We start from the raw sequence: 60,948 nt of genomic DNA on the forward strand, positions 1-60,948 counted from the left end.
CCCAATCCAGACAAATTAGCAATGTAAGTACATAGAAGATCCCAATCCAGACAAACTAGCAACGTAAGTACATAGAAGATCCCAATCCAGACAAACTAGTAATGTAAGTACATAGAAGATCCCAATCCAGACAAACTAGCAATGTACATGTAAGTACATTGAAGGTCCCAATCCAGACAGACTAGCAATGTAAGTACATTGAAGGTCCCAATCCAATCAGATAATCTTTGATGAAAGAATTTTGCTGGAAAATTGAGTACATGTGTTTAAGTCAGACTTTAGATTAGGCCAACCATGATAAATTTTAAATTTTACTGTAACTTTGTCTTAAGTTATATAAGAGGGGATGAAAATGTAAACAAACAAAATTTCAAAACACTGCAGTCTAATACGTGCATCTTTGTAGTGTGTATCCAACTATACATCTTCAGAAGCCAAGAGTCTGACTTGCTGTCACTCTAATATACCCTTAGGCAGATCTAGTCCCATTTTATATGGCACCCCCACCACCACCACACACACACCTATAGTGCTTTTCACAAAAGATCTTACGATAAATAATCATCGTAAGAGAAAATGTACGATTTTTTTCCCTTTTCACAAAGAAACTTACATATATTTAAAACTTTCCAAACCTACGTACATGGTTGATGTAAAATGAAGAATTCATTTAAGTCTTATGTAGTGGATAGATTATCAGTATATTAGATAACAGTGGAGTTTTGAATCTGCTGCAATCAGTTAATACTACTTTATCAGTTATCACCAATAACAAATAACACTTTTTATTACAAAGTCATAATGCACTGTTGTACACTTTGTTTCCAGTTTAGAGAAGAATTATGCGCTGTACGAAGGCTTGAAGTATGGTGCTGTGATAATGACAATCACCTTTTTTTATACAAGAAGACTGCGCAATAGAAAAGCCTGGGACAATTATTTCAATGTAAAAAGACGCTAACATGATCTCTTAAAATTTTCATACAACATATTATAGTAAATAAATGTATTCATAATATATTTTGATTTCATTTTATTTTTATTTAAGAAACTATATTTGCTGTATCTGTTTGTAAAGTTACTTTCACTGTAATCCATATAGTACTAACTACCTGCAAATTCATGTACCAGACTTATCCGGGTTAGAATAGGTCCTCAGTACCCCTTGCTTGTCGTAGAAGGCGACTAAATAGGGCGGTCCTTCGGATGAGACCGCAAAAACCGAGGCCCCGTGTGTCACAGCAGGTGTGGCATGATAAAGATCCCTCCTTGCTCAAAGGCCATAAGCGCCGAGCATAGGCCGAAATTTTGCAGGCCTTCACCGGCAATGGTGACGTCTCCATATGAGTGAAATATTCTCGAGAGTGACGTTAAACAATATTCAATCAATCAATCATATAGCTATGTCTTATACTGTAGACTTCAGCCAAGGGAGATTAGAATTGTGTAGACTCAATTCAAGGGAGATTAGAATTGTGTAGACTCAATTCAAGGGAGATTAGAATTGTGTAGACTCAATTCAAGGGAGATTAGAATTCTGTGTAGACTCAATCCAAGGGAGATTAGAATTCTGTGTAGACTTGATCCAAGGGAAATATTTTTCTTCTACACATTTACCCAATATGTTGTTATTGTGCTCCAAACCTGGTACTATTTGCCGATATTTTAAACTACTTCGATATTCCATCTGAAATATTTAATGTATTTTTATAAACCAGAGAAGTGTGTGACTGAAAAGGATAAAACTTGAATTACCAATATTGAAATACATTCAAAGAAACCACAGATATAGCCATTTCCTTACTAGCATTCCGTTCTCTCAACAGAGGGAACATTATGCAACATACTTATTTATACCATTACCTACTACCCATCTGGGGCATACGCTGACCACAATATTTCTCCAGGCCCCTCTATCATGTGCAGTTTGTTTTAGTTCTTTCCACATTTTTAGCCGAGTTGGAACGAAGTTGAACTCGGCTATTGGTTTGGTGATGCGGGCGGTTGGCCGTCAACAATTGGTTTCCAGATGATAACTCGAAAAGTTTACAATCTAATCAAATGAAACTTTGAAATATTGTTGGGTACCAGGTAAGGAAGACCCCTATTGATTTTGGAGAAAAATTGTCAAAGGTCAAGGTCACAGTGACCGAAAATAAAATGAAAATTTAAGAAAAATTTGGTTTCCGGATGATAACTCAGAAAGTTTAAATCTGAATCAAATGAAACTTTGATATATTGTTGGGTACTACGTAAGGAAGATCCCTATTGATTTTGGAGAACAAAGGTCAAGGTCACAGTGACCAAATATCGAATGAAAATTTCAGAAAAATTTGGTTTCGGGATGATAACTCAGAAAGTTTAAATCCGAATCAAATGAAACTTTGATATATTGTTGGGTACCAGGTAAGGAAGACCCCTATTGATTTTGGAGAAAAAAGGTCAAAGGTCAAGGTTACAGTGACCGAATATAGAATGAAAATTTCAGAAATTTTTTGTTTCCGGATGATAACTCAGAAAGTAAATCCGAATCAAATGTCCTCCATGTATGACCCTGCATGTCAAGATTGATTGATTGATTGAATGTTGTTTAACGTCCCTCTCGATAATATTTCACTCATGGTGACCACTGCCGGTGAAGGGCTGCAAAATTTAGGCCTATGCTCGGCGCTTATGGCCTTTGAACAGGGAGGGATCTTTATCATGCAACAACTACTGTGACACGGGACCTTGGTTTTTGCGGTCTCATCCGAAGGACCGCCCATGCAATTTAGTCGCATTCTACGACAAGCAAGGGGTACTGAGGACCTATTCATACCTGGATCCCTACGGAATTGTATGTCAAGGGTCAAGTGTTCATAGGAATTGCGGATAACATTTACAAGTTTACCAGGTACTCCATAATGCCACAGTAGCTTCCACATTGTCTTCCTGTCAACACTGTCGAAAGCTTTCTCATAGTCGATAAAGATTACACATAGGAAAGGATTCCATCCATGACATTGCTCAGTGATGATACGAAATGTTGCTATTTGGTCTGTAAAAGATCCATTTTACGAAAACCAGTTTGTTGGTCACGTAGCTTGTCATCCACTTCTTGTTTCATTCTGTTTAGTATTATCATGACTGCGTTCAAGATCGTAGCAGCTAGCCTAGGGGCTTGGTATGGTAGCTGATTAGCGCCAGTTTACAATGTGTTGTCTTTTCGTTATTTTCAGGTGAAAAGTAGCTACTATTATCATTTTGTCGTCCTTTCGTTATTTCGGGGCGAAAATTCGCTAAAATTTTGCCTCGAAATAACAAAAAGATGATGTAGTGTAAAATGGCACAAATCAGCCACCACATCTAGCCCCTAGGCTAGCTCTACGATCCTGAACGCAGCCCAGGTTGAATATCTTGCCTGGAATATTTAGTAGTGTTATTCATCTATAGTTTGCACAGTTACTAAGATCTTTTTAGGAAGCTTGAGTAGGAACCCTTCTTTCCATTATTGAGGAATAGTTTCTACTTCCCATATTCTCTTGAAGAGTAGGTGGAACATGTCAACCGAGCTGTCAAGATCTGCTTTTAGTGCTTCTGCTGATTTTTATCGGGCCCTGCTGATTTGCCATTTCTCAGCTGTTTTATGACTACTTTTATCTCTTTGGTCGGTGGCCCATAGTCTATTTCTAGGTCTTCCTCTGTCGATGTGATATCTGGAGGATTGGGTGGTACTGGCCTATTCAACAGCTCTTCAAAGTGTTCTTTCCATCATTATCTTTATAGTTCTTCACCTTCTATTTGCTTCCCTGTCTTGTCTTTGGCTGGTTTTTCTGGTTTGCTTCGTTTTCAAGATAGGTTCTTAGTTATATTACACATATCTTTCATGTGCCCAGCTTCTGTTGCCTGTTCTACCTCTGTTGCTAGATGTTCAATCTACTTTTGTCATCTTTGATACTCTGTTCTCTCCTCCTATCTGGCTCTGCATACTATTCTTGTACTTTTGCTCTTGTCCCACTGTAATTAACTACATGATGGTATTTCCTCAATCCAATGTACTTTCGTCAGCTTTGATACTCTGTTCTGTTCTACTGTGTGCCTCTGCATATTCTTCTTGTGCATTTGGGGTTTTTTCCAGCTTTTGGCCTACTGGAATTAACTACAGCTACCTTCTTACCTTTCGTTCCCTTTACTTTCCTGAGTGTATCATTACTGATGGTATTTATAGTGATCCCTGTAGTGTTTGGGTATCTTTGATGAGTCAGTTGTTATATTTGAGTCTCGGTGAGTTTATTTGTGCTTTGTTTTTCTTGAGTTTCATTTCGATATTCGCTTTCAATAGGGGGTGGTCTGAAGCTGTATCTGCTGCTTGTTTGACCCTACTATCTTCTAAACATTTATCATTGCGGATTGGCTTATTTGGTTTTCAGTTATGCTGTCTGGTAATACCTATGTGGCTTTGTGGATACCTTTGTGTTGGATTATTGTGCCATCTACGATCAGTTTGTTGAATTTCCACCATTTTCCTTCATATGGCCCAGTCCGTGTTGTCCCATTACCTCTTCATATTCGGTGTTGTCTCTAATTTTGACGTCCCATGGGGATCCGAGCTAGAATAGGTCCTCGGTACCCCTTGCTTGTCGTAAGAGGCGACTAAATGGGGCGGTCCTTCGGATGAGACCGCAAACACCAAGACCCCGTGTCACAGCAGGTGTGACACGATAAAGATCCCACGCTGCTCAAAGGCCGTAAGCGCCGATCATAGGCCTAAATTTTGCAGCTCTTCACCGGAAATGTGAGTGAAAAATTCTCGAGCAATATACAGCCAACCAACCAATTTTGGCGTTTAGATTTCCCATCAGGATGGTGACATCTCTTTCTAAACAGGTGTCAATAAAACTTTGAAATTTATCGTAAAAATCATCCTTTGTGTCTTCCTGTTGGAGCATAGTTGTGCTAAGGTGGCTCATTACCGGGTATACTAAAAAAATTAATGGCTCATTTAAGCACCTCGTATGAAACATGATTTCACCACCGAAAGAGTGATACAAAATATCAATTATTTTATGTTTTTTGTGATTTTTTCCAGAATGATAAAACGTTTTTTCTTCGCAAATAAGAGATTTTAAAATCCAAGCTGTCATTTGATGCATGCTATAAAAATCTAATAAAACCTGCGAAGAAGACTGGTGTAAATGCTCTGATTTTTAAAAAAAAAAATCTATGAAAATTGCAACTTGGGGGGAGGGGGTAATATTATTTAAATCTACGGCTAAAATCTTCAAGAAACATATCTTTGGAAAATATATATTACTTTACTTCCTCTTCCTCTTTGTATATGGGCTACAAGGTCACTTCAATGACCCCTGTCCTGCGCTACTCACCATATGGTGTTCCAGTTGTATCCAGCCTCTTTCATCTCAGTCTCTATAGCTCTTCTCCAAGTTCCTTACGATATCCCAAGTCTTCTCTTTCCAGGTGGTGCCCACTTTATGGCTCTTCTTCCAATGCTGTCTTCCTCCATTCTAAGTACATGTCCCAGATATCTCCACCTTCTGCACTTTATCTCATGTTTATGTCTCCAATTCCAGTTCTCTCCGCTACCTCCTTGTTGCTGACCCGATCTTGCCACCTCACTCCAAGAATCCTTCGTAAGCAACCCCTCTCAGTCTGCTCTCCTTGTTAAACCTCCATGTTTCCGCAGCATATAATAGCTTAATTGACTTCCTCCTTCACCTCGCCATTGATATTCACCACGCTCCCAATGTTACAGAATGCCTTTACTTCCTCCAGATCTTCTCCATCTAACTGATTGTGTTGGTGTTCCTGTTGTTCATTCTCATAACCTTAGTCTTCCTTTTATTGATTTTCAGACCGATCTTTCCACCCTCTTCCTTTAACTGCCAGGTTTCCTGCATCTGTTGTTGCGTGTGGCTCAGTAGACTGATGTCATCTGAAAAGTCTATATCTTCTAGACTCGCTGTTATAGTCCAGTGAATCCCACGGGGCTCCTCTGTCACTCATCTCACCATCCAATCAATGCATAGAAAGAACATGAATATTTGAGATGATGCACCCTTGTCTCACATCATTCAGATGTTGATCCTTCGTGTGCATCGGAATCCATTATACATGTCTTTTATGATGCTTATGATCTTTTTTGATATTCAATATCCCTCCATTATTTTAAATATTACACAAATGTTTTAAAAAGAAATTGTATGAAATTACCAAATTTCAGAAACATCGCTATTTGTTAAATTTGACCCAAACCAGAGAAAAAAAGTATCGATCCCGATCAAAATTGATAGAAATTACTAAAATAATCATATTGTTGCTAATTTTATACACTTTTCATTAAGAAAGTAGTCTCCTTTCTACATGTACATTCATTTAATGTGTAAGCCATTTTACATCAAGGAAATTAAAGATTTGAAAAATCCCAATATTTCTGGACTTTGGCCATTTCATTTCAAATTCTTTCTTAAATATATATGCAAGATATAATTGTTTCTACTTGACATGTTTTTTGAAGAAGAAAAATTAGACGTAAGTTTAAAAAATATTTTCAATAACGTTTTCAATTTTCATAAAGAGTTTTCATATTTAAAAAGAGAGAATGTCTATCTGGGTATTTTAGGCATATCTTATTAGATTTCATATCATGCATCAATACTTCGCGCAAGTTATGTCCCTTGTCCGATATCTCCTAGTGAAAAATCGTGTTTCCTTACGTTGGCCTTTGTAATTTCCTGATCTGTAGCTTTGACATTTGTTATTTTTCCACCAATTGCAGTCAGCTACAATATAAGGGTGGGGCATATTCCAAAAAAAAAATTATATAAAATAAATGAGAGGTTGATGGTGAAATCATTCTTCATACGAGGTGTTTTAAAATAAAATAAAATGTTGGTGTAATGAGCCAACATAATTCTTTTGTTTTTTATATAATTTTATATATTTCCAAAATCGATTGCATATTAAACACGCGTTGTGTTTAGTATGAAGTTGGTTTTGGAGGTATATAAAATAATGACAATGTTTATGTTTTTGGCACATACGTCTAGTAAAACGAATAATTAAATGAAAACGAATTACATTTATTCCATAACTACTACTTTTGTTATTAAATTCTTTCTGATGTTTAGTAGCAGAAGGCGTTATAGTACTTGAGCACTATTTTGGCAAACCGTGATCTTGTTAAGAATGCTTTACACTCTTAGCTGTTGGTGTCCTTCCCCCGACCACGATTACAGCAAAGTTGAATCCATACTTTAAGAATATTTCCCAAGAAATTGAATTTTAGCCTTGAAAAACTTTACAAACCTCGAGTGTCACGATTTGAACAAACTTGCATCAACATTTTATAACGGAAAGCGATCACAAGTTTTGCTATTTCTGCTTCTTTGGAAGATTTTCAATGACCTAATTTTACTAGCTACCGGTAGCTTTTATTTGTCTCCCCTCGGAAAGTGGTGTAACCCTTTCTTTAAGTTATGGTGAACATAACCTCGTTTTCCAAGGATGCTTTGTGGTAAGTTTGGTTGAAGTTGATCTAGTAGTTTTTAAAGTATAAACAGATCACACCAGACAGACAGTGCGTAGGATTAGTGATTTGAACTTTCGGACCGTGATCAGATGAATATGTATTGCTTTATTTAGTAATAATTTCTATTGGTCTTTCCTCTTTCATGCACTTTTTGTAGAACAAATTAATATCCAATCTTCCTTTTCAACGTAATAAGCATTTTTTAACACTTATACGAAGCATTTTTTTAAATATATTTATCAGGTGTGACAAATCACAATAAGATTCTCGTCATTGATAAGGTGCACTTTTCTACGTGCTCAGGAATAATTCAGACATGTTAATTTCAAGATTTAGACCCCTGTCAATCAAACGTTAACCCTCAGCAGGAACTGTCATGTCTATCATTTACATAAATATTCAACGAGTGTCCTGGTTAAAGAGAAACTAAAAGACGAATTAAAAGTAGAATAATTTATTTTGGATCAACATGAACAACAAATAAATAACATGAAGGAAATATACAATGGAATTCATGGATGATTCTTGGTTTCTGTATAAAACCATGAGCAGTGCTTCCTTACACAACAAACTGAATCAATGAGGGAAATCAAGAGACAATCTATGGTAAAGGCTAAAATGTCCTATATTGACTTTCAATCTTTTGAAGCAAAATTAACCTTATTTTGATTAAGAGATTTCTGATATATGCTGTTTATAAAAAAAAAAAAACAATGCTGTGCATTCTGAGATATAACGCCATGAATGCAAGACCTGTCCCAGAATTTAGAATTTTTGATGAAAAGGGCGCAATCTCGTACCATTTCCTTTTCCTCAAACACAGACAGCATTGGAGACGATGATTTATTATATAACTAAACGTGTATCCCTCAACGATATGTAATGGTTCAATACAAAATCACGCGCTTCAAGTTTATTTAATTAAAAAGTCCTAAAAGTGACATTATCAGTGAAAAAATAGACACGCCAAAGAATACTTCATTTCTGACGTCGAATTCAAGAAAAGACGAAAAAACTGGTTGTTAATATTGTCATGGTTTTGTCATGCAAGAATAAAAGTTTCAAGAAATATATTACAGGTCTCGAAGATTTCCTTCAATTTTCAGGGGCCAAACTAATTAGTTATCATATATAGCTCTTTGTAGAAGTGTAACGTCTGTGTGATGCACAGTAGTTTTGATATACATTCCAGACTAGTCTGCAAACTATTGATTATGTCACTACAGGCAGAAAAGATAAAATGGTGAATTTGAAGGGTGTCATTGAACCACTGCTTGTAATAAAGGTTTTACACTGCTTCCAATTTGATATCATAATTTAAAAATTAGTATATCTTTTTCTCTTTTGGGGTAATACAAACATTGCCGCACCCCATATCACAACATTTGTCAACCCCTGGGCATTCATCGTCGTGTGTGCATTCTGACTTGCACCGCCGGTACATTAAATTTACTGGACATGAGCCTCGTTTTTCCGGTTTGAAGACTTCCACGTCTGGGTATAGTAAACTATTGACGGGGTAGATGCTGTTGGATTCGGGCGGTTCCATTGTTTTCTCGAGGTAACTGGCGAAGTGATTGTCAAACGAAGATTGTGTGGCATCGCTTTGTTCTCTCAGAGGTCCATACTCATCGATAATTTCGCGTTCATACTTTCGTTCTGCCTGAGAAACGGCGTCGAACACAGCTGATTTTCCTAGAGGTATTTTTCGCTTGGACATTGGATCTATTATGTGCCAGATCGGTTTAAATGAGGGCAAGGAGAGCCCAACAGGTATAGCAGCTTCAGCCAAACTGTTCTCTGACATGGTGTCAACGGACAACAGGCCGTGTAGATTTTCAGATGGTGGTGTAACAGGTGTGGTAATTGGCGATGAAGTTCCGGCGACAGATACTTCCAACGGTGTTCCTAGAGAGCTGCTAAAATTGGGAACTATCGTGGTAGTTGATGGAGGTATTTCTGGTTCTGGAGAAGAAAGTACTTCCGGTTCTGGAATGACCACAAGATTTTCCTCTGGATAACTTTCCGGTTCGCTACTTGGAGGTAGTATCGGTTTCCTTGTGGTGCCCAAATTTTGTGAATTGCTTGGGTTGTTCGATGTTGGGCTCTCTGTGCTTACTGTAGAGGGAAGTACACTAATAGGAATAATTATGGGATTTTGTGTATGGGATACTGCAGGAGTTACCGTTTGTCCACTTGTCACAACCGGTGTAGACATAGGGATCCCAGGTGACGATGTGATCGGCACCCAGTCAGGATGAATTGCTTCCCCAGGTGATGGTGTAATGCTGTTATATTTCAGCGACACAGTAGATAATCTTGCAGGCTTGTTAATCATTTTCGAGGGTAAATGTAAAATATTCTTTCTTTGTTGCATAAACCAGTTGATAAATTCCCCTAGCTTCCGAAAAACCTTCTGCTGTACAGACTTTTTGGGCGATAATTTTGCTAAAAGTTTCTGAATTCGTGGATTGACATTGATAGGTTTTTTATGATTCTTCGGTTTTTTCATAGTCTTCAATTTCAATCTTTTTAATAGCCATCGATTGGCTGCAGCAAGATGGTTGCCTACACTAGGCCCTAGGACGGGTTCTTTATATTTTGGAAGGATGTCAACAACAGTTGGATATACGCAAATAGACGCTTGTCCATAGTTACAGCAGATCTGTGGTTCCATGCAGGCTGCGTCACTGTCGCAAGCCAGCCCAGTCTTAGAATCCACAATAACGGGGCATTCTCCTGGACGCATGGTGGCGACATCTGTCGTCGCTTCCGGTTTCATGCAAGCAAACCCAGCTAACGTGTGGGGACAGCATTTAAGTGACCCTGTACAGTCCGAGTCCTGCTTACAGTCACCTCCAGCATTCGTGTAGGTGGGAATGGGACATATTCCAGATTTATGTAACGAAACTAGAGCCCTAACTCCTGTAAATTAATGAACATAAGAGTTTAGATCTAGTTCAATATACAGTTACATGTATGTATTTGATTTACTAAAAAATTTATGTCTTCTCAGAAACGATTAAAACAATGATATCTTCGATGACGTACCTGTGATTGCAGAGATGAGAAAGACCAAATTTCCAAAGCTTCCCATCCTGCCAAAGAAATGAAATGGGCATGATTTGTTGAATCTCATAAGTATCTAAGTACAAATTTCAATATTAATAAGTATAATCGGTACGCTGACAAAAAAAATAATTGGAAGTCAAAATAATTATTTGCATTTTTTGTGAATTTTACACATGTAAATGACAATTTAAATGCCTGTTTGACAAGTAATTATTAGCCTGGTACACGAGCGTACAAAGCTTTAGTGCTAATGAATATTATTGTTCCGCTCTGGACAACATGTCCAAATCCTGATAAGTATAAAGGGGATAGGTGTACTTGTTTGTAAATGCATTTTCTCTCTCAATCTCTAATCTCTTTCTCTTTGATTTAAAAAACGTACCAAAAATTCTTAGATCGGTATCTAATTATCATATCTAGCTCTCAACCCCGTGCCCCTTTATCATATTGAGTGAATAAAAAACAATCTTAATTGAAACTTAATTCAAATTAATTCTTACCTTGTTTGGAAGTGTACAACGATATCAGGGTATCTGCAGACTTTAAGATCCGTATCCGTAATGCCGTTTTAATTTTATCCACTTCGTGTCAAAAGAAAATATTTCATTTTATGCAGTGTCACCATAACAGTCATGACGGCTGAAATCAGGATTCACAGTGGTGTGTTCGCACGGGAGGACTGTTTCGTTTCAAAGTGACCCATGGGGTTTTAAGAGAAGTTATTTGAATATATTTGATCACTGACAAGTCGCTAATTACAAATTTAGAACATAATTATTTGCATGCATAATGTGTGTAATTACGATTCTCTGTCGATCAGAAATTGAATTGAAAATGAACTGATCACCATATTTATATCAAATTCTTTTCCGCGTTTTAAAATTATGCACATGTAAATGTATATATCGGGCGTATATATGTGTTCTGACAGGACCTTGCCTGTAAGTCCGTACATTAGCGAATAGAAATATTTTGCTGGGATAGTAAAATGTGTATATTGCATTATCTTGGTTCTATGACCGCTGTTCTGAGAGTCATGTTCGCAAAGATTTATCTATTTATTGTTCTCAATTCTTCAATTTCATTGTAAACGTATAAGAAAAACACATATTAGCTCTTATAAAGTAACTTCGATTCTGACAAAAATATTTAGTAATGCATAATTTTTAGTTTCACCTCCCCACCCCTCTTCTTGCGAGGGCATTCCGTTAATGTGTGACTAGAACTTTAATGCCCATATACACCTGCCACAATGCGTTTCAATAATACATGTAGATGTCCCTCACAGATCTTCGAATTTCCAACTGCAACATGCATTTCTTTATTGTAGCTTTCTACATGACAATTGTATCGATTATGTAAGGAGAAGAACTTGTAAGGTGTATAATTTGTTTCTAACCATCTTGATTACATCAATAACTATCCCTTTCCTTTGGATTTCTACTTTCGTTTTCGCGTTTCCGGATAACCGGCCACCTATGAACTGCATGCATTCGAAAACAAGTCTACCTGTCTGCAAAATCAGATAGGGGGCCAGTGTAATCTGATGTCTTACAAAATATCAAATCCGTCCTGCAGCCATTTATATCTAACCGATATATACATGTGTAAAACCAACCAGAACGAAACTTCCAGAGAGCGCCCCCTCCCCCTCCAAAAAACTTTTGTTCGCATGAATGTACTTGTTCTAGTTGCCATTTCTCCTTTTTAGGATTGCACGTTCAAAACTGTTAGTTAAAAATACTAGTATCACATCTTTTTAATGTTACTAAAGTAAAGCCATTGCTCCTTTGTAAAACGCTCGGCATTTAGAAGTGAGAATCACGGGTCTATCCCGTGAACGCTAATGTATGGTACAGCACCAGTAACTGGTGGAACATTATCGACAGGACGTAAAACAAACAACTAAATTATGTAAATGTCAAAGTTCACACGCTCAGCGCTATTCAGTACATTTGATTTGTTGTAAGTCACAAGTACTGTTAATTGTTACACCGACAACAATCAAAAGATTTTTTAAACATATCTGTACAATCACTGGGTTTATAAAACTTGAATTGTTTTGAGTGTGCCGTGTTATAAATGCCAACATCGGTCTTGTCATTTTGAAGAATCGTGTGAAAACAGTTCATTGTGATTCATTCAAACCCTGTTTGGAATTCAATTTTGAAACGTGTGTGGCAGAATCTTTCAATAATATTGCAAATTTTTGTATAGTATAATTAGCTAAATTTCACTCCGATAAATGCATGTCTTCTGTCATAAAATAGGGGAATCTCTCTCTCTCTCTCTCTCTCTCTCTCTCTCTCTCTCTCTCTCTCTCTCTCTCTCTCTCTCTCTCTCTCACACACACACACACACACACACAGATGGTGAAGATAATTTGCGTTCCTTTACTGTTGACTGCAATGTAGTTTTTCTATCTCGATCCACTAAATAAAACGATACCAACAATTCTACGAATTGGTATATCTTATTAGAAATATCTAATGCACTATCACGTTTCTCGACATTGGCAAGTTTATAAACCGTCTCTTTCTCTCTCACATGTACACATCTAACTTGAATTTTTATCTCTTTTTTTTTTTTATCTTTTATGAAGTAAAGATCTCTCTAATTCTCTGTGGCCCAGGACTACTTTTGGATTTTCTTCTGCTGTTTGTAGTATTTTCATGAAGACCTGAATGTGAATAATATTTCAATCAGACAACATTCTTGGGGTGTTCTTTAACAAATTTCATTGACATCGCGATTTTTTGTTTTGAATTTCGAAAGTCGTGTTTTGTTTTATTTGGGGGAAGGTGTCCTGAATGACTCCCACCCCAATACATGCCTATTTATATCAACACACCCACCCATCCACACACTCGTATTAACACACACACCCATCCACACACACATATCAACACACCCACCCATCCACACACGCATATTAACACACACACCCATCCACACACGCATATTAACACACCCACCCATACACACACACATATCAACATACCCACCCATCCACACACACATATCAACATACCCACCAATACACACACACATATCAACATACCCACTCATCCACACACACATATCAACATACCCACTCATCCACACACGCATATCAACATACCCACTCATCCACACACACATATCAACATACCCACCCATCCACACACACATATCAACATACCCACCCATCCACACACATATATCAACATACTCACTCATACACACACACATATCAACATACCCACCCATACACACACACATATCAACACACCCACCCATCCACACACATATATCAACATACCCACCCATCCACACACACATATCAACATACCCACCCATCACACACACATATCAACATACCCACTCATCCACACACACATATCAACATACCCACCCATCCACACACACATATCAACATACCCACCCATCCACACACACATATCAACATACCCACTCATCCACACACACATATCAAGACAAATACGCAAGAAATGGTAAACACACGTACAATGTATATTCTGTTGAATTCAACGTGATTTTATTTTTATGATCGTTTTCACTACTAGTATTTAAATTATGTTTATATAGACACATACTGATAATCTTAATATATAAAATTGAAAGCAGTGTATCACAGTCATAGAAAAGGGGCCATGTTGAATCTAATCCCCGAAATTAATATCACATCAAAAATAAATAAGTCTATAAATAAATGATTCTTGGTAGTAAGTTTAACCAGCTGGGAGGGGGTCCTGCGTTTTTCTATGATAACTATTTATGAGAAGAAAATACACTTCCGTCAAATTTTCCTGGCAGGTTTTATCAATGCATCGCTCGAAATAATTTCGGAGTTGCACAGGGAAACTATGGGAGCTCTCTAGGATTGAACATAGTTAATTCTAGGGACATTGACAGATAAATGGAAAAAGGTATGGAAACGGAAAACTCCTGAAAATCATCTTTTTCAAAAGGAATAGAGGTTACATGTATTCGACCTGAAGAGTGTCTGTTTATTGCAGACTGCATCTATAAGTTAATTAGATTCTAATTGCACTCCATCCCTGTTGTATCCTGAAAGATTTTATTTTTATTTTTCAATTTCTATATTTGAACAACTTATACATATTTTAAACATATGTATTTCTTGGTCAATTTAATGTGAATTTGAAACGATTTACAATTAAAATTGGGGCGTGATTTAATTTACAATTTAAATGTCACTTCGGGGTCAAATTGAAATGAAACTAGTTTTCAACCTTTCTATTCTTAGTGGAGTGATTTAAATGAAATTCAGAAACTGCATTTATAATTATCAAAATCTGTTAATTGAAGCCGTAATCAATATGTTAAGCATATGAACTGACAAATGATAATTATTTCTTCGGGTCTTTAATGAGTCAACTAATTCAAAATGATTTCAAGAGGTGAATTTAATTAATGCTGTGTTAAAAAATGTACATTTTCGTGTTAAATTTAGATATCATGACATATAATCACTTGACCTTTTTCATATTTAGATTATGAAGCTATTTTTTTCTATTTCATCCAGTTGATGGACAGAATATAAATACCGGTGTATATTGCTCGTTGTTTACTCACAGTTGAAGTACATTGCACTACGATTCGTTCGCCCTCACAATGTGGCGGTATGTGGAGCAAGCACAGCGTGTATTAGACTTGTTTGATTTTTTTTATTTTACCTGAGTGAAAGGTCGAATGATTTAAGGGGTTATGATTTCAGAAAGAACAAGGTACGATTGTATACATAAAAAGGCCCAAAAAATTTCTCTATAAAATGTGTCTGGAATTAACCTTAATCAGCGTTTTAATAAAGTAAAATATATGCCAGGTATACTATGTCAACAAAATCAGAATGATATTCCTAAATGGATAGCATTATGATGAATATGAATTTGCTCGACGCATGCGCTGTATGTTTTCTGAATGGAAAACCACTTGAATGTGTGGATATTTTCATTGAAAATGGCATTTTTGCAATTTTATGCCAACTTCAAGCTCTCGTCATATGACACAAATCATTTTGCTGATCAAACTGAGCGAATTTTGGGTTTGCTAATCTATTCCTTATTTGAATGCCAGGGTTTGAGCTCCAAGTGAAATCATCGATATTTTGGGCCAGATGACGTTAAAATATGATTTTATGAATTGAATCTTGTCTGCTTCATATATATATATATATATATATATATATATATATATATATCCAAATTGTGTTTTTAAAAAAATCACAGTGTCCGGTATAAAATATTAAAAGAAATAGAATAAACAGTACACAAAGTTAAAAATTTAACGCAAGCGCTTTCATTTTATAATCCTCAGGCGTTACATGTTAAAATTTATAATTTTAAAATGTAACGCCTGAAGATTATAAAATGAAAGCGCTTGCGTTAAATTTTTAACTTTGTGTACTGTTTATTCTATTTCTTTTAATATATATATATAAACGCATTAAAACTTTTTTAATCATTTAAATTGATCCTCTTTGATGTATAGCAACCTATTTCATTGCCTGTCTGATTATATACTTCTTTTTTTATCAATCGTTGCAACTCTGATGGTTAATCGGATATGTGTACTTCATGCAACAATGTATACCAGTCTGACAAACAGGACTCTACTGCAGTACTGTGGTAGGGACTGAAAATTATAAACGTTCATACAGCTACTCTTCTGCATTCCTTTGGAACACACTGTCTCAAAATGTTCGAAACTCTTGTTCGGTTGGCATTTTTAAAGTTGTGGAATATTTTAATAGAAGTAGCACTTAAATATCGTGCTTTCCTCTTTTTGTTCAGGTGTGCCATATGTAGTTGTGATATGGCAATGTGTTTGCGTGTGTCATGTGATATTTTTTTTTCTTCTTTCCTTTTATGTGATGTGTTCATATTTAGATAATAATTTTATTACTAATTAGTTGTGTCTTATGCTATGTTTTCCCCATTTCTTTTTATATCGTATTCATATTTAGATAATAATTTTAGATGTTAATTTTAAGTTTGTGTATATGTTTTATAGCAGGACCACAATGGAAACTAGCTATAGGCTATAATCTGTGTTACCCTGGATAAATAAAGGCTACCATTATTATCATTAGGGACGGGCTGATTGTAGTCAAACTGCATTTATGTGAATAAATTCTAAAGTAACATTCTATAATTTCTAAAACGATTGCATCAAATTATATAGGAAGTAAATAATAAATAAGTGAATAATTCATTATAGTGGCGTGTATAATAGAACATTTTCATTTCAGTCCGATACCTGTTAATACCATTATACATCCGGACTAACTGACTTCAAGGACACAATAAACGATGTTTGCGCATGTACAGTCATGTGAATATATATTTTGATACATAATTAAATTTTGTGGCTTTCTATATTTTTTGGTATTATAAGAATTATAAATAAATCGGGGGAAATTACAAACAATATCAATGAACACTGAGTCATCAGTTTGATTTTAATTTGCATGCATTAAGTCTATTTTCAATATACAGGATCGAATTTCTTTGCTCGTTATGAAAGGAACAGAGTAGTGGGATTCCATTTCATGTAGGTCACACATAAAACATTTTCTATCCTCGATAGGTTCCCCATTATATCGACCCTTTTCGATCTGTAGGGGCAGGATTCCACATCTGAACATTTTATTGGTTTTAGAATGCACGATGTTACGTAGTTTTCTACGTTTTAACGTAAAAAGGGTGCAAGATTTGAAATATGCTGTAAATCATTTCATTGTAAGCCAATCGATTTCCATATTTAAACGTATTTCCTCTAAATGTTGTAAATTACAAGGTGTAGAATTTGGATTGATATTTTAAAAGTATAGCGAATCATGATACTTTTTTATTTGAAAATTCCAATTCGATTTATATTCTTCTCAGAAAATATAATACATTTTGTGGAAAAAAGACATGTGTAAAATTGATATATCAGATACATGATTGTATTAAAAAGTGACACTCCTGTCAGATAACTAAATTAAATATATTTTGTATTTCCTACATGAATGGGTTGGGGGGGTGCTATTTATATTTGTTTTTGTTTGTTTATTGTTTTTAGTAACATGTTTAATTCAAAATCCTAATCATAGCTTTATTTGCGAAATCATAACCCAAGAAAGACGGAAATCAAGGTTACTATTTTTTTAATTTGATCAGTCAGACATGTTTTATCTTTAAAATTTTATCATCATCACTACATGTCTTAATCATCGTATACACATCAACACATCGCACGCGGTTTTTAACCGCAATATGGATAATTAACTTGTTGTGAATCCGGATATAATCCTAATCCCCCACATTTAGCGGAGACATCATAGGTGTTTTATCACAACAAAATAGCCGTAATGTTGACTTGGATTACCAAAAAATCCATCTCCTAATTAATACAAATGGCTTCCATGTTTTTGTAACAAGTGTGCGCTTTTTCGACGATGCGCTGTGCCGCGGAAATGATGAGTTTTGAAATTGGCGGAGAGATGAAAAGAGCATGCGCGTGTATTTTGATAACGGTTAGTGTGTGAGTCTCGGATGGTTTCATACTGATCATTTTTGAGAAAATAACGGAGACGAAACGTTCTATGAAAAACTGAGGTAGGTGATTTTAGTCGTGTTTATTTATTGTTACAATTTGTTTTATTGGTATTTTTATACAGTTGTGTTATTATAGGTAGTATGAATTTAGATACATGTAAATGCATATAATTTTAGATTAATATAACACTTTAATAATACACGCTATATCTAATTTTCAAAATTAAAAAAAAATATCGAAATGAGCAATACACTGTAGAATAATACAAATTAATAGTTATCTTGCTTACAGTAACGACAGCAGTAACATTTAGTCTAAGTATTTATATTTGTCATTAAATTGATATCCATCCTCCGCAATTTTCTAACCTTTCCAAAACTTCTTCCTTTTCCTTGTTTACAGTAATGTTTTTCTACACAAAGTAACCAAGACTTGTAACAGTTGATTTGTAACAGGAAATTTTAATTTGATGTGTCGCTTCTCGTTTATTAGTTTCACGTAAAATTGATAATCTGTTTTTAAGTGTTTCTATGCCGTTCCTACAATATGATATATATCTAAAGGGCAAGTAAGAAATAAATTTCATTTTTGAAAATACATGAGGGCATGGGCTGCGACGCTTCCCGCCATCCTACTTCATGAATTTAAGCGCGTTCGCAATTTGTTAAGACTGCGTTTTCTCCGCACGTTTACCTAATACTACTTTATAATTACTGTATTATTATATACCCTAGTAGTCCTCATCTCTTAACGTAGTGAACTTACATTTTATAATATCTATTTTAGGAGAAATTTTGGACTAATCGAGAAATAGCCTACATACATATATATGCGTTTGAGCTTTGAGAATACAGATAAAAATCGCTGTATAACTTAGCTTGTAGATTATAAAGACTTACCGATTATAAATTAGTCTCCAAAAAAAGTATGTAAAAACTAAAACTTTGAATAAATTATCTTTTTAGTTAAGGGTGTATTTCGCGAAATCATTCGTTCTCTGTGATCTTGCCGAAATTTTCGCAACATTCTGCTGCGATATTTAACATGAAGAAGGAAGAGGGATTAGACAAAAGAATTTGTTGGGCCCTTGAATAATGTCGATGAATTATAGAAGCTGTTAAAATATGAATTTTGGTAATCTATCGATATAATCGCCGCACATTACAGACTCAAGGATACTAGGATAATATCATTCAAAAGCAGAAACCCGATGCGGAAAAAAAAATATCTAGTGTAATAAGGCTTTTTTATGTAAACAGTATTTTATTCATAAGTATACATAAACGAGAGAGAGAGAGAGAGAGAGAGAGAGAGATCCAATCTGATTAAAATCAGCAGACTTTTATCCACATCGTCCACTTTGTCTGTGCTGCAGAGTATACAACACGGATCTAAGAAGTCTGATTTTAATCAGATCGAGATAGATCGCTTGAAGATTTCACATTTATTACAAAGCGCCTTGGAATATATATGCATGCACTTTTTTTCTATACCAAGAATGAATGGGGGAAATGGAAATATATTTTTTAGAAATTAAATAAAAGAATTAATTAGATAATTATGAATAAAGGAGGTGGCAATGCAATTTGGTGCCGATGTTGTAGCATAGACTTTTCCCCCGCATAGACTTTCCACCCGAAAAAACGGGCCCGGAATAGATCTTCCCCCATAGGTGGAAAAAGCGCCCCAACATATAATTTCCTCCTTTGTACAAAGTCAGTATAGAGTTTCCCCCTGGGCGGAAAAACCGCCCTGGTATAGAATTTCCCCCCTCCTGTTTCCGGATTTCATCGATCGGAATCTTTTTTCCTCTCATATAGAAGCTTTTGAATAAATATATGAATGAAGCAAACCCATGCAATTGAAGATAATAATCAATGAAATTTGTTATTATTGCTATAAAGAGGTACATGTTATTAAAAAAAAAAGTTATAAAAAAGAAACAAATATTGCTGTTAAATTGTTATATTTTAATGAAATAGATATGCGCTCACTTTTTTAGATGTTCAAGTTGGGTTTACACGCTGAAAACTTTGAATTGCATATAGTAAATACAATATGCTTCCCAAAAGATTGTAACGATGGTCAATATCATTTGATGTTTTTCGTAAAACGTCGACTAAAAGATATACAATTAAAATATTTGAAAAGTAAAATGGATGCACTGTATAAATAAAAGTAATTTAATTTTCCCGTTTATTTAAATTCGAAATTTTAGATTTAAAAAACTCATTAACTTCTTCCCAACTTCACTATTTCAGATGTTAGATACTAGTTACTCGCTCACTGGATACTGTTAGTGATTGTTATCACATCAGTGCCGCTATGGTATCCCTCCATGTCACACGGTCTTTGGCTATATTTTCGGCCTCCTGATATGCTAGGCCCGCAGTTGTAAAGTTTCTTGCCAGCGTGTCTCGCCATCTCTGCCGCTGTCGTCCTTGTTTTCGTCTGCCTTCGACCGATGTAGGGTCCCACTCGTACATTCGCGTAGGGAATCTTTCGTCTCCCATCCTCGACATGTAACCAAACCATCTCAGCCGATTCCTCATGAGTAGTGTTGAGGCTTATGGTTGATCTGTGAGCTCTCGAATGTCACTGTTGCGCCTTCGTTCCCACCATTTGGTCTTCAGAATAATTCATAATTCTAAGACATCTGGAATCGAAGGCGTCTAGTCGTTGCTCATGTTTTCTGGTTGTGGCCCATGTCTCAGATGCATACAGCAATGTTGGAATGACAACTGCTGTATATATTCTCATTTTTATTTTGAGGCTTATCTTTGCTCTCCAAGTGTTGCGCAAGTTCTTAAATGCATTGGCGGCTATTCCTGTACGAATGTTCAGCTCAGTATCGATGGAATTAATTGGTGTTACAGTTGAGCCTAGGTAGTTAAACTTCTCAACTTTATCAGTGGTAGACTCTCCATCTTTCACGCATGCCGATGTTTCACCTATTGGCATAACCTTAGTTTTCTCTGCAGAAACTACAAGGCCAACCTCTTCTCCTGCTCCCCTGAGTCTTGTCAGTGCTGCTGCTGATTTTTCCTCGTCTGGTTCTATCAGAGCCACATCATCAGCAAAGTCGAGGTCTGATAGTTTCCAACCGTCCTCGATTCCCCTGAGTGTACGAACACGCTTCTTCATCTGCAATCCATGACTGTCACAGGACTTTCTTAATACCCAGTCTATGAGAATGCCAAACAGTAGGGGAGACGAAACACAACCTTGCCTCACCCAAGTCTCGACAAAAAAAAAAAAAACAGTCGGAAAATTCGCCTCCTACTTTCACTCTAGCCTGAGATCCATTATAGGTGTTTCTGATAATGCTTATGATCTTATCTGGGATGCCGTATTCTTTCATTATTCTCCATAAGGATGGTATATGTACGCTGTCAAAAGCTGCTTTAAAGTCGACAAAAGTGGTGACTGCTGGTATTTGAAACTCAAGACATTTTCCGATCAGTATTCTCAGACAAAATATTTGATCAATACATTCTCTCGATCTCCTAAACCCCGCTTGATTCTCTCGTAGTCTTGTATCTACAGCATCTTTTATCCTGTTCAATACAATCCAGGCGAAGGCTTTTCCTGCCACAGACAATAGTGCAATGCCCCTGTAGTTCTTGCAGTCTTTGATGTCACCTTTTTTGTTTAAAGAGAATACAAAGTTCACTCTTTTTCCAGTCTAGAGGCACCTGCTCTTCTTGCCAGATCTTAAGCAAGAGTGAATGGAACCTGGCTCTGGTGGGTTGACCTCCACATTTTATCAGTTCTGCTGTAACACTGTCTGTACCAGCTGACTTGTTGTTCTTCAGTTTGTTGATTGCCTTTTCTACTTCCTCCTCTGATGATTCACTTGTATCTATATCTAGTTGTTCCCACATCTGTTGACTTGGATGGTACCTTCGTGCTGGGGCTGGTCTGTTCAGGAGCTCACAGAAGTGTGCTCTCCATCTGTCTTTCACTTGATCTTTGACAGTCAGCATGTTTCCTTCCTTGCTTTTTACAGACATGGGCTGTGATGTTGATTTCCCATTCATCTTTTTCACAATCTGAAATACCTTCCTTTGATTTTTCATACCAGATGCTACCTCTAACTCACTAACACATTTGTCAAACCAATTTCTTTGCACTCTTTTTTACAAGGGCATCAAGCTTTCTGTATTCCTCTGAGCTTCGCCTAGTTTCAGTTGAATCCTCCCTTGCTTTTGCCGTTCGTCTCTTTTCCACCAATTCTTCTGTTTGAACACTAATCCATTCTTTTCTTTTATGCCTAATCCTACCAATGGTGTTTTCTGCAGCATGTAGAATTCCATTTTTTGATGTTATCCCAGTCTTCTTCTATCTCAAGCTGTTGACTGTTCTCCTCTATCAGATGTTTCTTCACTTCTTGTTGGTATCTTTCTTTCATTATCTGGTCGTTAAGTTTATAAGTGGCAAACTTTCCTTTTGCACCCCTTGATTTAGGTTTTGCCAGTTTCATGGTGATAGTAGAAATTAGTAGCTCATGGTCGCTGAAGATATCAGCACCCCTGTAGGTTCTACAGTCTGTCATGGAGCGTTTCCATCTACTATTGACGATGATATGATCAAGCTGTGCTCTTGTTCTTGATACTGTATTGCTAGTCCACGTATACTTATGAATTTCCTTGTGCTGAAAGATGGTGCCGGCAATTGCTAAACCATGGGTACTACATGTGTCAAGGAGTCTCTGTCCATTCTCGTTCATGTCACCCATGCCATGTTGGCCTATTACTCTGGGATATGCTGTTATATCTTTTCCCACTCTAGCATTGAAATCACCAATCAAGAGGCACATATCATGTCGTGGTATATTGCCCAGAATGTTGTTCAACTGGTCATATAATTCATCTTTTTCTGGTGTGTTTGCTACTTCTGTTTGTGCATACCCTACAATCACAGTAAGGTTAGTGACTCCAGCTTTAAATCTGATCTTTAGTAGGCGCTCACTAATACAGTCGGTGGAATTAACTGCATCAGCTGCTCTCTTGGATAAAAGTACACCTACTCCTGCCTCATGTTTTTGGTCATCTCTGCCTGAGTATATAAATGTCCATGAATTATGCCGGATCTTGTCCTTTCCACTCCATCTAACTTTCTGTACTCCAACTATAATAAGATGGTACCTTTCTGCATTATCACAGAATTCCTTCAACTTTCCTATTTGTAGTAATGTCCGAACATTTCATGTACCGACACGCAGTTTTCCTTTACAACTGAGCATTTGTGATTTCCATTTAGGTTTCCCCGTCAGGTTGACACTATCCTCTCGGCTTTCAGTGCCCGCCATCATGATAGGTATTTGACCTGAGGTCCCCTGTCCCCTGTCCTGGAATAGTGTTATTTACTATAGCGGTTTCTGTAGCTAGATAAATAAATTCAGCTGGATAGGTTGCTGGCCAATCACAGCCTAGACCGGATTTCCACCTGGATGAGTCTGGCCGCCCAGGCTTTGTGATCAGAGTGATCCATTTCCTAGATGGGCTGCTTGACATGGCTATAGAACCCCATCTGTCCTAGTTTGATTTTGGAGTGACTTTTTCCTAGGAGGACTGCTAACCAAAGCTTATGAACTCTTCCTGTCCAGTTATTTAACCCATAACTGGGGCTTGTTGGTGGACGTCAGGGCATATCCATCCGCCGATGGGCCTGCACATCGCACTTCTGGGGGCCAAGCTCCTCCGAGATCCCTGACTGTTCAGCCTGGAACTGTGAGACGCCAGTGGATGTGTGGTACCACGTAGAGGTACAGTTAGGATCTTGGTGATGGAGAGGCTATATACTGTCAGGGGGGACTTATGCAATTTTGCCCCCTTTTCGCCCAGAAGGGCTATACAGCGGCAGCAGCTGGGAGCAAGCAGTGCAAGCACTCACTATACTACATTAAACTACCACCAAGACGCATCACATCATCCTGTGCACACTCTCATGTACACTTAACCACACTTAGATACTAGTAGATAACAGCAAAGATTTGAAATGTCATAATGAATTTTGATATACCATTACACGACTTGAATAATTTTCTTGTTTTGAAAAAAAAACCATACGATGATGATTGTGATACACAAGACCCTGCTCAAAATAAAAAAAATAATAATAAGAATTCCTGGGTCTAGATAAACAAGATAATTCTAGTAATAGAACTGGAAACGGATACATAGCTAAAATGTAAGAAGGGGGGGGGGGTACTGTCATTTAGGGGAAATTCTATACTAGGACGGTTTTTCCTAGGGGGAAATTGGGCTCGGGTTAATTCTTCCTAGGGGGAAATTATATGCCAGGCCCATCTTTCCGGGGGGAATGTATATCCCGGGCCCGTTGTTTCGGGGGGAAAGTCTATGCGGGGGGGGGAGAGGATTCTATGCTACAACACCGGTTCTGATAAGTATAACAAATGCATACACTTGAGACTCAGAAATATGTTTAACGATACAATGAACTTACTGAGTAATATGTACATACATTTTTGAACAACAGTATCAAATACTGAATCTTTTTACTTTTTTCATCAAAGGAATATGTAGCATAAAATGTTTTTGAATTAGTAATACAACATTTACCATTGACACAATACAGCGATATTTCGACTGTTACAGACATTAATAAGAACTTATTTAAGAGTTTCTCTCTCTGTACATTGTAATATGGACATTCTATGAAGAAATAGCAACCACAAAGATTACAAGATGGGCTATTTATAAGGCAATAACTAAAGATTGCGAAGCTTGTACTGTATGATAAAACCGTATACGGCGAGGGGAAAGCCTTTGAGGGGAATATAACATTGGATTTCTCCAACATCGGACCAAAAATAAACTGAGAATTTTTTTAAATAATACGATTGACTGTTATTGCTATTTCTCGTCACTCAATGACAATTCGTGTCTCTACTCTCGTCGTTTGACAATATTGTACTACTATTATTTGTAAAGAAATCGTAACTTCTATCACCAACAAGAGTAACAATATTGAATCATTGTAACATGGAACCGATTAAAGATAGCCAATTAAGTATCGTTTGGTAAGTTCTGGTAGCCGGTTTCGATGATTTAGATTATTTAGTCATGTGGTAAACATTAACACGAGTCTCTAGTCACATTCCCCTGGGTCTTGCAGTTTAACTGTACACAAAGATGGCCGACTAGGTATCGTTTCATAGGCTCTAGTAGCCCGCTTTAACTGCCCTCGATGTACACTATTCCCTCGCCCCGGGGCTCTGTGAATAGTGTACTTCTCAGGTAGTTACAGCATCGTATTGACCGAGGAAATGTCAATAATTGTATAATATTACTAGCTTATCACGCTGAAGACATTTATCCACTTACTGATATTCCGTGTTCCTTACATTTATCCGCCGATATTCCGTGTTCCCTACATTCACTTGTACTGTGTAATATCAAACGTGGAAGAATAATAAATTAGACAACAAAATTTGAAAGATTTTATCAGGTCCTTTAGGCCAGCTGTGATTTGAAGAATTCTAAATTTGGAGACATAAAGTCGTTACTCTTCTCATAATTATACAAAATCTATTTGACGTAATTTCTTGTATCAATTGTATACATTTTTACAATGGGTTCATCTAAATTGTTTCCAAATGCACGAGTTATTTTCCAGACCAGACCATGCATATTGTATTTTTTTTTAAAAATAAGAAAAGAAAAATTAATGATATCTATAAACTTTGAAATTATTACATGTTCATTAAAAGTTATATTAGGAGTTAACTTGTGTAGCAGATTGATTTTTTTGTCCAGGAAGCAAAAATTTTCAGGGGATGTAATTTGAAAATTATAGTTGTTTTAAACTTGGTTTTAAATGCATTATTATTTACAGGAAATGACTTATACTAGTCATTTGGACTCAATTTAATTCTTTTAAAAAATGAACAAAATGACCTTTACTATCCCCTTTAACAAATACCCCCCCCCCCCCCCCCCTGTTTAAAATGATCACAATTAATAGACTTTCGTATCAAAACAATTTGCCCTTCAATTTGCACACAAAAACGTTGAGCTCAGATAAGATCGCTAATGATATGTATCTATAAGTATGGAAAGCCATAGGGTACTTGTACCCCCACATCATTATTATTTTTCCCTTTACAAAATACCGAAATTATAATCTAAGCATCAAGATCATTTTGTAGATGGGCGTGACTACAGAATCAAAAAGAGGCGCTACAAAGCCGAGGACCAAATATTCACCTGAGCAGGTAATATCATGAATTAAAACTGCTAATAAAAATGCATTATAACATTTACATGCATTAGAGGGGGGTGGGGAGTAATTCCATTATGCGAAAATCGAATGCCTTAGCTCTACAAGGTTTTAAGGCTTAACTAGTTTGTATAAACTCGTCAATGGAAGTATATAATGTATTTTTGGATGCACTATACAATGGCGGATCCAGAAGGGGGGGAGGGTCCATGGTCCGAACCCCCTTTATGCGGACCAAAGAGTTTAAGTAATTCAATTTTAACGAGTCTTTGAGTTAAAATGATATGAAAGGTGGATACTTAATTGCATCATTCTAATTTATCAATACCAGTATATCATAAGAAATAGTTACGATATTATCGTCAGATACAAGTACCACTTAAGAATTCTTAAAAAGTATACTATGTATGTAACAAAAAAGTTTTGTTTAAGAAGTAGACAATTTGAAAGTGAAAAGGAAGCGCCAGGAAACGCTCAGAATCCAGGATTTTGCGCCATTTACCCCACGGCTTCTGAGGGCCTGGACGGCCCCCAGACTTCCAGCCTATTGGAGATAACCTTTAAATCAGCTTTTTTACCAATTATTATTGTTTCACTGCGAAATAAGGTCTGAGTATAGCGATTAGAATGACTAAACTTTTGGAAACAATAAATATACTACTTAGCATTTGCATACATAAAACTATCTCAAGATATTCCCTTAGATATTATGTACACCAGCAAAGGGTGTAAATGGGGTAGAGATGGAGGTTGTGAAAAGTATGTAAAATATCAAATGCTAGACCCCCCTTTCACAAATTCATGGATTCGCCTAGTAGATGCACTACATATCTTAAGGAGGTACTCTACATCGCCATAATGGTTGACTTTCTTTTAAAATATGGATGAAAATATGAATATTAGTAATATTTGTCTATTCATTCAAAAAGTTTTCGCCTATAGCTGAGTAGCTAAATAGATTAGCACGTCGACTGCTAAACTGTTGATCGCAGGTTTAAGTCCAGCAGGGATTTTAAATTTGTTTCAAATTGCTTTCGACTAAAACTGCATTTTTTGACTAAATACAGTAAATTTGAAAAATTTTAATTCCAAAATATTGTTGTACATATCCTCCACTATTCATCCATATCAAATTTCTCTGGTGTAGCATATCTCCTTAGAGTTATACCTCAACAAAACATTTGCATAGCACTTTAAAAAAGGATTTATGGCATCTAGGTATAATACGCATATAGATATATGTAATACTATGAATAATTAGTACCGGTCACGTGGGCTCAATGAACTAATTAACGATCTTATTTCCCGTACAGCTAGAGTTACTAGAGAGCGCTTTCCAGGAGTCACAGTATCCGGATACAGAGACATTAGAGAACCTGGCGGAAAAACTGGACGTCAATACAGACAAGGTGTCGGTAAGTCCCGCGTCTGACATCTATCAATATAGCACCACGTCTGACGTCCATCAATATAGCACCGTGTCTGACGTCTATCAATATAACACCGCGTCTGACGTCTATCAATATAACACCGCTTCTTACGTCTATCAATATAACACCACGTCTGACGTCTATCAATATAACACCGTGTCTGATGTCTATCAATATAACACCACGTCTGATGTCTGTCAATATAACAGCGCGTCTGACGTCTATCAATATAACACCACGTCTGACGTCTGTCAATATAACAGCACGTCTGACATCTATCAATATAGCACCGCGCCTGACGTCCATCAATATAACACCGCGTCTGACGTCTATCAATATAGCACCGCGCCTGACGTCCATCAATATAACACCGCGTCTGACGTCTATCAATATAACACCACGTCTGACGTCTATCAATATAGCAGCGTGCCTGACGTCCATCAATATAACACCGCGTATGACGTCTATCAATATAACACCACGTCTGACGTCTGTCAATATAACAGCACGTCTGACGTCTATCAATATAGCACCGCGTCTGACATCTATTAATATATCACCGTGCCTGACGTCTATCAATATAACACCGCGCCTGACGTCTATCAATATAACACCACATCTGACGTCTATCAATATAACACCGCGTCTGACGTCTATCAATATAGCACCGCGTCTGATGTCTATCAATATAGCACAGGGTGATAGGTGTCGGCAAGTCCCGTGTCTGATGTCTATCAATATAACACCGCGTCTGATGTCTATCAATACCGGGTTATAGGTGTCGGTAAGTCCCGTGTCTGCTGTCTATCAATATAGCACCGCGTCTGATGTCTATCAATATAGCACCGCGTCTGTTGTCTATCAATATAACACCGGGTGACAGGTGTCGGTAAGTCCCGTGTCTGATGTCTATCAATATAACACCGCGTCTGACGTCTATCATTATAGCACCGCATCTGACGTCTATCATTATAGCACCGCATCTGACGTCTATCAATATAGCACCGTGTCTGACGTCTATCAATATAACACCACGTCTGACGTCTATCAATATAGCACCGTGTCTGATGTCTATCAATATAACACCGCGTCTGACGTCTATCAATATAACACCACGTCTGACGTCTATCAATATAGCACCGTGTCTGATGTCTATCAATATAACACCGCGTCTGACGTCTATCAATATAACACCACGTCTGATGTCTATCAATATAACAACGCGTCTGACATCTATCAATATAGCACCTCGTCTGATGTCTATCAATATAACATTGCGTCTGTCATCTATCAATATAACACCGCGTCTGACGTCAATCAATATAGCACAGGGTATGACGTCTATCAATATAGCACCGCGTCTGACATCTATCAATATAACACCGCCTCTGATGTCTATCAATATAACACCACGTCTGATGTCTTATCAATATAACACCGGGTGACAGGTGTCGGTAAGTTCTGCCTCTGATGTCTATCAATATAGCACCGCGCCTGACGTCCATCAATATAACACTGCGTCTGACGTCTATCAATATAGCACCGCGCCTGACGTCCATCAATATAACACCACGTCTGACGTCTATCAATATAGCAGCGTGCCTGACGTCCATCAATATAACACCGCGTATGACGTCTATCAATATAACACCACGTCTGACGTCTGTCAATATAACAGCACGTCTGACGTCTATCAATATAGCACCGCGTCTGACATCTATTAATATAACACCGTGCCTGACGTCTATCAATATAACACCGCGCCTGACGTCTATCAATATAACACCACATCTGACGTCTATCAATATAACACTGCGTCTGACGTCTATCAATATAGCACCGCGTCTGATGTCTATCAATATAGCACAGGGTGATAGGTGTCGGCAAGTCCCGTGTCTGATGTCTATCAATATAACACCGCGTCTGATGTCTATCAATACCGGGTTATAGGTGTCGGTAAGTCCCGCGCCTGCTGTCTATCAATATAGCACCGCGTCTGATGTCTATCAATATAGCACCGCGTCTGTTGTCTATCAATATAACACCGGGTGACAGGTGTCGGTAAGTCCCGCGTCTGACGTCTATCAATATAACACCACGTCTGATGTCTATCAATATAACAACGCGTCTGACATCTATCAATATAGCACCTCGTCTGATGTCTATCAATATAACATTGCGTCTGTCATCTATCAATATAACACCGCGTCTGACGTCAATCAATATAGCACAGGGTATGACGTCTATCAATATAGCACCGCGTCTGACATCTATCAATATAACACCGCCTCTGATGTCTATCAATATAACACCACGTCTGATGTCTTATCAATATAACACCGGGTGACAGGTGTCGGTAAGTTCTGCCTCTGATGTCTATCAATATAGCACCGCGTCTGACGTCTATCAATATAGCACTGCGTCTCACGTCTATCAATATAACAGCGCGTCTGACGTCTATCAATATAACACCGCGTCTCACGTCTATCAATATAACACCGCGTCTGATGTCTATCAATATAGCACCGCGTTTCACGTCTATCAATATAACACCGCGTCTGATGTCTATCCATATAGCACTGCGTCTGATGTCTATCAATATAACACCACGTCTGATGTCTTATCAATATAACACCGGGTGACAGGTGTCGATAAGTCCCGCGTCTGACGTATATAAATATAGCACCGTGTCTGATGTCTATCAATATAACACCGGGTGACAGGAGTTGATAAGTCCCGCGTCTGTTTTGAGCGCCAAATTAACATAAACTCAAATAATTGAAGATATCTTCAATTATTTGAAGGTATTATCATTTCATTTGATGCGCTCAACAATTTCATTAAAGATCTCTTCAAATAATTAATGATATCTTCAATTCTGAATTATTGCGCGCATTTATTGAATTGATGATAGCATTAATTCTTCAGCTGCTTTGATGCGCGCTTTAATTGAATTAATGATATCTTCAAATGAATTAATAATATCAACAATTGAATTGATGCACGCTACAATTCAATTGAAGAGAGCAATAATTGATATGATGATCGCATTAAATCAATTGATGAAAGCAATAATTGAATTGATGTGTGCATTAATTAATTTGATGAGAGCAATAATTGATTCAATGCCTTTATTAATTCAATTATTGCTCTCTTCAATTGAATTAAATATATCATTAATTCTTTGAGAGAGAGCAACTATATAATTAAAGATATCTTCAATTCAACATATCCACAATTGAATTAATTATATTTTTAATTGAATTGTTGCTGTCTTTAAAAGAATTGATGCGCACATTAATTCCTTATACAAAAGCATTGTAAATGATTAAAGATAACTTCAATTGAATTGAAGAGATCATCAAACTATTTATACTGAGCTTTAAATTAATTATTGTGAGCAATATTTCTACTAAATTGATGCTCCCACCAATTAAATTGAAGAGAGCAATAATTGAATTAATGCGCACATCAAATCTATTATTGCTCTCATTAATTCAATTGATGTGCGCATCAATTGAATTGAAGAGAACAATAATTGAATTAATGCGCGCATTCATTCAATTATTGCTCTCCTTTATTCAATTGATGCGCGCATTAATTCATTTGATGAGAGCAATAATTGGAACTAATGCGCGCATTAATTCATTTGATGAGAGCAATAATTGATTTAATGCGCGCATTAATTCAATTAAAGAGAGCAATAATTCTTCAATTATTTGAGTTTATGTTAATTTGGCGCTCCATATGTCTGATGTCTATCAATATAACACCACGTCTGACGTCTATCAATATAGCACCGTGTCTGACGTCCATCAATATAACACCGCGCCTGACGTTTATCAATATAGCACCGCGTCTGATGTCTATCAATATAGCACTGTGTCTGACGTCCATCAATATAACACCGCGTCTGATGTCTGTCAATATAGCACCGTGTCTGACGTTCATCAATATAACACCGTGTCTGATGTCTGTCAATATAACACCGTGTCTGACGTTTATCAATATAACACCGCGTCTGATGTCTATCAATATAGCACCGTGTCTGACGTCCACCAATATAACACCGCGTCTGATGTCTGTCAATACAACACCGGGTGACAAATGTCGGTAAGTCTGGCGTCTGATGTCCATCAATAAAGCACAGGGTGACTTAGTCCATATCTTTCTGCTGGTTATGTCCGATCCACTCTTGTGTTAGGATCTAATCAAATACATATTGGGATGGTTTTCCCCCTCACATTAAACATCTTGACGTATGAACAATGTATATACAGGTGTGGTTCCAGAACAGACGTTCTAAGTTCAAGAGACAGTCCAAGAATTCTCACGTGGCCTGGATGCGAAAGCAATTTTACAACTCGGACATGCACAGTCCATGCCAACTTGCTTCTGGTGATGGGAAACAGCACGTGTTGTCACCGCCGAATCAGACACGAGGGGTAGCTGAGAACATGCAAACCATGCCAAACAGAAAGTAAGACAACTAAATTAACATTATAGATGACATCACGGTACAGTAAGTAGTATCATATAATTTGTTTGAACAAAAAGTAGAGTTGGTTTATCGACTACAGCGTAAATCGTGGGGGTGGGGGGGGGGGGATATCACGATTGATACATCTTGATATTTTATGGAAACTTTAGTGAGTGGATGTTTTCAATTTATTTATTATTGAGCGCCAATGATAAACTCAAATAATTTAAGATATCTTTAATTATTTGATGATATCATCAGTTCCATTATTACACGCAGTAATTCAATTGATGCGCGCATCAACTCAGTTATTTCTCTCATTAATTCAATTTATGCGCGCATCAGTTCAATTGTTGCACGCATTAATTGAATTGATACATGTCACAATTCAATTGAAAAGAACAATGATGAAATTATCGCGTGCATTAATTGAATAATTGCTCTCTTCCATTGAATTGTAGTGCGCATCGAGTAACAAGTCAATTATAGCGCGCATCCAATCAGCAGAATAATTAAATCTATCAACAATTCAATTAATAATTCAGAATTTTAAAGATATCATTAATTATTTGAAGATATCTTTAATCGACTTATTGCGCGCATCAATTGAATTGGTGATATCTTAAAATCATTAACCCTTTAACTACCAGGAATTTTCGAGTTTTCTTTCAAAGCTGATAAAAATATTTCAAATTGAAATTAAAGCATTTTCTAGTCATATTTTCATAATATAATCTATACATATTCTGAAAGGACGAATCTTGAAGATTTTAATAATGCACTAAAATGTGGTGTAACGGTTGCCATGACAACAAAAATAGCCCACAAATCCCCAAAAATGTGCCTTTTCACCCTTTTCGTCACCTAAAACACACCTATTGAATGTTTATCAGCCATCATTTAAATAAATATTTGGATTAGTTGTATTCATATACATGTACAACATACATTCATGAAATTGAGTGTCATTTATTGTAAATATATGCATGTACATAAACATTGAAGTACAAGATGCGCATAAGTTACAGTAGACTACCTGTGATTATTTTAAAATTGTCCTTAAAACTTGATGGAGAAAAAATTTAATGAAAATTTTAAAAAACATTCTCTACGCATATTTTTAGAATATAACTCATAATAATTTCAAAATGGAAAAAAAACAACTTTCCAATTATGTAGTGTACCGAATTTTTCAGTTACCATGGCAACTAACTGAGCCCATGAATCACGAAAATATGTTGTTGTTTTTTTTTTGGGGGGGGGGACATTTTCGTTGTTGATTTTTCATCCCTTTCTTTACATAAAAATACAAATTGACCTGTAAACTACTACAGAAAGTTTTGAATTATGTAGTATGACCTGATGTTATGGTTGCCATGGCAACACAATAATCCATAAATCACTAAAATGATTTTTTCATCCTTTTTTCCCTTGAAATAAAAAAATTGTCCAATAAACTATCACAGTATTTACGTCATGTACGTAATGATGTCATAAAAACTAGCAGTAGAAGTTCAAATCTAAGGTTTATAAACCTTCAATACATACAAACCATATACCTACAGAAATTAAATACCTTTACTCTTCAAATTCTAATATAATATTGTTCAGCAGATATAAATGCGTCAACCTAAGGCGTTCAATATCGGTACTGACTGTTCTGCGTGTCTTGTATTTCCGTAAGATATCGACATTTTCTTTACATGAAATCGATGCATTGTATCCTCCTCCTCTTGCATTACATTGTTATATGTCTAAAATACAATTATAACATGTAACAGGTTAAATGTGTACAATTATAACATGTAACAGTTTAAATGTGTACAATTATAGCATGTAACAGTTTAAATGTGTACAATTATAGCATGTAACCGTTTAAATGTGTACAATTATAACATGTAACCGTTTAAATGTGTACAATTATAGCATGTAACCGTTTAAATGTGTACAATTATAACATGTAACAGTTTAAATGTGTACAATTATAACATGTAACAGTTTAAATGTGTACAATTATAGCATGTAACCGTTTAAATGTGTACAATTATAGCATGTAACCGTTTAAATGTGTACAATTATAGCATGTAACCGTTTAAATGTGTACAATTATAGCATGTAACAGTTTAAATGTGTACAATTGTAGCATGTAACAGTTTAAATGTGTACAATTGTAGCATGTAACAGTTTAAATGTGTACAATTATAACATATAACCGTTTAAATGTGTACAATTATAGCATGTAACCGTTTAAATGTGTACAATTATAGCATGTAACCGTTTAAATGTGTACAATTATAGCATGTAACCGTTTAAATGTGTACAATTAAAACATGTAACCGTTTAAATGTGTACAATTATAGCATGTAACCTTTTAAATGTGTACAATTAAAACATGTAACCGTTTAAATGTGTACAATTATAGCATGTAACCGTTTAAATGTGTACAATTATAGCATGTAACAGTTTAAATGTATACAAAATAAACTACGATTGAACTTTTTTCAGTTTACATTACATGCCATTGGTCCATTCGGACAGCAACATCAACTACGACTACCAGAAATCCACGAGTCAGTTTTCTTCAATACCCCGCCATTTTCCGCTAGGACCAGTCTCGTATGGCGGCACTCCTTCTGCAAGCAGTTTCTGGGATCAGATGGACGCCCAGCAGAGGACGAGGATCCTGTCCCATCTTGTGTCCGAACAAGCAGAGCAGACATACTCCAGACCGAGCTGTCAGTACACCAGCGGACAGGCCCACAGTACAACACAGTTCCCACCGCCCCACAATGTCGCCTCGGTAACCAACAATGGACTGGGATTTTGAGTAATGGAACTGATGAAACACTGGTCAAATGAAGTGCGATTTTTTTGTGGGTGCCTTGGTTACTTCCATCCATAAGTACGGATGTATGATGAAAAATACTCCATTTTGTTGTTCGGAATGAATATAAAAACTTACGATACCTGTATATAGTTTCAATAACCTAGGCATGGAATATTACGTTCTTGTGCAAGCGGTTTTCATGCGTTTGGTATACATATGTCACATGTTCTTTTTGCATATAAACCAATGGTGCTATTATTTTATAAATACAATCTGTAGTGTTGCAGCATCTAGGACATGCATTAAATTGATGAACTGCATTGGATGTTTGTGTTTATTTCCTGCCAGTGTTGTTTATTCACTACTATATTGTAAGGTTTCCAAATGAATCAATCAAAAAGTTACAAGAATAAAACTGAATAAAATGACACTCGTGTATGGAACGCCAAATTAACCGCGCATTAATTCAATTAATGAGAGCAATAATTGATTTGATGCCCACATCAATTCATTTGATGAGAGCAATAATTGATTTGATACGTGCATCAATTCATTTGATGAGAGCAATAATTGATATGATGCACGCATTAAGTCCATTGATGAGAGCAATAATTGATGTGCGCTCCAATGCAATTATTGCTCTCATCAATTCAATTGGTGCGAACATCAATGTAGTGGAATTATTGCTCGCATTAAATTTGGAGCTCGGTATAAATGATTTGACAATCTTTTAAATTCAATTGAAGATATCTTTAAATAATTCAATTATTTGTGCGCTACAATTCATTTGAAGAGAGCAACAATTATAACGATCATCAATTCAGCAGAATAATTAATGCCATCATCAATTCAATTAATGCGCGCAATATTTCAGCGCGCATCAAATGAAATAATGATATCATCAAATAATTAAAGCTACTATTTTAGTTTATGTTAATTTGGCGCTCCATACTCGTAAAGTCTACACCCAAGCCACCATTTTCAGTGGATCCGCCTAAAATTCCTGTTGGATCTGCACTTGCTTTATTGATACACATATATTCTACATGAGGTAACTATCATGCATATTTTCAAAGTTATGAACAATACACATCGCATATATAGCTGACATTTAAATGGAATGCATTACAAAGTTTACACACGAGTCATGTAGGGACGTGGACATACGGTTTTCCATTAAATACATGACAAGTATCGTTCGTTCTGGCTTGAGATTGCCATGCAATAGTCCACATATATTGGTAACCACTGTCCTCAGTTTGACACACATATTTGTGACCACTGACCCTGTCCTCAGATTGACACACATATTGGTGACCACTGACCCTGTTCTCAGATTGACACACATTGGTGACCACTGACCCTGTTCTTGGATTGCCATGCACACTGTCCACCAGTTTGTTTAGTCCATAGTAAAACTGTATTTACATTCTTGTTCAACAAATGTTAAGATTTCCTGTGCATTGTACTTCCCTGTAAAGTGTAGAGAGATAAAAAAAAAAAAAAAACCCACAAAATAAACAAAAAATAATTTGGGTATAGCACACCAAAAGTAAGACATTGAGGTGTAAAGAATATATAATACATACATGTACATTCTGCCTCAATGGAAGAACCCAAGTTGATAACAAACTCTCTAAACTGTTTCAAGCTTTATTGACCAGAAGAAAAAAATTCAATGATAACAATATCAATAGCAGTAACAACCCTATTTGTAACACATACAAATTAAAGAGAAAGTAACACAAAATGTATATTGCTGGAAAGTAATCAGAAACATTTATGTAACCCTGAATGCACTGCTTTTATGCATATTGTAAAACTGAAAGAAAGAATCATGAAAAAAAAAAAATCATGATTTGTTTGGTTTTTTTTAAAACAAATAAATCAAAATAAAACTGAATAAAATATTTTCAAGATTTCTTGAACAGTATATTTGATTAGAAAAGTGACATCTTTTTGTGTGATCCAAAATTATAAAATGTACCAACTCGCATCTCTCTTTCTCCCCTCTCATTAAATCTATTGCAAAATAAGACAATGGTCTAACCAACATAATACTTAAACATTCACATATCAACACACAACACACAACAAGGGCACATAATCCAAACAGTCACACAGCATTATGACACATATGGGATGTAGCTTGGCTTTAAAACAGAAGATGAACATGATCATTTTTAAAATCAGTGTTGTATGAATGAACTATAATCACAACGGTATAACACCACTTTTCCCCCCCGATGAAAATGATAAAACAATGAACAACTTCATTTTCATCACAGTGTATGTGGGGATTCACTGATGACTACAAAACAAGTCACCATTGGTTCAGTCCTCCAGTTCGCTTTGCAGAACACAGACATCTTTTTGGTGGCACCAAGCAGTTTGTATCGACGAGATGACTATTCCTTATCTACATTGATCTTCCTAACAGTCACCAACCATGTGTCATGACTTTGCCTTCAGGAAAAAATTCTGCAAGCAAGCATATTACTGTTTATAATTCTATAATAATGTAAAATTGTGATTGCTATGTAAATTTATTGAAAGATTTCCCTAGAGAGACTTCACACTAATATTAAAGCAAACCTGAATTACTTATGTTTAAGAGGGAAGCTACAGTACAATATTCAAGCTTCATTTCAGATTAAATGATCTTCAAAGAATTGCAAATTAGGTTATGAGTGACTAACAGCTTTAGCAAAAAATTAGTGAGCACTTCAAGGTATCATGCACACATTTTAAAGAATTAAAGATATAAGACCTTGAATTTTACCTCTCAAGGTTGAAATTTTCGAGAGATTATGAGTTTAAGAATAAATTTATTTATAGATATAGGGAAAACCATACGGACTGGGAGACTACTTCAAGAGATCGAGAACTTAAAAATATCGAAGTTCAAGTCATTAAGAGTCAACTGTATTTCACTGTCAACCTAACAATCTCTGTTGTCTCAATATACAAAATAAAACTTCATTTTCATTTTCAAAAAAAATCTATTGACTTTGGAGGTTATTATTCAACAATTTCCACCTACAAAGTCATTATTTCTTAATTAATGAACTATATATATGCAAGCATCTGTAATTACATGGTTGTAACCTAATGAGATAAATATTTTCCTTTACTCGTTACTCACCTTTAGATAAGTTCTAAAAGTTCTATAGTCGGTTTTTAAAGCTTCACAAAATTCCTGTAAATGCAAAAAACATCTTTCATGATTAAAAATGCTTGTACTTTAAATTCGAAAATCGTATACTGTAGATAACTAACATTTTTACTTCTATTTATGAGAATGTCATATCAAAATTGTCAACCCCTGCTCAACAACAGTCTTCAAATTCTGTAATTTAATGGTTACATTTGCATTATCATCTTCTAAAGACAGCAGATTTTTTTTATCTAATTCCATATTTAGTATAAAAGAAATCAGCCAATTTTGCTGAAGGTTGGGAGTTTCAAAATGCTTTGATCAACACTATGACCCTGCTGGTGGCTGATCCATTCAACAGTTAACATTGATCCACCACACAAAAATCTCCATCACCCACAACTTGTAATCTATCAATGAAGTCAGCAATCCTTATCATCTAAATTAAATCTAGTCTCGGACTTTTTAGAGAGTATGAACATTACCTGAATGTTTTCAGCTGGTACATTTATTTAGAGAGTATGAACATTACCTGAATGTTTTCAGCTGGTACATTTAATACAGGCAGGTAATCTGTGGACAGGTAGGTCAAAAACTCCTGGCCCTGTGACAATACAATCGGTAAAGACCTTTGTTATCTTAATGTAGAATAGTCTATACATGTACTTTCATTATTGTCACAAGAACATGAACTTTTTGTACTTTTCTTGATAATTATCATAATAGTGTAAAATGTGCCATTACTACTAACTTCCTCAAACTTACCCTTTTGTCAACCATACACTTCAGACAATGAGCACATTCTCCCAGAGCCTGCAAAAGACAAAATACTGAAAAGTCAGGTTTCAGATTATTTTAACAATCTTAAATATCTGAAAAATACAAACTGTTATTCCAAACATATACATGTGTGTGTACAGGGTTCCAACTTCGATTGAATACCTTAGGGGCCAAGTGGGCCCCTGAATAAGAAATCCTGTTAGCCCACATGGAATTTTAGTAGCCCACACATAACATGAAATTGAATAACATGGTTTTTTTTTTTAAAAGAAAAAGAAACATCAAGTCACATTGCAATTTATTTAAAAAATTAAAATATCAATATTTAAATTCTGTTTCCTTCCCCGTAATTCTTTCAAATACCTCTCTCATTTCCACTCTCATTACGTCAACCTAGCAAAAATATCAGAGTTCATGGACTTTTATGATCTTTGCTGCGTCTGACTTTAACTCACATTTCTTCAGACTTTTTATGTTATTTCAAAATTTCTCAGCTTTACGATGCTGTCAAGTTTATAACTTGGGCAAGCTGTCACAACGATTGGACCTTTCGTGTCATGTTTTGTACACACAGCACGTCATCCCCTTTTCGCCGTCATCGAGCCATATTCTCCCCTTCTTTCCACTTTGGTTAAAAGCAGACGCTTTCTTTTCGTTTGAAGTAACCCTTGCGTTGTTCAACTTCGGGTTTAAATACATTTTGGAAGGTTTGATACCCCAGGAATGTCTCGCCAAGTGGCAAAACCTCAACCGGAAATTGAACTTCAATTATAATAGGACTCGAATCGGTCGGAAAGAAAAATGTTGATCGGACAATTATGGTCGCCAAGTGGGCGACGAGAACGGAAATTTTGGGTGCCCACAAGCAAAGTTTAGTCGCCAATGCGAGTGGGCGAGCGGTAATTTGGAACCCTGGTGTAAATATATACATATATATATATATATAATTATTATTATTTATAATTATTTAATAGTTACATGTATATGGATTCTTGGCAGAGTATATGGACTCATACTCCCTGTCAAAGTTTATGGGAGAATATATACTTTGACAGGGAATGTAAGTCCATATACCCTGCCAAGAATCCATATAACAAATATGTCCTACAACAGAGCAATCAATGTAGAAATCGGACAATCAAGAGGGGGGGGGGGGGGGGGGGGGGGGGGGGGGGGGGGGGGGGGCATTCGGAAATTGAATTTTTTTTTTTTTTTTTTTTTTTTTACATTTTTGAACCAATTTAACAAACAACTTTTAAACAAGAACAATCATAATTTTTTTTTTTTTTTAACTTTCCATTCAATGTGAGAAAGTTATTAATAATATATAGGCCTTTATCATATTACCCTAACCCAAACAGCTGCCTCAGAAGCTGTGACACAACCGCATGCAGCAAACTTGTTGATCGCCATTGTTTTGATTCATGGAGTTGCGCATCTATGTTTAAATTGTGAATTGTGCATCCCTGCAAGGATGGAACATTTGGTACTTGCTGCTGGATAAAAGGTCATCCAAACTCGGGGAAAATATCATTGAAGTTTTTGCCATCGAGGTGCGAATTTTGTTCAGGCAAAATTGATGTGAAATTAGAGTTTGAGTTGATGGTGGCATGATAACTGGCATTTCAATGGATTTTGGGAAGTGCTGATGTGTATTGTCTTGCAAAAATAGTGTTAAATTTAGTGTTCCTTTTTCACGGCTGGATAACCGTTGGTACACAGATGGATTTGTGACCGGTAAACATCGTTGTCACGTCACAATTACATTTATCATTTAAATAAATGTAATTTTTGAGTTGGAAATTTAAATATTCTCCAACTACGTTATAGAGACAATGAAACAAAAGAAATCAAATCACCAATGAAGTCTGTCCATCGTTTAAATCAAAAGTTGGTTTCATCGGGCCAAGGAAGCAGGCTGGCAGGAAACTCTTGTACATAAAATCCACAAACCCCACCAATCCATTGTTGCCACCTAGGGATAGGAAAAAGGACTACTGTCAGTCTGCTCAAAATCTAGTACACTTACAACTTAAACTATGACATTAATGTGCAGTATGATATACAGTACCCGCAATGTTATACTTGACATGATAAACGATAGAACACGATACACGCACGATAGGATACACACACGATACGATAGGATACACGCACGATACGATAGGATACACGATAAACCTGATAACCGCAAAACCTGATAAACGATCTTCACGATAGACCTGATAAACACAAAACACGATTCACGATAAACGGAAAACCTGATAGAAATGTTGTAAATTTGGACAGAACGAAATTTTTATCCCTACAACATAATAACATTACGTTGATAATAATACTGAAGGATTTCAATATTCATCATACACCTAAAACGTACAATTTCTTTAATCCATGGTCGTACTTATTTTTCAAAAAATTATTTTTAATTCAATTTTTTACGCCATCACTGCTAAAATCAGAAAACTAAACTATATACGGTTTTTAATTCATGATTTGATATCTATATGAATTGTTACAGCCAATGATTCTAAAATTATAGTTAATATAAATTACACGGAATTAACTAAATGTAATATAATGTAGTGATATCATGCTTCAGTAGCTTTCTTATTCTAATGTCTATTATCTTGAATGTGAAATAAAACCAAGTAACAGTTTTTGTGTAGCAACGAGGGGATTCTTTTGCATCAAGCTCTAAGTTCACCGGTCATTCAACAATTACAATTAATTTCATCAAGACCGCTTTGAAAAAATCCACTGCACTACACCAAATCTTCATACATTAGATATTTCTACACTATGAGTGATAATTGATAGTCATAAGTAATTGGAACATATGTATTTGAATTGATATCTTAATAACAAAAAATAAATAAACTATGAAAAAATGAACAAAACCCGGCCTTTTTAAATTCACAATTTTGAAACGCTTAAAGATTTTTGTGTTTAGTATGTAAAAAAAAATTCAAATAATCACCAAAACCGGCATCAATTTTCAGTATCTACCCGTACGACTATTGGTACATGTATAAGTATACATGTACAAGTAAAAAAAAAAAACAACGATGACAGCCAATTCGTGCCCAGTTGAGCAGACTTATGGGAGATGCAACACCAATGCAACCTTTAAAAACTTAATCTTCTAAATGTGTGAAATACAATGACCCCGAGAATGTTTGCAGTCAAAACACGGGTGATACATGGATGCGCACAAGTTCAGTAGTTGGTATATAAATAGAATACAGGTGGAAAAAATCGAAAGAAAAAGAGTCTTTATTAAAATATATGTAATAAACAATGTAATTTACTGCTTTTTCCTTTCAAATCGGAACTTCCTATTTCTCTGTTAGTGTTAATTAAAAATAATTGTTTCTAGACAAACAAACGTTTATGAACTTCAGATGAAGGAGCTTTCAGATTTACTGTCTCCGGTTTGCTCGGCAAATCACTGCCTAATTTTCATACTACTTAGAATGAAATTGTGATTAATTTTCACCATCTCTGGACAGACATATAGTTCTTCTTCTGCCTTAAAATCGACAGCTTTATGTTCTCCTTCAATCATAGATTTAATATACAATCCCGATAGTTTCTGAAGCTACACGATAAACGATTTTCACAATAAATGGAAAACCTGATACACGCAAAACACGATACACAATAGACCTGATAAACGCAAAACACGATAGAAAACGGAAAACCTGATAAATGCAAAACATGATACGATAGGATACACGCACGATACGATAGGATACACGCACGATACGATAGGATACACGAACGATAGAACACGATAGTAATGTCAAGAATAACGTTGCGGGTACTGTACATGTGCAGTACATGTAACTAGATGACTGTATCATTGGCCTTATGCCAGAAATACACAAATTCTGACTTTATGTTTACAAACTAAAATAACAGAAAACTTTCAAAGATGTACTATACACCGGAGAGTAGAATTAGAGCCCAAGCAAACACATTAAACAATGCAGCCACTACTTACCTCACCACATGTCCTACCACAGCCCACAACATACCCCTCACATACCCTACTGAAGCCCACAACATTCCCCACTGCAGCCCACTATATACACCACTACAGTCCACTATATACCCCACCACAGCCCACAACATACCCCTCACATACCCTACTGAAGCCCACAACATTCCCCACTGCAGCCTACTATATACCCCACTACAGTCCACTATATATCCCACTACAGCCCACTATATACCCCACTACAGCCCACTATATATCCCACTACAGCCCACTATATACCCCACCACAGCCCACTATATACCACACTACAGCCCACTATATACCCCACTACAGCCCACTATATACCCCACCACAGCCCACTATATACCCCGCTACAACCCACTATATACCCCAATACAGCTCACTTTACACCCCCCTACAGCCCACTATATACCCCACTGCAGCCCACTATATATCCCACTACAGCCCACTATATACCCCACCACAGCCCACTATATATCCCCCTACAGCCCACTATATACCCCACTACAGCCCACTATATATCCCACTACAGCCCACTATATATCCCACTACAGCCCACTATATACCCCACTACAGCCCACTAAATATCCCCCTACAGCCCACTATATACCCCACCACAGCCCACTATATACCCCACCACAGCCCACTATATACCCCCCTACAGCCCACTATATACCCCACTACAGCCCACTATATATCCCACTACAGCCCACTATATACCCCACCACAGCCCACTATATACCCCCCTACAGCCCACTCTATACCCCACTACAGCCCACTATATACCCCAATACAGCCCACTATATACCCCACCACAGCCCACTATATACCCCACCACAGCCCACTATATACCACACCACAGCCCACTATATACCCCACCACAGCCCACTATATACCCCGCTACAACCCACTATATACCCCAATACAGCTCACTTTACACCCCCCTACAGCCCACTATATACCCCACTGTAAGCCACTACATACCCCACTACAGTCCACTATATACCCCACTGCAAGCCACTACATACCCCACTACAGTCCACTATATACCCCACTACAGCCCGCTATATACCCCACCACAGTCCACTATATACCCCACTGCAAGCCACTACACATCCCACTACAGCCCACTATATACCCCACCACAGCCCACTATATACCCCACTGCAAGCCACTACATACCCCATGTCTCGATCAACTTCCGCATTATGTTGTAGCACATTTTCTGACTCTAAAAAACAAAATGAGAAATATAGAGCACGATTACATTGAAGGCTAAATATTAAATCTTATAAATTTCACATTTGGCTAAATTCCATGTAAACTATCAATATGATATCTATCTATGTACTTGATTGATAAAAGCACACTTTCATTTTTAGGTCTTTATCCCTGATGAATTTAATATATAACTAACCTGTGGGTCTGGAATGTCTGCTGCTCCTTGGACAATGGTCAAAAGTAGGTCATGAAGGTTATTCATCTCTGGAAAAAAAGGTGGCTTTATTTAACAAAGCATTAAAAAGAATTGATTGATTCTGTTATTGTCATCCCAATCCCAAATACTACTCCTCTGTAACTACCAATACATGGACACAAGAGAAAATTTAAATATGTCTGCTATGAGAAATCTGTCATTTCATTATTTTCACACTTTAAGATAAAGAAAATGGACATGTCTGACTTGTACCTTGGTTTTTGAGAACATCCAGACAGTCATTAGAAATGATGGTGGACAAAAATAAATAGTAACTCCTTTGTAGCATCTTCTTCTCCACAGCTGTGACCTGGTCAAGGTCATCTGTAGGGGTTGACAGGACTTGAAAGATGGTTCCCACCAAAGGCATGAACACTTGCTGCAGGAAAGGAACTATTGCACCCTGTTGCAAATTTGCAAAAGATGTACTTTATATGAAATGTTGGTCATAGTATAAAATGAATTTTAAATGGAGGCTGTTAGAGCTCAGGACAATAATCATGAATCTAATGCTCATATATAATTGCCGTTAAAATTAAATCACTCTAAAAATAAACAACTCATTAAACACAAATTTACTTTAAATTTCATAATTAGCTGGTTCATCAGTGGTAAGAAATCATGCAGTTCTCTGGCCTCTGGCTGCTTCAGCAGGTTTTCCAGAACGATGGGTACAAATGGCAGGATTTCCTTCTCGAGACAGACAACCATTCTGTGGAGGTACTGCCTGACCCCCTGCTGAATCAGTTGACGGTAGACAGGGACATTTACAGCCTGCAGGAAGATCTTTAGGAGATCTGTGAACGTCTCCACACAACCACAGGCCTGCATGGTCTGCTGACTAGAAAATCCCTTGCTCACTCGGCTGGAAAAAGAATTTGATCAACTGGATGTGAAACAATATTAATTTAAGACATGATACTAATTCATTTTCTTAATCACTCTACAAAGTCACTCATTCTGGGACAAGAATAAAAAACAGATGACCATCAACTGATTCAATCCCATTTTAAAATCCATAAAATATAGATACAATCTACAAGTCAACAAATTTAAAATATGATTCAAACAGTCAATAGATATTTGTATGATATTTACAAGTCAATTTGACTCCAGTCTATCCAGTTTATCATCATGGAACCAGTCAAAAACAAAAACAAGTGATATGCCCCCCCCCCCCCTTCCAATCAGTGAAATCATGTTTAATATAAAATCAGTTTACTAATTTTTTTGCCATTTGGTATAAATGTACTTTATCTAGATAATTTTCATCACTGTAAATGTCCCAGCATGTGACAATTCAAGTTTTCTAAAAGAAACCAAACATCTTTCCCTGCAATAAACCAATTCCTAGATAAGGATAACGACAGAAGCCAGGGGTTACCTTGCCAGTGATGTGGCCATGTTGATGCTCTGTGCATACGCGTACTGCCTCTTGTCATTAGTTTCCACCTGAAGCTTCTTCAACAAGCCCTCAAACTTATTGGCAATAGGCGAAAGGAGTTCTTTCATTAAGTGGTGTTTTCTCTGTAAACATAATATATTCAAATAAAATTTCCGAAGACACTCACATTTTAAGTACTCATATAATCTCTCATTCCCTCAGAGGTCAAATGTTTCATCAGGCAAAATAATGTTCAGACTGTTAAACATGGATCTAAACAAAAAGATTAATACCAAATATAGAACATCACAACTCAGTTTTACAGAGAAATGGACCATAACTGCTTAAATTGAATACTAAAGGTGAATATAATGCTTAATTTAAAAAAAAAAGTCCATGGGCCACATTCGCTCACCTGAGCAAGCATGGTGTGAACAAACAGGAATCTAAATCATATGAAGACGCTCAATACTAACTTAAAAAAAACAACTAGAACAGCTGGACCAGTATCTAATAATTTTACTAGACGATACTTTGCACGATGTAATGACAAACAATTGAACTGACCTCTGGCATAAGATTGCTTGAGACAATGAGACTGCCTGCTGTCTCATAAATAAATAACTGGTCCTCATTTGACAAGAGATGCTGGTACCCATTGTCTGGTGTGTTGAGCATCAATAAATCTTGAATACGACTCAGAACATCCTCAATGTAAGGGCTTAATTGTCCCCTGATATTAAACAAAACAAATAGAAAAACAGTTAATTTTCACATAACAAAAATACAACTTCTTGTTATTAAATGCTATTTAAACTTGATGAAAAATGCTCACTTGAGTCCTTTGATGAACCTGGAAAACAGATAGGAAGTTCGACTTCTGACCTGTGCTGACCCATGCCGAAATCCTCTTTCATCAGTGAAAGCCATCTGTAAGTTCAGTTTTTACTTAAATCCCTGTTATAAATTATTCTTTCTCACTCTTAGATTATATCAATTTTCTGGATTTATACACCTCTTATAAGAGATGGAATAATTTGCCAAAATATCTGGAAAATGTTAATGCTTGGAAGAACTTACCAGAACATCAGGAATATGTTGAGGTTCAGCCAGGAAAAATTTATCATATCGTGTGATAGTTTCAAAGAATTGAAGATCAACAATCATATGGCCTTGACAGCTGACTCGACTTGTGATAAGCTGGGGAAAAATACATTGTATGCATAAATTATCAAAATCATTTTGTAGCAATAAATGTGTGCAATTTTCAAAGCCTTCCATCTATATAATGTGCTATGATACTTCACAAAGTTCAGTCATACATTTCGTATTTCCGTTATTTCCTCACTTTAAACTCAAACCTTAAGGATATGAAACAATAAAACCAATTTACGAGTATACCATAGAGTAATGTGTAATTTGCTAATTTTTTTCCAGGACCTCTAACCCAGACGACACACATAATTCATAGAACTAAAGGATCCCCCTTATTTAGCTTTACGTTCAGGTAACCGATGACTGTTTTCGCTGTCACAGCTCTCAAGATAACCATGTAATTAGGTCAGTTGTTTGCTATTAAATACATGTACCTTACTGTATAAAGCAATTACATGCAAATCAATATCATTTAATACCTGATTTAAAAAATTACTGTCAAAACAAAACTAGTATTTCCTCCATGTTTATGCCTTATCCGCCATATTTGTCTGAACTTGTGGTCGGCTCACCCAAGAAGACACCGACCAATCTGATTGTATGTTAAAAGATTTGAAATGTATCAATCAGATTGCTGATTTTTGGATTTTGCAAATTCCAACTCTTATGAGGGTTTGCGATGGTCGTCTAGACTTAAGTCACTTGTATATACAATCTCTACCACAGAAAATTATATTGCTAAGGTTCGAATTTACTATTAAAGAGGTTGTAAAGCTCATTTTGGTGGAATTTTTTTTTCTCATCCCAGATTGAATTTTTGTCTAGGAAGCAAAAATTCAGAGGATGTAATTTCAATATTTTAATTGTTTTAAATTTGGAAATAAATGCAGATGAATGTATAAAATTGTTATTATTTACTGAAAATTACTTGTTTGAGTCAATTAGCCTTATTTTAATTCTTTAAAATATTTCTTAACAAAATGAGCTACTATACCTTTAAAGAGTCCTCTGTATTAGTAAATTCCAACCCAAGAGATATAATTGCCTGTGGCTCTGTCTATGGTAATTGTTTATCCCCATTGTTTGTATAACAATACACACATCTACACATAATCTGCAGCTGTTACTGGGATATTTTCGTCCTGACTTTAGAGATTTGCATGCCTATTTTGTTATTTTGTGGATGTGAACTACACATAGGACGAATGTTTTTTCCAGGAATGTTTTTCCTAAACTGTTGATGCACATTATACACAATACAGTACATGTTAGTGATTAGGTAGGTGGGGAATGTGAACTGACCATCCTGATCATATCCTGTAGAGCACTGGCTTTGGAAACATCAGGGTTAAATTGTTGACTTTGGGAACTCTGCAATAAAGAAGATGTAGATCAATGCAGGGTCTATGTTATCAAAGTAGACTCAATGACAAATTTATTTCATTCAAAGAGTGGTCTTTACATTTGTTAACTTTATTCTGTTTAATGCTGCATCTGTAGGGATTTTATTAGCTGGGACCTTGTTTCACTCCTATCAGACAGTAATTTATTTTTCACACCTATCAGTCAGCAATTTATTTTTCACGCCTATCGGACAGTAATTTATTTTTCACTCCTATCAGTAATTTATTTCTCACTCCTATCAGTCAGTAATTTAATTATTGAGGTACAGTCTACTTCTATTCTTACTAAAGCTGAACAACATATACATTGACATAACCAGCAGCTTGCTAAGTAGAAGTTCACATAAATTTTTTAATATAGAATCCTTTATGACAGATGTTAAGACTGCAGATATTGTGTTTCAATTCAATGCATGTATTTACTGTATTTGCTATCACAGAATAGCAATGCAAACTATGTCAGCTCACTGAGAGTAAGATACATCCACATATGTATGATAGAAGCCTATACAAATCCAGATATCTGGATCAGCAAACTGAATTCAAAATGGGAATCAATGGAATCAGGGTCCATTGATATATTTGTATAGTAACAAATACTTGAAGATCATTGTTGACAATGGTTGACTAAAAATGTACTTACTGGTAGTGCCTCACCAAGCATGTACAGCATTGTGATGGCCACCTCCACGTCGCACACCTTCATGGCCTCCCAGCGGGGCAGAGTCTGGGTCACCAGGTTGTGGACCGTTCTCAAGATCAGCTCAGTGTCCTGCAGACATGTCACAATCACCGAGAATTCAATCTCCAAATTCAGTTACTGTACACACATGGATTACTTTTAATGAACTGGGGATCCAGTAATTCAGAATATCAAACAGAACATTTTAACCAGTAGTTGATGCTGAGCAGATTAACATGTGTTTAATCTTATGTTATAATTTCAATAAGTATGGATGACATTAGTTACCAGAGCTGCTAGGTTTGTGAAAATGTTCTTCAGCTGCTTACGGTACTCCTGAAACATGGCTTCCTCCTCACCCTTCAAATTTACAAAACTGGTTAAACAACCATTTTCTATACATGTTCATTTGCACAAATTTCAAACATGCATGTCATGTACAACACAGATCTCTCACATAAGAAACAGTGGGACCTTGTAATTACACATATACAAGTAAGAAAACAAGTGATATTCATTATTGATCAAAATCAGCACAGAAAGAGTTCATTTGCAACAGATTTATCAGATATTTCAACATGTTCAGTTCTCCATGTGTCTTTACATAACCCAGATTCTTTTAATGCTTTTTTAATTTTCTGTATGTGTACTTAATTTGATGCATTTGAATCCCTCCCCCCGATAGAGAACATGTAATGCTCTATTCAACAAATTCATGAATTAAGGCTACTTTTTGGGGAAATTAATGATAATTTGCACATTTGCATTAAACACTTGCATTTAATGCAAGTGTGCAGATTAATGAGAACCCAAAAATAAATCCCACTAAAATAAAAACCCATGGTGTATTGGTTAACTTCTATGTATATCATGTAAAAATAAAACACACAAACCTCATGGTCAAAATTATATGAGTCGTCATATTTCATCTTCTTTATAATTGTGTACAACAGACCCTAAAAGCAAACAAGAGTAGATGATGTCTATGAAACAGATTTTAAAAAAATAAGGAGATTGGCTCTTAGTAAACAGACGATACACACATTTTAAAATTACAAGCACAAATATACCATCAACAGCCAACTAGTTTGTACCTACCCCAAGATAAGGTATCAAGGATCAGTTTTTCATGAAAACTATCCATTATACCCGAATGTGATCTTTTTGTTTTCCCACTATACCCGAATGTGATCTCTTTGTTACCTGAATATGATCTCTTTGTTACCTGAATATGATCTCTTTGTTACCTGAATATGATATCTTTGTTACCTGAATGTGATCTCTTTGTTACCTGGATGTGATCTCTTTGTTTTGGGTTACCTGAATGTTTTCTATTTGTTTTGGGTTACCCGGATGTGATCTCTTTGTTTTTGGGTTACCTGGATGTTTTCTATTTGTTTTGGGTTACCTGGATGTGATCTCTTTGTTTTGGGTTATCTGGATGTGATCTCTTTGTTTTGGGTTATCTGGATGTGATCTCTTTGTTTTGGGTTATCTGGATGTGATCTCTTTGTTTTGGGTTACCTGAATGTGATCTCTTTGTTACCTAGATGTGATCTCTTTGTTTTGGGTTATCTGGATGTGATCTCTTTGTTTTGGGTTACCTGAATGTGATCTCTTTGTTACCTGAATGTGATCTCTTTGTTTTGGGTTACCTGGATGTGATCTCTTTGTTTTGGGTTACCTGAATGTTTTCTATTTGTTTTGGGTTACCTGAATGTGATCTCTTTGTTTTTGGGTTACCTGAATGTTTTCTATTTGTTTTGGTTACCTGGATGTGATCTCTTTGTTTTGGTTATCTGGATGTGATCTCTTTGTTTTGGGTTACCTGAATGTGATCTCTTTGTTACCTGAATGTGATCTCTTTGTTACCTGAATGTGATCTCTTTGTTTTGGGTTAACTGAATGTGATCTCTTTGTTACCTGAATGTGATCTCTTTGTTTTGGGTTACCTGGATGTGTTCTCTTTGTTACCTGAATGTTTTCTCTTTGTTTTGGGTTACCTGAATGTTTTCTATTTGTTTTTGGTTACCTGGATGTGATCTCTTTGTTTTGGGTTACCTGAATGTTTTCTATTTGTTTTGGGTTATCTGGATGTGATCTCTTTGTTTTGGGTTACCTGAATGTGATCTCTTTGTTTTGGGTGACCTGAATGTGATCTCTTTGTTTTTGGGTTACCTGGATGTTTTCTATTTGTTTTGGGGACATTTGCTTCATCTGTTTCAGAAAACTGATGTACTCCTGTACAAAGGGAGCTACTGCCCCTGACACATCGTCATCCTCATTACTAAGGAAACGGAACATCAGTGGCACTTTCTCCTCCAGTGCTGCCATGGTAACCAAGCTGTTTTCTTGGTCCTCCATTTTCTGCAATCTGAGAAAATTACTTTTTGCAATTTCTTACTGTTCTGTATTGTAATGCATCTTATAAAGAAAGTTCCCCATTTTGTGCGTGTGTGTGTGTGTGTGTGTAATTTGACAAAAACAGATTCAAACAGATTTTTCTAAATAGGACATTTAACTTTTACATATTATGTACTCAATATATATGGACATTAAATCTTCCAATGTATTCGATGAGGAATATTTTCATTGTTTTACAGTATATTTCACTACTGAGAACAAAAGAAATAAGTGTCTAGATTTGCTCCTTTATTGTCTTACTTTTGCCAGCAGATGATAAGGTTGACCCCAATTCCATTAATCAGCTTGGACAGCTTGGCCATATAATCCCCTTCCTCCTCCTGAATAAAATGACCAACAAATTATCCACACACAATCCGACAGAATCCACGAACAATCTACTGTAGATCACGTTTACTTCGTGAGATCTTATTTTCACATGGTTCTAATGATGTATTTATTTAAGAAATATATCTTTCGCAAATCATTATTCATTGTTGAAATCTTCTCTGTGTAAGAGTTTATTCATGAGAGCTAAATTTTCGCAAATGGCTAGTCTCGCAAAATTACACATAGATAATGTTATAGCAAATAAAATGTGATTTACAGTAAGATATGATCACTACACAGGTGAATGGATCGAAGGATCTAATTCTAACTAGTAGATTCAATCCACAAAAATATCATGTTGTAATCAAAAGTATAAGATGAACTGAATGTATGTAAATGGATACTTTGATCATACATGGACCACAATGTAAACTAGTCATTTAACGTACTAATTGTGCTATCCTGTCTAAATAAAAGAATTTATTATTATTATTATTACATGTTTAATATTCATTTGCCATTTATTTATTGAACTACTTAAGTTACATTCATGATATATGTATGCATATTCATTATATGTAAAATATTTTATTTCACAATAAAACGGATCCGTTATTGATCATGTTGAATAAATACCATCATTATGATATCAAATAAAACACTTCTTTTTTTCACAACTGTATTTAAGATAACAACATCTTATGAAAGAAAACATAGTTACTTTCTGAGCTGCTATAATTCTGACTTTCACTGAAGGCAATTACAGTTACAAAGCATATTTTGCAAGATGGAACAGATATGTACACATTCATTTGTCATTTTGTCTGAAATGGAAAGCACCTGCTCTTGTGAGGATGCATAACTCGAATTTAAAATTTCTTTGAAACAGATAAACAATTCTCTCATGCATGTAAGTTTTTATTAAAATTTCCGTGGACTATGAGGCCTGCTGCTGGCATTTCATTGAATAATGTACGGTGATGACTGGTTAACAGCTTCACTGATCACACATCTTTAGCAATACAGGGATATCAAGACATGTGACACCCTATCGATGACAGTTTTGAGAAGTTACATGGTACACTCTTAAAATGTAGACTTGCTGTATCAAAACTCCAAGACGGGGACTTTCTCAGAGAATTTCACAATTCATATTTTTCACCAAAAATAAAAAATTACTAATGTCCTCCTGCTCATATTGCCACAGGTTAAAATGAAGAGTCACACAAGGTGTGCAACCAATTTCTTTCTTTTGGCCTATACTCAGTAATGTTGACTGACTTAAAACATTACCTCTTGAATGTTGAAGATGCCCCGGTTTTGTAGAATTGAAGTGAAGGACTCAATAAGTTTGGTCTTAGCCACTGGCTCCATTCCCTTGTTAATGACGTCAAGGATACAATCACACGCACTCTCTCTCAATAAGGGCATCGACATGAACTCCAAAAGCACCTGCAAACATACCGAAATCACATCTTTATCAAAGAGCAGATACCTGTAACTCTTTACGGAGACATCTGAAGTGCATGAATAACTTACAAGCAAAATAATATATAATATATAACCATCTCATTCATCATAAGATACTCTGATAGTTGATATGCATATATGACTTAAAGTAGGAATAAGTTTGGTCATTTTTATCAATTCTCCTTGATTGTGTAGTGCTAACTTCTATACACCTGCATTGTGTAATGCTAACTTCTATACTCCTGCATTGTGTAATGCTAACTTCTATACCCCTGCATTGTGTAGTGCTAACTTCTATACTTCATTGTGTAATGCTAACTTCTATACTCCTGCATTGTGTAATGCTAACTTCTATATCCCCGCATTGTGTAGTGCTAACTTCTATACTCCTGCATTGTGTAGAGCTAACTTCTATACCCCCGCATTGTGTAGTGCTAACTTCTATACCCCTGCATTGTGTAGTGCTAACTTCTATACCCCTGCATTGTGTAGTGCTAACTTCTATACCCCTGCATTGTGTAGTGCTAACTTCTATACCCCCGCATTGTGTAGTGCTAACTTCTATACCCCTGCATTGTGTAGTCCTAACTTCTATACTCCTGCATTGTGTAGTGCTAACTTCTACACCCCTGCATTATGTAGCGCTAACTTCTATACTCTACAGTCTATTTTTTATTGACTTGCTTGCTGTCATTTAGTGATGTTTATTACTTTAATCGAGACAGATGTACTTCTTTACAATCTCTCAGCGAGTCCTACCTGCACAAATTTGTCATTGGCGATGAGGTTGATATCAATCCAGGAGACATACTTTCCTATGACATCAAGGCACATGCAAGTGACCTCAGGATTACTGGACTGAAACTGGGTCTGATCCAAAAGAAAGTAAATAGTACAATATAACACAGTTATAGTGAACCTCTAGGTCCAGTGAAAAACAAGGTGTTCATAATAGAGTTAGGTATTTTCCTCTCATAGGGGAATAAATATCACTTCGCAATTTTAAAGCGTGAAATAGTTATAAGCATGTTCATTATAAGCATATATTACTGTAGTCTAAAGTCATTCTGTGGTTTTAATATTTTCCTTAAAGGCCAGAGGAGTAACACTAAATACATCAAGCAAGATCAGTGAGCCATTCACAAGATCAGCGAGTCATCCACTTCTGAGTGGAGGAGACACACTAACAAGCAAGATCAGTGAGCCTTCCACTTCTGAGTGGAGGAATGGTACTTACTAGGATAGTGTACCATGTCTCTGTCAGTTGGAGCACACTCTGTTCCCGCATGGCATCTTTGATTACCGTGTTTCTCTGGATCTCCTGAAATTAAAAGAAATTCATTAACCACTCTATAATTCAAAAGTTATACACTATCTATACTTTGAGCATTGTTTACTGGGATATTTTCACACCCATTCCACCCTCATCCTAAATGGTTGAATTCAAACATGGTTGAATTTTTTCCACATTATTTTAAGGTAGTACTAAACAACTTAAGGTGAATCTCTAATGGGATGAAAATGTTTTTCATTATGAGCGACAAGAACACATGATGAAAACTCCATGGTATACACTATGATAAATAAATGATTTCATTCTGATTTTTCCTTCAAATTCCCTACATTCTTTCCTAATTTGTAACATTGGATGCCATTACATGTAAATTTAAAAAAAATATTTTTTTTTTTTTTTTTTTAGAATTAATCAGTTGACCTTGTGTATTGTTGAACTTGGCCTCTGACAAACTGGCTAAAATATATTGGTCATTCAATCTGCACGCTATCATTGGCTTGAGTTTCATTGTTATAACTCTAATACAGTTCTGAAACCAATTCTTTTGACCTAGTAATTATGAGTGAAAGTAACTGAACATTTCCCCTCACAAATGAGGCCATCCTTAGTTTGTAATAACTCTTTGTGTGAGCTTCACTGTTCAAACTCAAATGGAAAAAGACATAACTGAAAATGAGAAGCTATTGAAATGCTGTGAAATTTTGTTTTCAGTCATCTGTAACTTTGTTTTAATTTGTTCATAAAACACCATGTTTTACGGAATATTGGTCAATAGCTTTTCTTTGAAAATTTGGTCATGTCATATAAAAAATGCAACTAATCAAAGGCTAAAATCTTAAAAATCAGCAAAAAAATTTGAAAAATTAATAAATTTTCATAGAATTTTACAATCAAATCATTGTCACTCATCGTGGCTTTTAGATGGTCTAAGAATATAAACAAATACTTTGTAAATTCATGTTTTCAAAAAATTTGAATCCTTGCAAACCTTATACATGAGAAAACAATAATTTGATTAATGGTGCTTTACCTCTTCAGTATGGACAATATCCCTATCTACAACCTCACTGTCTATGCTTTGCAACACTCGGAGATATATATCTACAGCCTTGGCACTTGGAGACAGAATTCCAATTAAATCAGTGAAGAATGATGGCCACCTGTGAGGGTAGTCAACGGCAAAAGCAAGGGAGGCAATCTGTGCTACTTTGTTACGTAGGAAACTTCGGTCTAGGTTTGACTCATTTCCCTGAAAGAAGATAGTAAGATATATATTCTGGTTTTCTAGATATTGTCTGTGCAGATGAAACAGACTACTTGGTGTAAACCACTTGTATTCTTCCTTATTTAGAGTAGTTGAACTTTGTTACAAATTCTTTAAAAAGGAGTAATATTTCACATTACATCCAAAAGCCAAAACAACATTCAAAGAAAAAGAAATTATTGTTTTGAATGTCTGACTTACCATTAACTGAAGACAGGTGCAGATAAGACTGCGCACACTCTGTTGATCTTCAATGCTAGCCTCCCTGTACCTGTTGATAATCAATAAATCTAATTAGTAGTCCACATGTACATTTGACATTCACAGTTACTTAGTCTTGATACAGTTCCCATTATGTTCATACTGTAGATTATTTAAGCAATTTTCAAATAAGTTCAAGATTTTATTCCAGTGACTCACCCTGACTTCAGATAATGTCCAATCACTTGAAGACAGAAAAACCTCACGTGATCATTCCTGAAATTTACACAATAAGTTAACATCCTAATTAACCACAGTACCAAGAGAGCTTAAGGAGAGTGCATTTAGATTTACACATAAAATATTGTGTACTGATAACATGTATATGTCACAGTTGTTTCGGTTATAGTTTTCCTCAAAATCTGCTTATTTTCAGAGAGAGCTGAGGTACGGTAAAGGGGGACAGATTATGCATGAGTAAGTAGCTGAACTTCCATAGATTTAATTAAGTCATGGTACACACATTATTTCCATTACTGTAGAGATGGGAATAGTGACAAATTTTGTAAACAGTAAACATGGACACTTCATCAATACTGGTAACTTAACTGTAAACATGGACACCTTGTCAATACCAGTAACTTTTGTATAATGTTAAGTTCCTGTGCTTGTTGCTTTGAAAATAGCCCACGAATGATGACTTTATTTTGAAGGTCTTCTAAAATATTTGAATATCCACAAACAGAGAGAAAAAGACAATAAAATCTCCATACCCAAAGTAGTTTCCATTGGTAAATGTTGCAGCACATAGCTTCCATCCATCCCTAGATGATTTCAGTTGTTCAAAATACTGCAAAGCCTGAAAATCACCCTCATCAATTCAGTTCAAAATCAATGGACATTAGTCTAAAATGAATGCCTTTAATATTTAATCCCAAATTAATGGGAACAAATAAAAAATGTTTTCTTCTTCTTCTTTTTTTTTTTTTTTATACATGCAATATGCACTATGCATATATTGAATAGTGTATTACATTTTACAAATTATTTATTTGACAACATTAGTTTAAATGGTTTCATAAACAGAAAGTATGAGCCATACATTTTTTTTTTTAATATTATTTTCATATTCTGTGACATCTTCAATTTCTGGATTCCCAACTGCATTGGCAGCTGTATTGATTAGTAAAACAAACCATATATATCTATGAGTATTTCTTTGAGGAATTTGGTATTTCTGATTTAATCGTAATATTGGGGAGTTCTTAATCAGACATAGCTTAAAGCCTCCAATGAAAGATGTTATGATCATAATTTGTTAGAAAATATACACATAACTGTTGGACACTAGAAGAAACTGACTGACTGCAGGGATTTTCCATTGCCCCATGTAGATCCAAATTTCAGCCCCATTCCCAATTTTTAAAAAACCCTCCATTCTCCAAAATTTGTGTCTGACACTTCTCACTTTTCATTACCTGAATTGATATACAGTGAAACTTCTCCAAACCGGCCCCTCAGAAAACCTGTTCTCCCTAAATATCGGCCAATTTTCAAAGTCCCGGCAGAAATCTTAATATTTCCTTACAAAGAAAGTCTTACAAAACCGGCCACCCCTGAAAACCGGACATCCGCTACTTTTTAAAGTACATTTGTGAACAAATATGTGTAATTTACCCTTAACATACTGGCCACTTTTTGAAGACAATAAAATTTTGGCCAGAGGTTGATCAAGATTGTCCAGGTGATTTCTAGTCAACTCGTACCCTGACCGACTCATACCCAGGTCAACTCGTACCCCATAGGTCAACTCGTACCCAAAAGGCAAAAGTCATCTCGTACCCAAGAATCTGCCCATAATGCAATGTATCTATGCGCATATAAGTGACATATCGCTTAGGTACGGGTTGTCATCAATTGAAGAGGAGGAGTCAACTCGTAACCAGATTCTTGGGACTTTTACTTTTTGGGTACGAGTTGACCTATTGGGTACGAGTTGACCTGGGTACGAGTCGGTCAGGGTACGAGTTGACTTGACTCCATCCAGGTTTGCAAATTGACTGACCAACCTGCCAGGTGGGAAATTATCTACAGGAGGTGTGAAAAACACTAGAGGTCTCTTTAATTTCTATTGTGTACCTGTGCTGTCAAGGGTGTTAATTGACACTTAGCTAATCCAAGAGACCCTTCCAAATTCTGTACAAAATGTAAAAAACAGTTAGGAACATATTGAATGAATACAGTATCAAAAGCCATATTGTTTCACCATACTATCATATGGATATAAGTGGTATTTAATAAAGAACAAACCCATGACTGTTAATGATAATTATTAAAAGATAGATTAATTTTCTTGGTTTCCATAGGCTTAAAATTCCAAAGAAATATTCAAATTACAATTTCATATTTACTACTGTACTTTTTTAAAAACGTCAATACAAAATTGTTAATGACATAAGCGATAAATGTAAACAAAGTATTTATAGGTAAGAGGAATTCCAATAATAGGCCTCTGTGTTTTCTTTATGTATCCTGTTATAGATTTTCAGTTTAAAATTAGATGATTTCAGGGAGAATAGTTCTTGTAATTCATAATTACCTTTAAGTACAAGCACACTAATTTAATCTCCACTGATAATTGATCATAGATCACCAGATCAAAGTGAAAAGTACCTACTTTGTGAATATTGAGATAAAACATCTATAATTGCTAAATTCTTGGTATACCAGCCATCCCTCTAAACCGGCCGTTTTTTTCTGGTCCGAGAGCCGGCCGGTTTAGAGAACTTTCACTGTATATAAAAGTGTGTGGGATATATTATGTGCCAAAACTCAATATACTGTTAGCAAAAGTTTGACTATTTAGTGAAGGGAAAACTGCAAATTAAATGAATTGTTGTATACTCATGAAATGTGATTATGATAGTGTCACTGCTTAAAACATGATGTTCAAATGATATTACATGTAGCAGTGTAGTAATGTTGCCTTAGGGCTTATAAAATACTGATCATTTTGGCATGTCCCATTTGAAAAATAAATAGCTTAAATAGTCTATATATATACACATTTCTACCTTACTTAGTATAAAAGACAAATCAGACAATGGTAATCTTAATGTCAATAATTCAAAAGAACAGAATGGTTAAATTATGAAAGCAATGAAATAAAAAGCGTTTTAAGTGTTTTATTACCTGAAAATTATTACTCAATTGATAATTAATACGAATTCCCAAATTTTTGGTCAAATGTATTGAAAGGACCAGAACCCACATTCAAATCGCTGAGGAAAATCCTTTAACCCTGCTAACTGGCAGGCCCACTCTGATGGACTGACAGTCAGTACCTACCCTCCACTGAAGCTGAGTACTTAGTGATACATTCAACATGTAAGCTTTATGAGTATAGTTTATAAATGTGTGATAATACAACATACCCTGGCCTGGAGCTGGGGATTAGCTTGAGGGTCCAACCCACGCAATGCATCCTCATCCATTTCGAAATATACAACTATCTCTCTGTATCCAAAAGTATGTGGTTCAACTAGTCCATATGTAAATCCTGCAAATATATCAATAAGATTTATAAGTGATGCACTTCCATTCTTAACTATTCCAAGCTTTCATGAATTTTAAAACAATTATAAACGAGCAGAAAGCATGAGCACAGAACTGAAGATATATCTTATAGGTATTTTTGAACAATAAATTGTCTTGCCTATATGAATATTACACGAACAGAGGAAACTCGAAATATAAACAATACCCGTACTAACCTGAGTAAAGCATTCTAACCTTTTCAGTAATTATTATTAAAATAACTAATTTCAGTAGTTTTTTACATGCACTTCACATGTACATAATCATTCAATATTTCTGACTTTCCATCCGAACACGTCAACGCGTCTTCACAAAATACGCCTCAGGCTCAAGTTTTGAAATTTCAGTAAACAAACATTCATACTTTGTAATAGCGTTCGCATAGTTTCTGAGACGTTTCTTGGCACATAATTTTTATAGGTTTTATATGTCAATGAACGGTGATGCAATATTGGATAAATTACCACAAAATATAAATATCTCGCCTTACAAGATTTCACGTTTCTCTAGCCACGTTTCGTCATCCATAGTCGCCATGTTGACACAGAGTTTAGATAACTCGTACGCAAAAGAAGAAAAAAAATGGGGGTGGGTGCAAAACATACAACTTATCTTTATATCTTATCTTATCTTATCATACCTTGAAAATCACATACCTGCTACATAACTACCAACCCTTAAAAATCAATCTGATTAGACCTAGATGATTCATTTGCAAAAATTAAGAGGGTGGTGCATAGTCAAAGAAATATTTGATAAAGGAAATGTAACTTTTGGAAATTCCAATTTCCGTACGAGGAAAAAAAAAAAGAAAAAAAAAAATTAAATAAACTAAATTATGAAAAGGCATTGAGCTCATTTTCATAGCTGAAAAAAAAAAATCGCGTTATATAGCGCGAAGCTTTGGCGAATAAACGCGTAATTTTCTTGAGATAACGCAAAATATTCTATATATATAAAACATACTTTATGTAAAACAGGAACCCGTGATTAGTACAATGTATATAAGTACGTGTACCGTTAAAGTAAAGAATTAACACATGCTAGTTTACGCGCCTACGTTTTCATCTTCGCAAGCCAAGCGTTTTCGGTCCGCTTCGCTCGTTTTACATATGCATACTTTCAGAATGTTTTTTAGATATGCCATCGAAGTTTTATTGAATGCATTTTAGTAGAATTTATA

General features: G+C 35.9%; 6 protein-coding genes across 10 annotated transcripts in view; 2 read left to right on the plus strand and 4 right to left on the minus strand.

The window, feature by feature from the left end:
* LOC125653339 (traB domain-containing protein-like) overlaps window positions 1-1,018 on the plus strand; it is a 7,563-nt gene extending 6,545 nt beyond the window's left edge. The window contains exon 8 of the mRNA XM_048882776.2: window positions 829-1,018. Coding sequence (XP_048738733.2) covers window positions 829-961 — 133 coding nt within the window. The 3' untranslated portion in view covers window positions 962-1,018. The remainder of the gene's footprint in view (window positions 1-828) is intronic.
* Window positions 1,019-7,846: 6,828 nt separating this feature from the next.
* On the minus strand, window positions 7,847-20,701 carry LOC125656413 (uncharacterized). Its single transcript, XM_048887019.2, has 3 exons — window positions 20,454-20,701; window positions 10,580-10,626; window positions 7,847-10,453 (listed from the first exon to the last, which is right to left on the minus strand). Exons 1-3 carry the CDS (start codon window positions 20,699-20,701, stop codon window positions 8,853-8,855), a joined length of 1,896 nt encoding a protein of 631 aa, XP_048742976.2. The 3' UTR covers window positions 7,847-8,852.
* On the plus strand, window positions 11,234-35,467 carry LOC125656820 (paired box protein Pax-6-like). 3 transcript variants are annotated; one of them, XM_048887402.1, is made up of 5 exons: window positions 11,234-11,318; window positions 26,340-26,405; window positions 27,724-27,825; window positions 32,121-32,320; window positions 34,826-35,467. In XM_048887402.1, the coding sequence occupies exons 2-5, from the start codon at window positions 26,340-26,342 to the stop codon at window positions 35,145-35,147; spliced, it is 690 nt and encodes a 229-aa protein (XP_048743359.1). In that variant the 5' UTR covers window positions 11,234-11,318; the 3' UTR covers window positions 35,148-35,467. The 3 variants fall into 3 exon arrangements, with proteins under 3 accessions (XP_048743359.1, XP_048743358.1, XP_048743357.1); XM_048887401.2 differs by lacking the exon at window positions 11,234-11,318 and adding an exon at window positions 12,285-12,329; XM_048887400.2 differs by lacking the exon at window positions 11,234-11,318 and adding an exon at window positions 17,993-18,225.
* LOC130048717 (uncharacterized) lies at window positions 20,762-22,206 on the minus strand. Its single transcript, XM_056145755.1, has 2 exons — window positions 21,862-22,206; window positions 20,762-21,310 (listed from the first exon to the last, which is right to left on the minus strand). Exons 1-2 carry the CDS (start codon window positions 22,204-22,206, stop codon window positions 20,762-20,764), a joined length of 894 nt encoding a protein of 297 aa, XP_056001730.1.
* LOC125656414 (craniofacial development protein 2-like) lies at window positions 22,446-23,477 on the minus strand. The gene is made up of 2 exons (XM_056145756.1): window positions 23,381-23,477; window positions 22,446-23,296 (listed from the first exon to the last, which is right to left on the minus strand). Exons 1-2 carry the CDS (start codon window positions 23,475-23,477, stop codon window positions 22,446-22,448), a joined length of 948 nt encoding a protein of 315 aa, XP_056001731.1.
* A 1,319-nt stretch (window positions 35,468-36,786) lies between the features above and the next one.
* Window positions 36,787-60,337, minus strand: LOC125654913 (exportin-T-like). 3 transcript variants are annotated; one of them, XM_048885020.2, is made up of 28 exons: window positions 60,256-60,337; window positions 59,603-59,727; window positions 56,942-57,027; window positions 56,388-56,444; window positions 56,169-56,238; window positions 55,734-55,952; window positions 54,647-54,730; window positions 54,169-54,279; window positions 53,233-53,391; window positions 51,871-51,950; window positions 51,385-51,580; window positions 50,100-50,162; window positions 49,495-49,566; window positions 49,168-49,296; window positions 48,424-48,492; window positions 47,047-47,166; window positions 46,802-46,896; window positions 46,534-46,699; window positions 45,967-46,109; window positions 45,162-45,447; window positions 44,796-44,985; window positions 44,523-44,590; window positions 44,288-44,336; window positions 40,944-41,059; window positions 39,070-39,117; window positions 38,837-38,908; window positions 38,293-38,346; window positions 36,787-37,628 (listed from the first exon to the last, which is right to left on the minus strand). In XM_048885020.2, the coding sequence occupies exons 2-28, from the start codon at window positions 59,660-59,662 to the stop codon at window positions 37,602-37,604; spliced, it is 2,889 nt and encodes a 962-aa protein (XP_048740977.1). In that variant the 5' UTR covers window positions 59,663-59,727; window positions 60,256-60,337; the 3' UTR covers window positions 36,787-37,601. The 3 variants fall into 3 exon arrangements, with proteins under 3 accessions (XP_048740977.1, XP_048740976.2, XP_056000713.1); XM_048885019.2 differs by lacking the exon at window positions 60,256-60,337 and adding an exon at window positions 59,942-60,151; XM_056144738.1 differs by lacking the exons at window positions 36,787-37,628; window positions 38,293-38,346; window positions 60,256-60,337 and adding exons at window positions 38,389-38,496; window positions 59,942-60,155.
* Window positions 60,338-60,948: the final 611 nt, after the last annotated feature.

Source organism: Ostrea edulis, chromosome 7 (assembly GCF_947568905.1).
Source record: "Ostrea edulis chromosome 7, xbOstEdul1.1, whole genome shotgun sequence".
Lineage (NCBI taxonomy): Eukaryota > Metazoa > Mollusca > Bivalvia > Ostreida > Ostreidae > Ostrea > Ostrea edulis.

Excerpts from the sequence above, each read along its gene's own strand:
- LOC125656413 (XM_048887019.2), bottom strand. The coding sequence starts at position 20,701 with ATGGTTTGGTTACATGTCGAGGATGGGAGACGAAAGATTCCCTACGCG. Across the intron at positions 10,627-20,453 it reads ACAATCACTAACAGTATCCA|GATGGGAAGCTTTGGAAATT; the intron begins GTGAGCGAGTAA and ends TTTCTTTGGCAG. Across the intron at positions 10,454-10,579 it reads TCTCATCTCTGCAATCACAG|GAGTTAGGGCTCTAGTTTCG; the intron begins GTACGTCATCGA and ends ATTAATTTACAG.
- LOC125654913 (XM_048885019.2), bottom strand. Across the intron at positions 56,445-56,941 it reads ACCAATGGAAACTACTTTGG|GAATGATCACGTGAGGTTTT; the intron begins GTATGGAGATTT and ends TGTAAATTTCAG. Across the intron at positions 45,448-45,966 it reads ATGGCCACATCACTGGCAAG|CCGAGTGAGCAAGGGATTTT; the intron begins GTAACCCCTGGC and ends TTCTTTTTCCAG.
- LOC130048717 (XM_056145755.1), bottom strand. The coding sequence starts at position 22,206 with ATGAATGGGAAATCAACATCACAGCCCATGTCTGTAAAAAGCAAGGAA. Across the intron at positions 21,311-21,861 it reads AGATCTGGCAAGAAGAGCAG|ATGAAGAAGCGTGTTCGTAC; the intron begins GTGCCTCTAGAC and ends CATGGATTGCAG.
- LOC125656820 (XM_048887402.1), top strand. The coding sequence starts at position 26,340 with ATGGGCGTGACTACAGAATCAAAAAGAGGCGCTACAAAGCCGAGGACC. Across the intron at positions 26,406-27,723 it reads CCAAATATTCACCTGAGCAG|CTAGAGTTACTAGAGAGCGC; the intron begins GTAATATCATGA and ends TTTCCCGTACAG. Across the intron at positions 27,826-32,120 it reads TCAATACAGACAAGGTGTCG|GTGTGGTTCCAGAACAGACG; the intron begins GTAAGTCCCGCG and ends ATGTATATACAG.
- LOC125656414 (XM_056145756.1), bottom strand. The coding sequence starts at position 23,477 with ATGGCGGGCACTGAAAGCCGAGAGGATAGTGTCAACCTGACGGGGAAA. Across the intron at positions 23,297-23,380 it reads TAAAGGAAAACTGCGTGTCG|TTGGAGTACAGAAAGTTAGA; the intron begins GTACATGAAATG and ends ATCTTATTATAG.